The 72,089-nt window shown below is 43.1% G+C and overlaps 1 protein-coding gene across 3 annotated transcripts; it reads left to right on the top strand.

Moving 5' to 3' along the window:
* The first annotated feature begins 47,912 nt into the window (after positions 1-47,912).
* On the top strand, positions 47,913-59,221 carry MYCL (MYCL proto-oncogene, bHLH transcription factor). 3 transcript variants are annotated; one of them, XM_043999125.1, is made up of 3 exons: positions 47,913-48,039; positions 49,535-50,069; positions 55,560-59,221. In XM_043999125.1, the coding sequence occupies exons 2-3, from the start codon at positions 49,544-49,546 to the stop codon at positions 56,171-56,173; spliced, it is 1,140 nt and encodes a 379-aa protein (XP_043855060.1). In that variant the 5' UTR covers positions 47,913-48,039; positions 49,535-49,543; the 3' UTR covers positions 56,174-59,221. The 3 variants fall into 3 exon arrangements, with proteins under 3 accessions (XP_043855060.1, XP_043855059.1, XP_043855061.1); XM_043999124.1 differs by lacking the exon at positions 47,913-48,039 and adding an exon at positions 48,657-48,962 and having other exon boundaries at positions 55,560-59,220; XM_043999126.1 differs by lacking the exon at positions 47,913-48,039 and adding an exon at positions 48,696-48,795.
* The last annotated feature ends 12,868 nt before the right edge of the window (positions 59,222-72,089 follow it).

Raw genomic sequence — 72,089 nt, 5'->3', positions numbered from 1 at the left:
GTGCTTCTATGATCCTCATCTTGTAAATGGGGAAACTGAAGCACCCAGAGGTTATGTGACCTGCCCATGGGCACACAGCTACAAAGTGTCCGAGGCAAGATTTGAAGTCAGGTTTTCTTGATCCTCAATCCATACCACACAGCTATCAATGAAGAATCCTCACCTCGCTTGAAGGTGTCGTAAGAATCAGAGACCCACAGAAACCTCAAAGCTGTTGGACAGCTTGGAAGTCATCTCGTCTGATCTTCCAGCCACTTTGCCAGACACCCGCAAGGCATCCAGTGATGGGGACCTGACAAGCTACAGAGGTGGCTCCCTGCATCGTTGGAAAGCTTGAGATGCATCATTCAGTTATGCACCACAGAACTTCGGAGCTTGGAAAGATCCTATAAGGCCACCTTCGTTTTACAGAAAAGGGAAACCGCCTCAGAGAGAGGAAGAGATGAGCCCAAAGTAACTGAATCAGTGCCAAAGCGGGGCTGAGCCGCACAGCCTCCGCAGGCATCTAGCCCGACCCCTCCGTTTTACAGATGAGACAGAGGTGGAGATACTGAACCCTGACTCCAAATCCTCTTCCCTTCCCCTCCATCATGACAGAAGCCATTGCCCTTCTGACACTAGCCTGCCCTCCTTAGGCCTCTTCAGGGGCCCTCTCCAGGGTATTTGCATTTTCCCAAAGTCTTAATCCAAAGAGCTAATTTGCTAAAGATTGGTTCCTTGGTAGGTTGTTGGGAAGGCAGAGGGTCCTCTCAAGATCAATACCCGCCACATAGGTCTGACTATCTAGTCTGCTTTAAGGAGACAGCTAGGTGGCTCAGTGGATAGAACAGTGGGCCTGGAGTCAGACAGACCTGAGTTCAAATCTGGCCTCGGAGTCTCACTAGCTGTGTTACTCTGGTCGAATCACATAACCTCAATTTGCTTCAGTTTCCTCACCTGTCAAATGAGCTGGAGAAGGAAAATAGCAAACCACTCCAGTGTCTTTGCAAGAAAACCCCAAACTGGGTCACAAAAAGTCAGACATGATTGAAACTACTTGACTACAACAAGATTCCAACCAAACTGGACTTGTCCCTATTGCCCTTTTCCCACCTCTGGGCCCTCTGTGTCTAGGCTAGGCTCCCTCTTCATCCCTGCATGCTGAAAACCTTCAAGGCCCCAGTGCCATTTCCTCCATGAAGCCTTTGAGAGACCTCCTCACCTCCTTCTAGCTCCCTTACATTCTTTTTTATTTTTAATTTTTTATTATTTATTTAGGGGGGGGCAATTGGGGTTAAGTGACTTGCCCAGGGTCACACAGCTAGTACTTGCTAAGTGCCGAATTTGAACTCAGGTCCTCCTGAATCCAGGGCCGGTGCTCTATCCACTGCGCCACCTAGCTGCCCCCTCCCTTACATTCTTACCACATTTTGTATAAACCTCTTGTTGGCCTGTACCTACCTCATTCCCCTTTACTGTCCTACTGATTTGTATACTTGGAGTCTGCCCCCATTAAATAGCCAGGTTACAATTGTAACAACAATAATCGCTCACTGAGGGCAAGAACTGTGTCCTTTTCCCTCCCTGTATTCCCAGCACAGAACCCAGCATTTTATACTCAGTAGGCATTTAATCAGTTGAGTTGAATTAAATTGAAATGTTTAACTCCATTTTGCAGATGAGGATCTGAGGCACCAGAGATAAGAAGCGATTTGCCCAGGGTCACACAGCAAGGCAGTGTGTAGCAGAGCAAGGGCTCATCTGCCTTTGAGGGAACACGAGTCCCCCTCTCTGAGGCCAATGGCAGGGGACACTCCAGGGACCTCAAGTCAGAAATCTGAAAGAAGCAGCAGATCCCTTTCTCCCCAGCAGTCTCTTGTCAGCCCTCCCCACTCCAGGAATGTGTCTTGGGGTGGGAGGGTAGGGGAGTCTGGGCTTGAGGCTTTTGTAAACTGCTGGGTCTAATCTTGCCATCCCCTTCATCCCATGCAGAGCCAGAGCACCAAGCTAGCCCTCTCCCATGCTTCCTAGCTCTTAGCCAATTGTTCTCCCTAGCCTGTTTCCCCGTTCTTGGCTCTGAATTCTCTCTTCCCCACACCTTGACCCCAAAAGGAGGCAGTGTGGTCAAGTAGGAAGCGCAAGAGATTTGTGTATCAAAGGACCTCTTTGAATCCTGGCGCTGCTACTTAGGGTTTTCATGACCTTGGGCAAGTGTTTCCCCTCCCTAGATCTCAGTTTACTCATCTGAAAAGTCAGGGGATTGGATTAGATGAGCCTTCAATTCCTTCCTAATCCCAAACCCTCTGATCTCGTGAAAGGGACAGTTGACAGGTCCCACCAGCCGTCTGGGCTCCCGAGACCCTCTCAGCAGGTCCTTCGCCATCCGGGAAACCAACCCCAGGAAGCAGTGGGGTCTGTCTGACAATAGCAGGTGCCGGTGTTTGCTGTTCAAGGTTCTCCTCCCTTCCGATGCTTTGAGGCTCCCCCACAGACTATGGCCACCCCTTCCTGTGAGCATCCCTGAGACCTGAGGAATCCAGCCAGCAGCCAGCCGACCCAAATGGCCACCCATGGAATCCTGGGCCCAATAGGGAGCCTTCCAGCACTAGGTCACCCCATCTCAGAAAGGAGGCCCCACAGAGGGAGGGGGCCCTAGTCCCGCTCCAAACAGCCTCCAAACAAAGGTGCCTAAGCCGAGGGGACAGCCAGATCCTCGACTTCCTTTCTGTTCTAAGGATGCACCGATCCTCAGGGGGTGCTGTTTGTGTTGGGTAAAAGCCTGTGAACTGTGCTGGGGGACAGGATGTCAGATGTGAACACAGATGGATGCTCAGATAGGGCCTCCCACAGGGCCTCGGAGGGCAGGGAGCCCAGGCTGGGGCAGGGAAGTAGGACTCCTGGCTCCTGTTTCTGGACCCCTCCTAGATTCCTGATCTAACGGCATCTTGGCACCTCCATCCTTTTGCCTAGGAGCCTCTTGATGGGCCTTGAAAAGGTCCTGCCTGGCCTAGGAACCAGAAGGCCTGTCTAAACCCTGACCCTAACGCTTTCACTGTGCAGCCTTGGGCAAGTCAGTTTCCCTCTGTGGAGACCTCACCTTACTTTGAAATGTCTGGGCTCGACTACATATTTGCAAATTACAGAAAAACAGCTACCAGTGCTACTTAAAGGATGTTCTCCTGACAATTAGAGCTGTCCAGAAAGTGGAAGGGGCCCCCCTAGAAGTTGGTGGGAAGTCTCAAAAATCCCTCCCTCCCTGTAAATTCCCTGGCACCCTTGTCCTGGGAGTGCTGCTCATCCTTTACCTAAGCCAGGGTTACCACAGCCTCGTGGACCCTTCCTTTCCAGCCCCGCTCTGCTCCATCCTGCTGAATGGAAGTGGGGAAATTCACACAACCCTGCTGACCTGCTCACTGCGAATTTAGGTTATCTAATCTCCATTGGCCCCTCAGTACTACCCAGTAATCCTCTGATTCTACCCTAATTCACTCTCTAGCTCAGTCTCCATAGCAGCTGCTCCAAACCTTCTCTTTTCTCCTCAAGCCTCTTAGGCCAATCCCTCCCCGCCCCCCTCTCAGCCAGAGACCTCTGGCTCATCTTTTACCCAGAGGACACAATCTACCCCCTGGGTGGTCTCTCTTCCCTCCTCTTCTCTCCCTCCAATTTGTTTTTCCTTTGCTCCAGTCTCCTTGCTAAAGCCAACCCCAATTCCATCCCTTAACATCTTTTCCAATAACCAGGCCCCTCAATCCCCCCTCCCTTTCTGATCTTTAGCCCCTACAGGGGAAGCCAAGTGGAAGAATGGAAAGAGTTCTGGGCCTGGACTTAGTCCAAACCTAGCCACAGGCACTGAGTAGCTGTGTGACCTCGGGCAAGTCATTTAACCTGTTTGCCTCAGTTTCCCTAAATGTAAAATGGGAATAATAATAGAACTTACCTCCCATAGTTGTTATAAGAAGCAAATGAGTCAATAATTGTAAAGTGCTTAACACAGTGCGTGGTACATAGTAAGAACTGGATAAATATTAGTTATTATTAATAATAGCAGAGTGGTCATAAGGATCAAATTAGTTGATCTGTAAATAATTTAGAACAGTGACTGGCTCATAATAAGCGCTTAATAAATGTTGTTTTGTTTCTTCTTTCTTGTGGTTTTTCCCTTCTATTCTGATTCTTCTCTCACAACACGACTAATGTGGAAATATGTTTAACATGATTGTATTGTATAACCTATCTCACACTGCTTGTTGTCCTTGGGAAGGGGGAGGGAAGGGAGGGAGAGAGAAAAATTTCGAATTCAAAATTTTACAAAAATGAATACTTAAAACTATCTTTACATGTCATTGGAAAAAATAAAATACTATTTAAAAAAAAATTTTTTGCAGGGCAATGAGAGTTAAGTGACTTGCCCAATGTCACACAGCTAGTAAGTGCCAAGTGTCTGAAGCTGGATTTGAACTCAGGTCCTCCTGAATCCAAGGCCAATGCTTTATCCACTGCACCACCTAGCTGCCCCAAATACTATTTATAAAAATAAATGTTTGTTTCCTTCTCCCCCTGCTCCATTGACATTATCTTTTTCTACTGCTTTGCTAACCTTCTTGGGTGTCTCCTTAGCCTTAAAAAATTAAAATTTAAAAACTTCCCTTGACTTTTCCATACTTTAAACTATGGTGCTAGATGTCTCCTTTTGTTGTTGTTCAGTCATTTTAGTTGTGTCCGACTCTCTGTGACCCATTTGGGGCTTTCTTGGCAAAGACAGTGGAGTGGTTTGCCATTTCCTTCTCCAGCCCCTTTTACAGATGAGGAAACCAAGGCAAACAGGGTGAAGTGACTTGCCCAGGGTCACAAAACTAGTAAGTGTTTGAAGTATATTTGAACCTGAGTCTTCCTGACTCCAGGCCCAGCACTGGGCCACCTAGCTGCCCAGATATCTCCTTCCTTCCAACACACATTTATTAAGGGCCTACCTTATGTTAGATGTGATGTTAGTTTCTGAAGATTGAAAGATAAAAAGGAAATGATCTCTGACTTCTTGGAGTTTACACTCTATTGGAAGGACTTAAAGTATACATAGTGGGGCAGCTAGGTGGTGCAGTGGATAAAGCACCAGTCCTGAATTCAGGAGGACCTGAGTTCAAATCCAGACTCAGACACTTGATGCTTACTAGCTGTGTGACCCTGGGCGAGTCACTTAACCCCCATTGCCCCGCCCCCCCCAAAAAGGTATACATAGCTAAGGAAACCAAATACATATATGGCAAATACAAAGTCACAATTGGGATAATGTGAGCAGTGACACCTGAGGCACCTTAAAGGGAGCCAGAGATTCTTAAAGTCAGAAGTGAAGAGAGAATACATTCCAGACATGGGCAAACTACCTATGCAAAAGTAAGGAGGTAGAAGGTAGAGCCTGAGTTCAGAGAGACAGTAGAGTCATGAAGGGAAAAAATGTAAAAATCAATCTATAGGGGCAGCTAGGTGGCACAGTGGATAGAGCACCGGCCCTGGAGTCAGGAGTACCTGAGTTCAAATCTGGCCTCAGATACTTAACACTTACTAGCTGTGTGACCCTGGGCAAGTCACTTAACCCCAACTGCCTCACTAAAAAAACAAACCAACAAACAAACAACCCAATCTATAAATATTTGGTTGGAACTAGATTTTGAAGGGTTAAACATTCCAAACAGACAAAATATATTTTATCATAGAGTTAGTAGGGAGTTAATGAAGCTTCTTGAGGAGCGGCATAGTCATAGCTATGCTTTAGGAGAATTACTTTGTCAATAGTATAGAGCAAAGCTTCTTAAACTCTGAGTCTCAATCCCATATGGAGTCTCCAGGGCTTCTTTTTTTTTTTTTTTTTGGCAGGGCAGTGAGGGATAAGTGACTTGCCCAGGGTCACACAGCTAGTATCAAGTGTCTGAGGCCGGCTTTGAACTCAGGTCCTCCTGAATCCAGGGCTGGTGCTTTATCCACTGTGCCACCTAGCTGCCCCTCCAGGGCTTCTTAAACTTTTTCCACTAGTGACCCATTTTCTCCAAAGAAATTTTTATGCTACCCTGGGTATATAAGTATATAAAATAGGTATACATAACCTTTTACTGTTACCACATTTTTCATAACCCCCACATTCAGTTACATGATCCTCTATGGGGTCTGGACCCACAGTTTAATCCTCTACGATGTAGAGGATAAATCAGAAAAGAGAGGCAGGGAGACCAGTTGGGAGATTCTTGCAATAGCCTGGGAGAAAGATGATGAAGACCTGAACTCTGGTCCTTTGTGAGGGAAGAGAACAGGACACATGTGAGAATCATTGTAGAAAAGGAAATTGTGAGACTTGGCAACTGGCTGTAGGGGAATATGGTGATGAGAGTCAAGAACTGAGGTTGACTCGGAGGTAGGAAATCTGAGTGATGTGAAGGATGATTGTTCTCAGGAAAAAGGCAGGGAAGTTGGTAAGAGGGTGAGGTGTAGGGGAGGGAAATGAGTTCTGTTTTGGACAGATTAAGTTTGAGATGCCTTTCATAGCTGAATTCCTAGAAGAAGCAGCCTACACACTCTTGCCTCCATTTCCTCTTCTGTTCACTCCCAATCTGGCTTCTGACTCCACCATTCAACTACAGCTATTCTCTCCAAGGTTACCCACAATCTCTTCCTTGCCAAATCTGATGGTGTTTTTCCTCAATCCTCATACTTCCTGACTTCTCTGAAGTATGTGATTCTATTCTCTCCTTTTAAGTACTCTTTTCTCTCTGGGTTTTCAGGACCCTGGTCTCTCTTGGTTTCCCTCCTACCTCCTTCTAAGTTTTCTTTGCAGTATCATGGTCTAAGACCCAACCCCTAACTGTACCCTAAGACCCTCTTCAGGGTTCTCTTCATATTTCTTCTACACCTCCTCTCTGGATGATCATATCAATTATCATCTCTACATAGATGATTCCAGGGTCTATATACCCAGCCCAAGTTCCTCTCCTGAGCATCAGTCCCGTACCATCAGCTTATCTGCTGGATATTTCCAACTATATGTTCTCTAGATGTCTCAGACTCAACATATCCAAAATAAAATTCATTATCTTCCCTTCTCCTGCCCCTTCAGTCATCGCCCCTTCCTAAGTTCCTTATTTCTGCTGACACTATCATTCTTTCAATAAGAATGCTGTAAGAATCTCACTTTGGCCAAACGGTGGAAAGATTTCTTGGTTCGGATTCAGAGGTCCTGGGTTCCAATACCGAGTCTGTCACTTACTACCTGAGTGACCCAGAACTGGATTACCTCTAAGGTCTTTTCCAGCTTCAAATCTATGATTCTATAAATAATCCAGGGGCATGTAGGTGGTGAAGTATATAGAGTGCCTAGTGAAGACCCAAGTTCAAATTTGGCCTCAGACTTACTAAGCTGTGTGACCCTAGGGAAGTCACTTAAGTTTGCCTCAATTTCCTCATTTGTAAAATGAGCTGATGGAAATGGCAAACCATTTTGGTATCTTGGCCAAGAAAACCGTAAAATGGAGTCATGAAGAATCAGACAAGACTGAAACAACTGAACAACAAAAACAAATAAGCCTTGGGCAGCTAGATGGCACAGTGGATAGAGCACCGGCCCTGGAGTCAGGAGTACCTGAGTTCAAATCCAGCCTCAGACACTTAACACTTACTAGCTGTGTGACCCTGGGCAAGTCACTTAACCCCAATTGCCTCACTAAAAAAACAAACAAACAAACAAATAAGCCTCTTCTGAGTGTCCATAATATGGAGAAAATACTCAAAGTTGACCCAAGTAGTAAGTAATGAATCTAGAATTCCTTGGTCTTCTGTATTTGTGTGTGTGTGTGTGTGTGTGTGTGTGTGTGTGGCAATTGGGGTTAAGTGACTTGCCCAGGGTCACACAGCTAGTAAGTGTTAAGTGTCTGAGGTCAGATTTTAACTCAGGTCCTCCTGACTCCAGGGTCGGTGCTCTATCCACCGCGCCACCTAGCTGCCCCTATTCCTTGGTCTTCTGAATCCAAATGCAGTGCTCTTTCCATTTATACAGTGCTGCTTCTCCTGAGATTCCCACATTTCTCACTCCTTCAGAGTAAACAGATACCTGTAGCATAAAGTAATAGAATAATCTCTAGGCTGAGTGGGAGGATCTGGCTCTGGCTCCTGCTCCTTACTATTTGTGTAAGTTGGGCAAGTCATGGCCGCCTCTCAGTTTCCTCCTCTGAGGAATGAGAGTTTTGAACTGGATGGCTTCTGAAGTCCCTGCCAGGTTCCAAAGGTCCATACCCTTGCGTGCAAAGTTAAAGTAAGCTAGCTCCACCTGGTGGCAGCATGCCTGAACTGTGGGTTCATAATGAAATGATCAAGAGCAAAGCTTCTTAAACTGTGTGGGTCGCGACCCAATGTGGGAGTCCTGAAAAACTTGGCAACAGTAAAAAGTTACGTATATCCATTTGATATACCTATATTCCAGGGGTCGCGTAAAAATTTATCGGGCGAAAAGGGGTCACGGTGGAAAAAGTACTCTCAACACCTTTTTGCCCGAGAAATTTTTATGCGACCCCGGGTATATAGGTATATAAAATAGATATACAAATCAAACATTTACTGACAACTTTTTTGCGACCCCCACATTCAGTTATGTGACCCCACATGGGGTCGCGACCCACAGTTTAAGAAGATTCGGTCTAAGGGCAGCTAGGTGGCGCAGTGGATAGAGCACCGGCCCTGGAGTCAGGAGGACCTCAGACACTTAACACTAGCTGTGTGACCCTGGGCAGGTCACTTAACCCCAATTGCCTCACTAAAAATTTTTTTTTTTAATTTTAATTAAAAAAAAAAAGATTCGGTCTAGACTAGAGCTGTTAGTAAAACCCCTTGGAAGGTTGGTTGATTCTGTCTGCAGAACTAAAGCTATGAAACCACAAGAAATACCACAGGAATATGATTCACGAATAGGTCAAGGAAGTATAGATCTCGAACTGGAAGGAATCTTCCAGCTAATCTAATCCTCTAATTTTACACAGGAGAAAGCTGAAGCCCAGAGAAATGAAGTGATTTGCCAAAGCTTAGTGCACTGCTTTGTGCAGAATAGACAGTTTAAAGTATTATTTCCTCCAGTTACATGTAAAGATAATTTTTAACATTTTTTAAATTTTCAGTTCCAAAAATCTTTCTCTCTCTCTCTCCTCTCCCTCCCTCTCTTTCTCACTCTCTCCCCCCCATGTTAAGCAGTTTGATATAGGTTATACATATGCAATCATGCAAAACATATTTCCATATTAGTCATGTTGTGAAAGAAAACACAGACCAACCCCCTCCCCCCCACAAAACAAAACGTCAAACCATGAAAAAAATAAAATGAAAAAATCCCAAATTGTATGCTTCAATCTGCATTCAGACTCATCAGTTCTTTCTCTGAGGTGGAGAGCATTTTTCATCAAGAGTCATTTGGGGGTACAGCTAGGTGGCACAGTGGATAAAGCACCCTCCCTGGATTCAGGAGGACCTGAGTTCACATCTGGCCTCAGACACTTGACACTTACTAGCTGTATGACCCTGGGCAAGTCACTTAACCCTCATTGACCAGCAAAAAACCAAACTAAATAAATAAATAAATAAAGAGTCATTTGGGGGCACAGCTAGGTGGCGCAGTGGATAAAGCACCCTCCCTGGATTCAGGAGAACCTGAGTTCAAATGTGGCCTCAGACACTTGACACTTACAAGCTGTGTGACCCTGGGCAAGTCATTTAACCCTCATTGTTCCACAAAACAAGAAAACAAAACAAAAGGAGTCTTTTGGTATTATCTCAGATCACTGAATTGCTGAGAAGAGCTAAGTTATTCACAGCTGATCATGGCACAATGTTGCTATTAACGGTATACAATGGTCTTCAGGTTCATCTTACTTCACTTTATAACAGTTCATGTAAGTTTTTCCAGGTTTTTCTGAAATAATCCTGCTCACCATTTTTTATAGCACAATAATAATCTGCATAATCATATACAACAACTTGTTAAGCCAATCCCCAACTGATGGGCATCCCCTCCATTTCTTTTTTTTTTTTTTAAGAAAGTGCCTCATGTACCTTTATTTATTTATTTGTTTGTTTATTTATTTATTTGGGGCAATGGGTGTTAAGTGACTTGCCCAAAGTCACACAGCTAGGAAGTGTCAAGTGTCTGAGGCCGGATTTGAACTCAGGTACTCCTGAATCCAGGGCCGGTGCTTTATCCACTGTGCCACCTAGCTGCGCCCCCCCCATCCCCTCCATTTCTAATTCTTTGCTGCCACAAAAAGAGCTGCTATAAATATTTTTGCATAAATGGGTTCTTTTTCCTTCTTTGGAGCATAGTAGGCACTTAATAGATGTTTATTGATTGGCTGATTGATTGCCTAAGGTCAAATAAGAAGCAGAACTTATAAGGAGCAGAGCTTAGAATGAAACCTAAATCCTCTCACTTTCTGCCTGAAGCTCATTCTATTACTTAAATTACAAGTGAATTTCACTCAAGGTTCCAAATGATAGAATCAGTAACTTACCAAAGGCCACACAGGTCTTTAGTGACAGAGGTAGGAGTCTATGGACTCCTCTTGCTAAAAATGAAATACAAATCCCCCAACAATACATCCATACACAATTTCCAAATACAGAAATAGGATTGTTGCTTGGAGATTGATGAGTGACCTTATAAGAAATCATGTCTTGGGGCAGCTAGGTGGCGCAGTAGATAGAGCACCAGCCCTGGATTCAGGAGGACCTGAGTTCAAATCCAGCCTCAGACACTTTACACTTACTAGCTGTGTGACCCTGAGCAAGTCACTTAACCCCGATTGCCTCACAAAAAAAAAAAGAAAGAAAGAAAGAAAGAAATCATGTCTTTCTTTTTTTCAGAGGCAGAGCCAAGATGGTGGAATCAAAACCTGAGTTCTCCCAAATTTCCCTCCAAACAACTTTAAAATAATACCTCAAATAGAATTCTGGAGCAGCAGAACCAACAAAAGATTGGGGAGAAACAATTTTCCAGCCCAAGACAACTTTGGAGGTCAGCAGAGTTGTGGTCGGACCTGGAGCCCAGTGCAGACTGCATAGCACCAGGGTGCCAGCAGCAGGCCTTGGAGGTAATTCATCAGTGGCAGCGCAATTTGGAGAGCTCTCAACCCAAAGACACAACTGGTTAGAAGGTGATTATAAAGGGGGGCAGCTAGGTGGTGCAGTGGATAAAGCACCAGCCCTGGAATCAGGAGTACCTGGGTTCAAATCTGGCCTCAGACACTTAACACTTACTAGCTGTGTGACCCTGGGCAAGTCACTTAACCCCAATTGCCTCACTAAAAAAAAAAAAAAGAAGGAAAGAAGGTGATTATAAAGGAACTTTTGCTGGCACTGGGTGCGGGACCCTGTCACATTGCCCATACTGGGTTCTACGTTATAGTCATAGAACTAAGAGTAGCACTAACTCATCACATTTACAGTACAGAGGTGTAGGAGCTCTGGTCACAGCTTCCAGGGCAGAGAAGAATACTTGTGGTCACTCACAGAGCAGAACACAGGTTAGGAGAGCAGTGACTACACTTGTCCTTGGATCACATCACCTTGAAAGAACTGAAAACCTACAGACCCTAGAATTTGCTCTAAATACAGCAGCCAGAAAGGCCTGAAACTTGGGACAGTCCCCCTTGCACCCTAATTACAGAGCCCAACTTTAACATACGGTTATAAGCCAAGAAAGAGGCTAGAAAATGAGCAAACAACAACAAAAGAACCTGAATGTAGAAAGATACTATGGTGACAGGGAAGAGCAAAACACAAACTGAGAAGAAGATACTGAAGTCAGAACAACATGAAAAGCTTCAAAGAAAAATGTTCATTGGTCACAGAGCCAAAAAATAATTCCTGGAAAAGCTCAAAAAGGATTTTTAAAAATCAAATAAGGGCAGCTAGGTGGCACAGTGGATAAAGCACAGGCCCTGGATTCAGGAGTACCTGAGTTCAAATCTGGCCTCAGACACTTGACACTTAATAGCTGTGTGACCCTGGGCAAGTCACTTAACCTCCATTGCCCTGCAAAAAACAAAAACAAAACAAAAAAATCAAATAATAGAGGTAGAGGAAAAAGTGGGAAAAGAAATGAGAAAACTATGAAAAGAAAGTCAAGTTTGGTAAAAGAGCTATAAAAAATACTGAAGAAAATAATACTTTAAAAAATAGAATTGGCCAAATGGTAAAAGGAAAAAAAATAAACTGAAGAGAACTCCTTAAAAAGCAGAACTGGCCAAATGGAAAAGAGGTACAAAATCTCATTAAAGAAAATAATTCCTTAAAAATTAGAATTGGGTAAGTTAAGCTAATGACTCCATGAGACATCAAAAAATGATAAAACAAACTCAAAAGAATTTAAAAAATAGAAATATGAACTATATCATTGAAAAAAAATTTACATGGAAAATAGATTCAGGAAAGATAACTTAAAAATTGTTGGACTACCTGAAAGCCAGGGTTAAGAAGAGCTTGGGTGTTATATTTCAAGAAATTATGAAAGAAAATGCCCTGATATCCTAAAACCAGAGGGTAAAATAGAAATTAAAAGAACCCACGGATCACTTCCTAAAGAGATCCCAAAATTTAAATTCTCAGGAATATTATAGCCAAATTCCAGAACTCCCAGGTAGAGAGGGAAATATTGAAAACAGCCAAAAAGAAACAATTCCGATATCATGGACCATCATCAGGATCACACAAGTTTTAGTAGCTTTCATATTAAAGAATCAGAGGACTTGGAATGTGATATTCAGGAGAGAAAAGGACCTAGGATTACAACCAAGAACCACCTACCCAGCAAAACTTATTTCTAATCCTTTTTTGGGGGGAGGGGGGTGAGATGGATATTCAATGAAATAGAGGACTTTCAAGCATTCCTGAGGAAAAGATCAAGGTGAATAGGAAATTTGACTTTCAAATACAAACCTCAAAAGAAGCATAAAAAGATAAACATGAAAGAGAAATCATACAGGATTCAATAAGGTAAAACATTTTTACATTCCTATAAGGGAAGATGAAATTTGTAACACCAAAGAACTTTATCATTATTAGAGTATGCATAAAGGGTATGGGTGTAAGTTGACTATAATGGGATAATTTTTTAAACAAATAAAATAAGAGATAGTAAAGAGGGATGCCCTGGGAGAAGGGGGATGGGAGAGGTAGAATAGTATAAATTATCTCACATAAAAGAGGCATAAAATGAAGAACATTTGCACTGGAGTAGAAGATGGGGGGGGGTGTTGAACAACACTTGAACCTTAATCTCACTGGAATTGGCTCAAAAAGAATATACATACTGAGTTGGGTATAGAAATCTATCTTGAAGGGGATAAAAGAAGGGTGAGACTATAAAAGGCAGGGCAAATTGAGGGAGTTTATGGTCAGAAGCAAGACAGACTTTTGAGGAGGGACAAGGTAAAAGGAGAAAGAGAGAAGGATAAACAGGGGGGAAATAGCATATAAAGAAATATACAATTAGTAATCATAAATGGGAATGGGATAAATTCACCCATAAAATGGAACAATGAGTAGAGTGGATTAAAAAACAGAATCCAAAAATATGTTGTTTATAAGAAATGCCCTTGAAACAAAGAGACATACACAAAGTAAGGGTAAAAGGCTGGAGCAGAATCTATTATGCTTCCGCTGAAGTAAAAAAGCAGGGTAGTAATCATGATCTCAGACAAAGCTAAAACAAAAATAGCTCTAATGAAAAGAGATAAGGAGAGAAAATACATTTTGTTAAAAGGTACCATAGACAATGAAGTAATATCAATACAAATCATATATGCAACAAATGGTATAGCATCCAAATTCTTTTTTTATTATTTTAATTTTTTAAATGTCCATACAAATAATGCTTTGAAAGAAGTAACAGAACAAAAGGAAAAAAATCATGAAAAAAAATGAAGTGAAAATGGTGTGCTTCAATCTGCAGTCAGACTTCAACAGTTCTTTCTATGGATGTGAATAGCATTTTCTATCATGAGTCCTTTGGAACTGTCTTAGATCTAAGTCATTCATAGTTGATCATGGCACAATGCTGTTCTCTTGGTTCTTCTTGTTTCATTACAGTTTATGTAAGCCTTTCCAGGTCTTTTCTGAAATCTGCCTGCTCATTATTCTAACAGCACAATAATATTCCATTACATTCATATACAACCTGTTCAGGCAGATCCCTTTTGATGGGCATCCCCTCCATTTCCAATTTTTTGTCACCACAAAAAGTGCTTCTATAAACATTTTTGTACATGTAGGAATTTCCTCCTTATTTATGCTCTCTTTGGGATACAGACCATTACTGGACCATTACTGGATCAAAGGATATTCACAGTTTTATAGCCCTTTGGGCATAGTTCAAAATTGCTCTCCAGAATGGTTGGATCAGTTCATAACTCCATCAATAATACATTAGTGTCACATCCCTTCCAATATTTGTCATTTTCCTTTCCTGTCACATTAGCCAATGTGATAAGTGTGAGGTGATACTTCAGAGTTGTTTTAATTTGCATTTCTCTAATCCGTAGTGATTTAAAGCATCTTTTCATATAACTATAGATTGCTTTGATTTCTTTGTCTGAAAATTTCCTGTTCATATCCTTTGACCATTTATCAATTGGGCAATCATCTGAATTCTTAAAGGAAAAGTTAAATGAGTTACAGGATGAAAAAGTAAAACTATACTAGTGGGGGACCTCAACTTTTCCCTCTCAGAACTAGATAAATCTAACCAAAAAATAAACAAGAAAGAAATTAAGAAGATGAAGAGAATTTTAGAAAAATTTTATATGATAGACTTCTGGAGAAAATTGAATGAGAAGGAAAAAGAATATACCTTTTTTCTCAGTGGTACATGGCACCTACACAAAAACTGACCATTTATAAGGGCATAAAACCCTCAAAACCAACTGTAGAAAAGCAGAACAATTAAATACCTCCTTTTCAGATTGTAATGCAACAAAAATTACATTCAAGAAAAGGCCATGGAAACAGAGATTAAAAATTAATTGGAAACTAAACAATCTAATTTTAAAGAATGAGTGGGTCAAAGAACAAATCATAAGGGGAAAATCAATAATTTCATTAAAAAGAATGACAGGGGGCAGTTAGATGGTGCAGTGGATAGAGCACCGGCCCTGGAGTCAGGAGTACCTGAGTTCAAATCCGGCCTCAGACACTTAACACTTGCTAGCTGTGTGACCCTGGGCAAGTCACTTAACCCCAATTGCCTCACTAAAAAAAAAAAAAAAAAAAGGGAAAAAAAAAAAAAGAATGACAACGGGGCAGCTAGATGGCACAGTGATTAAAGCACAGACCCTGGATTCAGGAGTACCTGACTTCAAATCTGGCCTTAGACACTTGACACTTACTAGCTGTGTGACCCTGGGCAAGTTACTTAACCCTCATTGCCTGCAAAAAAACCAAAAAAACAAAAAAGAATGACAACAACGAGACCACACATCAAAATTTATGGAATGCAGCCAAAGAAATACATAGGGGAACATTTATATTTCTAAACACTTATATCATGCAACTAAAAAAAAAACCAACCAGGAAAAGAACAAATTAAAAATCCCCAATTAAACACTAAATTGTAAATTCTGAAATCAAGAAAGAGATTAATAAAACTGAAAGAAAACCATTGAACGAGTAAATAAAACTTGGAGTTGGCTTTATGGGGAAAAAAACAATAAAATTGATAAACCATTGATTAATTTGATTTTTAAAAAGAAAAAAGGAAAACTTATTTACCAGTGTCAAAAATGAAAAAGGTGAATGCACCACCACTGAAGTGGAAATCAAAGTAACTATTAGGAACTATTCTGCCCAGTTATATGCCAATAAATCTGACAATGCAAGTAAAATGGATAAATATGTACAAAAACATAAATTGCCCAGATAAACAGAAGAGGAAATAGATTAAATAACCCTATCTCAGAAAGAGATATTGAACAAGATGGATTCAAAAGCAATTCTTACCAAATGTTTAAAGAACAATTAATTCTAATGCTATATAAACTATTTAGAAAAATAAGAAAAGAAGGAGACCTACCAAATTCCTTTTACAATACAAATATGGTGCTGATACCTAAACCAGAAGGAACAAAAACAGAGAGAAAACCATGGACTAATTTCTTTAATGAATATGGATACAAAATTTTTCAATTAAATACTAGCAAGAAGATTACAGTTATATATGTATATATATCACAAGGGATTCATATCAGGAATTCGGGCTACTTCAATATTAGGAAAACCATTGGCCTAATTGACCACATCAATACAAAAACAGCAAAAATCATATGATTATCTTGATACAGAAAAGGCTTTTGACAAAATACAACACTCACTCCTATTAAAAAACACTGGAAAGCATAGAAATGAATGTAACTTTCCATAAAATGATAAGTGGTAGCTATCTAAAACCATCAGCAAGCATTATCTGTAACAGGAATTAGCTAGAAGTCTTCCCAAGAAGATCAAGGGTGAAACAAGGATGGGTATTATGCCCATTATCACCACTATTATTCAATAGTATACTAGAATTGCTAGCTATAGCAATAAGAGAAGAAAAAGACATTGAAGGAATTAGAATAGGCAATGAGGAAACAAAACTATTACTCTTTGCAGATGATATGATGGTATATATACTTAGAGAATCCTAGAGAATCAACTAAAAAACTAGTTGAAATAATTAACAACTTCAGCAAAGCTGCAGGATATAAAATAAATCCAAATAAATCATCAACATTTCTATATATTACCAACAAAGTCCAGCAGTAAGAAATAAAAGAAAAATTCTATTTAAAATAACTGTAGACAATATAAAATATGCGAGAGTCTGGTTGTCAAGACAAACCCAGAAACTATATGAACACAATTACAAAACACCTTTCACACAAATAAAGTCAGATCTAAGCAATTGGGAAAATCTTAATTGCTCATGTGTAGGCCGAGCCAATATAATGAAAATGACAATTCTACTTAAGTAAATTTGCTTACTGAGTGCTGCACATATCAAAGAATTATTTTTTAAAACTAGAAAGAAATAATAACAAAATTCATCTGGAAGAACAAAAAGTTAAGAATATCAAGTAATCTAGCAATTGTTGTTATTCAGTAGTCTTGGTCATGTTTGACTCTTTGTAACCCCTTTTGGGGCTTTTTTGGCAAAGATGATGGAGTGCTTTGCCATTTCCTTCTCCAGCTCATTTTATAGATGAGGAAACTGAGGCAAACAGATTAAGTGTCTTGCCCAGGGTCACCAGCATCTAAGGCAAGATTTGAACTCAGGAAGATGAATCTTCCTGACTCCAGACCAGCCCTCTATCTACTGCACCATCTAGCTGGCCTACCTAAAGAAGATCTCAAACTGTATTACAAAGCCAGTAATCATCATAACAATCTGGAACTACATAAGAAACAGAGTGAAGGATCAGTGGAATAGATTAGGTAAATAATAAAATAGTACTAAATGACCATAGTAGTTTTGTGTTTGGTAAAGCCAAATATCCAAATTTGAGGGACAAGAACTCAACATTTGAAAAAAATTGTTGAGAAAACTGAACAGCAATGTGGCCAAAATTGAGTATGGAACAACATCCTATACCATATGCCAAGGTGAGGTCAAAATGGGTACATGATTTAGAAATAAAAAGTAATATCATAAGAAAATCAGGGGAGCATGGAATATTTTACCTGTCAGATCTATGAATAAGGGAAGAATTTGTGACCAAACAAGAGATAGAAAGGGTGCAGGGAGTAAAATGGATGATTTTGATTACATTAAATTAAAAGGTTTTTGCACAAACAAAACCAATGCAGCCAAATTACAAGGAAAGCAGAAAACTGGGGTGGGGAAGGCCAAGTTTTTCTGATAAAGGCCTCATTTCTCAAATATATAGAGAACTGAATCAAATCTACAAGAATATGGGTCATTCTCCAATTGATAAGTGGTCAAAGGATATGAAGAGGCAGTTTTCAGACAAAGAAATCAAAGCTATCTATGGTTATATGAAAAAATGCTCTAAATCACTACTGATTAGAGAAATGCAAATTAAAACAACTCTAAAGTACCACTCCACACCTATCAGATTGCCTAATGTGACAGAAAAGGAAAATGACAAATGTTGGAGGGAATGGGACACTAATGCATTGTGTTTTGGTTTTTCTGCAGGGCAATGAGGGTTAAGTGACTTGCCCAGGGCCACACAGCTAGTTGCGTCAAGTGTCTGAGGCTGGATTTGAACTCAGGTCCTCCTGAATCCAAGGCCAGTGCTTTATCCACTGCGCCACCTAGCTGCCCCTAATGCATTGTTGGTGGAGTTGTGAACTGATCCAACTATTCTGGAGAGCAACTTTGAACTATGCCCAAAGGGCTACAAAACTGTGCATGCCCTTTGATCCAGTAATACCACTTCTAGGTTTGTATCCCAAAGATATTTTTTTTAAAAAAGAAAAGAAAAGAAATACCCATTTGTATGAAGATAGTTAAAGCTGCTCTTTTTGTGGTGACAAAAAATTGGAAATTGAGGGCATGTCTATCAATTGAGGAATGGTTGAACAAGTGGCTATATTTGAATGTGATGGAATACAATTGTGCTAGAAAAATGATGAGCTAGTGGATTTCAGGAAAACCTGGGAAGATTTACATGAACTGATACAAAGTAAAATGATGAATAGTACCAGGAGAACATTGTACATAGTAACAGTAATATTGTGTGATGGTCAAATATGAATGACTTAGCTATTTTCAGCAATACATGATCCAAGACAATTTTGAAGTACTTATGATTTTTTTAAAAATTGTATTCACCTCCAGAGAAAGAAGTGATAGGGTCTGAATGCAAATCAAAGCATACTTTAAAAAAAAAAAACTTAAAAATTTTTTTTTGTTTTTTGTCTGTGATTTCTTTCACAAAGTGGCTATATGGAAATGTGTTGGGGCAGCTAGGTGGCGAAGTGGATAGAGCACCAGCCCTGGATTCAGGAGGACCTGAGTTCAAATCCGACCTCAGACACTTAACAATTACTGGCTGTGTGACCCTGGGCAAGTCACTTAACCCCAATTGCACCATCAGAAAAAAAAAAAAAAAGAAATGTGTTTTGTGTGACTGCACATGTATAATCTATATCTAATTGCTTGCTTTCTGCAAAATTAACTGTTTGATCTGAGAAATTATAACCGGCTTTCTAATCTGTAACTTTGTCTTCCCCACTAAGCCAATCTCTGTTAAATTTTAGCTAGCTAGCTGGCTAGCTGTCTGTGGGGCTACTAAACTATTTTTTAAAATATCCCAACCGCTTCTCCCAGACTAATAAGCAAAAGTCTTTTTTCAATAACACAAAACAGGGTTTATTTATGAGAATAAACTTAGAGATAAATGTAGAAATAAGCAAGAAATATGACCTGTGAACTTGACCCCAATGGACTCACTCTCTCTTTTAACTTTCTCTCCTGCCACAGTCACAGCCACCTCCAAGACGCATCTTCTTTCTTTGGTTGTGCCCCCCCTTTCTCCATAGCATCTCCCTGCATCTCCTTTCTCAGTCCACTACCAACTCCTCTTTACTACCTCTTCTCACCCTCCCCTCCTATGTCTCCACCCCCCAGGCTATATAACCATTCTTCCTCTCAGAACGGCAGGGCTGGCCAGGCACACTAAGCTAATTCAGTTGGCGCCCCCAGGGCCAGGCCCAAGGCCAGCCGGGCACTAAGCCTTTGTGCTGAGCCTGCCAGGAGTCAGGGGCTGGGCAGAGGAAGCTGGCACGTGCCTGAGGCCCTTCATGCACCTCCCTACTGAGCAGGGGTGGGCACTCAAGGCTTACGTGCCTGGGGCGGTTTGGGGAGAGCAGTTGCGCTGGGGGAGGGGCTAATATTAGCTGCTTACACTTCTCAAGGAGAGAGGTGGGGAAGGAGGGAGAGAATTTGGAACTCAAAATTGTTTTTAAATTGTTAAAAATGGTTTTTACATATAGTTGGAAAATATATAAAAATTATATTTAAAAAAAAGAAATCACAGGGCAGCTAGGTGATGCAGTGGATAAAGCACTGGCCCTGGATTCAGGAGGACCTGAGTTCAAGTCCAACCTCAGACACTTGACACTAACTAGCTGTGTGACCCTGGGCAAGTCACTTAACCCTCATTGCCCCACCAAAAAAAAAAAAAAGAAAAAAGAAATGATGTCTTCTAACCTCACCTCATTTTATAAATGAAGGAACTGAAACCTAGAGAATTTGTGACTTGCTTGCGGTCACACAACTAATTAGTAGAAAAGCTTAGATTTTATAGCTGTGTGACTTGGGCAAGGCTTTTCTCCTCTTGTGTTTTGGTTTCCCTGTCTATAAACATGAGACTCTTTGTAGGGGAGAGGGGCTGGAAGTTCAAAGTTTTTTTAGATTCTGAGAACCATGCTTTCTTAAGTACTCTCAAGTACCAACCAGATGTGCTTAGAATCTAGTCAACTAGTAATCCAGTCAGATCAGCCAGTAATCCACTCAGGTGGGCTCCTGAGTATCTGCCAAATCTCATCCATCACATTCCATTATCTTGACAAAGCTGTTATCCAAATCCATTGGTCACTGGACTTGAAGGTGGTCTCGAGTTAAGTCCAAAGTCTAGCTTCTGAGAACAATACCTTCCAAGGGCTAGCCAGGCGCAATTACAATCCAGTTAACTTGAAGTAGGCTAATCAGCAGGCAATCACTCTCACTTAATTCAATCAGTTTAGATTAATCTCCAGGTGGGCCTTTGATCCCATTATTTTATCACAGTGACAAGCATCCAGGCTTTCCCCACCCCACCCCAAAAGGGAACTTCCTATTTTCAGGTGGACACCCCATCTATTCTCTATAAAGACTTTTGTCTTTCCTCTCTTCAAGAAGGAGGAGAATGTTTCGAAGCTCTCCTCTCCAAGGGGTGAAGTCTTTAACTTCTGTGACAATTGGAGTGATACCCCCTGCTGGAGAGATACTATAGGAAAGCTCCGCCATGAAGAGAAGGCGTCTGAGAGCAAACCATGTGGCTTGGAAGGTCAGTTCTTTGGTGTTAGGAAGTGACATTTGATGTTTCCAGTTTAGACAGGAGGCTTCTAGGAGGAAGAAGGAAGCGTTGGGTTTCTTAGAAATAGTTAGATTTTGACCTTTCTCTCTGATCATTAGATCCTACTGCTCTTTAATAAATGCTTACAAGTCTAAACCCTTGCTAAAGCTTCTAATTTATTGGTGACCACTCATTAGATTTTTAGACAGTATAGCTAGATAGCAACTTTACACTTCCCACTGGTCACTTTCTCCAGTGCTAAATAAAAAAAATAACTTAAATTCTAATTGGACTGTGTGTGAGAGTATGATTGTTTATCAAGGAATACCTAAGAATCACCACCACCACCCCCAATATGTATGAAATCCTGAATCTCTATTACATACAGTTTTTAAAAGTGGGTATTAAAGGGGCAGCTAGATGGCACAGTGGATAGAGCACTGGCCTTGGATTCAGGAGTACCTGAGTTCAAATCCGGCCTCAGACACTTAACACTTACTAGCTGTGTGACCCTGGGCAAGTCACTTAACCCCCATCGCCTTACTAAAAAAAAAAAAAAAGTGGGTATTAAATTCAAAAGTACGGTACCAATGCTACCTTTCTTGTTTGTGTCTCTTTCTGAATTTTCTTCTCTCTTCCCCATGTGTTTTTTTTTTTGTTTCATTAATATAGTTTTTCTTCCTTTGGGGGGGGGCATTAACATCACTATTCTCCCATTTCCCCTTCATGAAACTTCCCCACTCTCCAAAAAGAAAAATGAAAGCTCTTCCTTGTAACAAATGTTTGAAGTGAAGCAAAAAAGATTCACACATTGGTCATGTCTGAAAATGTATGCCTCCTGCACCTCTACCAGCCAAGTGGCCCTGCAAAAAAAGTAGAAGACATGATTACTCATTGGTCTTCTGGAGTCCTGGCTCATTACTGCATTGATCAGAGTTCTTGATTCTGCTAATTTCACTCAGCATCAATTCATGTAAGTCTTTCCAGGTTTTTCTGAGATCCATCTGCTCATCCTTTTTTCTTTTTCTTTTTTTTTTTCCCAGGGCAATGAGGGTTAAGTGACTTGCCCAGGGTCACACAGCTACTAAGTGTCAAGTGTCTGAAGTCAAATTTGAACTCAGGTCCTCCTGAATCCAAGGCCAGTGCTCTATCCACTGCGCCACCTAGCTGCCCCTTGATCAGAGTTCTTAAGTCTTTCAAAGTTGTTTGTCTTTATTGTAATCATGGTTTAAATTACTCTCCAGGTTCTGCTCACTTCACTTGGTATTAGTTCACAAAAGTCTCGCCAGTTTTCTCTGGATCTGTTCTTTTGAAGTGGAGCAGAGTTGTACAAAGTTGTCAACCTCACCCTCTCTTCCTGAGTCATCAAAGTTCAGTAGCAAGACAAAAGTCAGGATGGCTGGCCACTGCCCGGGATGCAGTGGATGACCTTGGTATCTTTGATGTTTGGCCAAACTCTAAGCTCCCATAACACCTACTTTAACTACCTTTGTGGCCATTGGAACAAAGTGTTTCATCTGCCCATTCCACCAGGGGAAGTCTTCACATGCTTAGGGTATACCCCTCCCCCAACTCAGTGACAGGCTCAAGACCTATCGGTTACCCTCAGCTTGGTTTAGCCTGTCTGCCAAGATGGCTTTACTGGGGTGTGGGTGCTGCAGATGTTACAGCTTCTTAGAGTGACAGATGGGCGTTAAGTGCCAAGTTGACACCAAAGGTGCTAGTCCTCCCTGAACAACCCATACACATAGTTGAGATACATAATTTAGAAAGGACACAGGTGGGGCAGCTAGGTGGCACAGTGGATAAAGCACCGGCCCTGGATTCAGGAGGACCTGAGTTCAAATGTGGCCTCAGACACTTGACACTTACTAGCTGCATGACCCTGGATAAGTCACTTAACCCTCACTGCCCCAGAAAAAAAAAAGAAAAAAAATAGAAAGGACACAAGTCCTACCCCCACAGTGCTCACAGTCAGTAGTTGGGGAAGACACCAATGGCAATACATAAGATAGAATAGTTTATGATCAGTGCATTCGAGAGTCACAGAGAAAGTGTTCTGTTGAGGTCCAAGGGGGAAGGCAATCATCATTGTCCATGAGTATCAAGGAAAGCTTCCTGGGAAAGGCAGGGAAAATGTCACTAGTAATCTATAATTAATTGGGAAGCTCTCTTCTAGTTCTGCTAAATGAAGAAAGACTTCTTGTTGCCTTGAGCTTGTCCCTGCTAATATTCACTCCTTAACTGGTGTTTCCCTCTAGTGGACAAAAAGGCTGCTCTGCTGAGGATTCTCTAGGCAAAAGAACCACAGAGCTTAAAGGGAATTCTTTAAAAGGGAATTCAATAAATGCCTAGCCTCTTACATCAGGGGAGTGAGGTCAAGACAAGCAATGGGTTTGTCTCTCTGACTGATTCTTTGAAAAATAAAAAATTCACAGAGTGTCAACTCTCCACCTCTCCCAAAGGTATTTTATTTCCACTGTTTTTATCAGTATCCTGTTTGAGAAAACATACAAAAGTAATAGAAGGTAGAAGAATTGCAAAAGAATTCTAGTCTTCCCAAAGGAGAAAATACAGAGAACAGAACAGTAACTACTGCCATATTGGGAGGAATCTCTTGGACTGTAGCCTGAAAAACAAAATCAAATCCACTCTTCTCCGGGAATAAAAAATGTACAAGTTGGGGCAGCTAGGTGGCACAGTGGATAAAGCAGCAGCCCTGGATTCAGGAGGACCTGAGTTCAAATGTGGCTTCAGACACTTACTAGCTGTGTGACCCTGGGCAAGTCACTTAACCCCAATTGCCCCACACACAAAAAAAATGTACAAGTGTTTAATTGAAGTAGAATCAACAGCTAAGTGGTGCTATAGATAGAACACTGGATCTGGAGTCAATTCATATCCATCCTTAGTCACTTATTAGCTCTGTGACCCTGGCCAGGTCACTTTACCTCTGTCTGCTGTGGTTTCCTCATTTGTAAAAAATGAGGATTGTGATAGTACCTACCTCCTATAATCAAATGAGATCATATTTGTAAAGGGCTTTGCAAACCTTAAAGTGTTATACAAATGTTAGCATAAGGCCAGGCTACAATGATAAAATTATATTTCCAAAATCTATTTGTACTTTTAATGCTATATCAATCAAATAACCAAGGGAATACTTTACTGAACTTGATAAAATAGTAACAAAATTTATTTGGAAAAACTAAAGCTCTAGAATATCAAGGGAAATGAAGAGAAATAAGAACATAGGGAAAATAGGACTTCCAGACCTCAGACTATATTATAAAGCAGCAGCTATCAAAACCATCTGGTATTGGTTAAGAATAGATCAGTGGAATAGACTAGACAAAGGAGATTCAGAAACTGTAGAACTCAATAACCCCAGTGTTTGATAAAGTAGAAAGCATAAATTACCCAGGGAAAAACTCCCTATTTGAAAAAAAAAATAACTACTGGGAAAACTGGAAAGCAATCTGGCAGAAGTTGGTTTGGACCAACACCTTACACAGTATTACATAATACATTCCAAATGGATGCATAATCTTAATATTAAAGATCAGACTATGTGACACAGTAGATAGAGCATCAGCCCTGGAGTCAGGAGGATTTGAGTTCAAATACAACCTCAGACACTTACTATCTGTGGGACCCTAGACAAGTCAATTCACCCTGTTTGACTCGGTTTCCTCATCCGTAAAATAAGCTGGAGAAGGAAATGTCAAACCATTCCAAGAAAAACCCCATATGGGGTCATAAAGAGTTGGACATGACTGAAATGACTGGACAAAATGAGAAATTAGAAGAGAAACAGATTATATGCTTCTCACAGTTATGGACAGGAGATTCTTAACCAAACAATAGACAGAGGTAAATACTCAAGATAAAATAGATAATTTTGATTACTTGAAACTGAAAAGCTTTTGCACAGACAATATTAATATATCTAGAATAAGAAGGAAAGTGATTAAATGGGAAAAAATCTTTATATAAAATTTCTCAGATAAGGGTTTGGTATCCAAGAAATAGAAATAATAAGCATATATAAGACTAGTAACCATTCTCCCCAATAGAGAAACAGTCAAAGGATATGAACAAACATCTCTCAAGAGAATTGCAAAGTATTCACAACTATATAAAAAATGCTCCAAATCACTCCAAATCAAATCAATCCTGAGATTTCATCTCATACCCCCAAAACTGGCAAAAAATGACAAAAAAAAAAGCAACAGTCAATGTTGGAGGGTTTGTGAAAGGATGAGCATGCTAATACATTGTTGGTGGAGCTGTGAAATGGTACAGTCATTTTGGAAAGCAATTTGGAATTATGTAAAGTAATGAAACTGTCTCTACCCTCTGAACCAGAGACTCTACTCTTTCATAGAAGTGGAATATATACATATAGGTGTTACACATTACACATATTTTTAGACTTTTTCAATGTATCAATCAGTTGGTTGACTTTTTTTCCTCTCTTAAAAATATATCTATCATATGCAATTGACTCATACATGAGTTCATAAAAAGTCAAACACTTGTTCTCTAGGTTATACCTTGCCCAGGGACCTACACAGTATACATGACTCATAGTACCAGCAAAAGGTTATATCTAATTCTCTCCTCCTTTAGGCTTCAGCTCCTTCTCTTTTGGCAGCAGTGAGTGGGATGGGAGTAATGGATGGGTAGAACTGTTCATCCATCAGAATTGTGTCTGGTACATAAGTGGTAAGGGAGATGGAAGTGGTAATAATGTCTGCTTTTCTTTCCCCCATATTTTTCTGTTGAAATTTCTAAGTCTCATTAAAAAAAAAAAAAGTTTTACATTCTGAATTATCTTCTTCCTCCTTTCCCCTTCTCTACCCATTGATAAGGCAAGAAAAACAAAAACCATTGCAAATACCTATAATCATGCAAAATAAATTCCTGTATTAGCCATGTCCAAGAACAAATAAAGAGAAAAAAATATGCTTCAATTTACACTCTGAGTCCATCAGCTCTCTATCTGGAGGTGGACATGAGCATGTTTCATAATGAGTTCTTTGGCATTGTGGTTGGTCATTGTATCAATCAGAGTTACTAAGTCTTTCCAATATTAATTATATTTATAATATTGCTGTTATTGTACAAATTGTTCTTGTTCTGCTCACTTCACTCTGTATCAGTTCATAGAAGCCTTCCCAAGTTTTTCTAAAACTATCCCTTTTATCATTTCTTATAGCACAGTAGTATTCCATCACATTCATATGCCATCATTTGTTCCTCCATTCCCCAACTGATGGGCATCCCCTTAGTTTCCATTTCTTTGCCACCACAAAAGGAGATGCTACAAATATTTTTGTACACATGGATTCTTTCTCTCTTTCTTTGATCTCTTTGGGGTATAAGCCTAGTAGCAGAATCACTAAGTCAAAGGATTTAATAGCACAATTTAATAGCTTTCTGCACATGGTTCCAAATCAATTTCCAGAATAGTTGGACTAGTTCACAATGTGATATTTAAATCTTAATTGTGGCCGCCAAAAATTAAAAGGCTTCAGTACCAATCTTTGGGCATTAAACATTTATTAAAGCATACAGATATTTACAAAGAGTTCAGAAGGTTATGAAAAAGAAGTCCTATCTAGCCTACAGTTCCAGCTTGGTTGGGTTCTTCCTTAACTCCTCCTCCACAAGCCTGTTTTAATCAGGAACTCCTTCCCAAGCTGACTGTGGAAGCTTTTTTATAGTTCTGGAACAGAGGTGGTCCTTACACACTGCTTCAAGGTGATTGGTTGGCGTCATCCAAATCCATTGGCTTTGATGTTGTTCTCAAGTTGAGTTCACATTCAAGTTTCTGAGAACAATACCTTCTTAAGGGCTAGCCAGGTGTGATTACAATCCAATTAACTTGAAGTAGGCTTAATCAGCAGTCAATAACTCTCACTTGATTCAATCAGTCTCGATTAATCTCCAGGTGGGTCTTTGAGTATCTGCTAAATCCCATTATTTCATCACAACAATAAATGCATTAGTAAGCCTATTTTCCCATAATCTCTTTTTTTCAGGCATAACCCCTGTTACAAACACATATGGTCAAATAAAACAAATTCCCCAAACTGGTCATGTCCAGTGTGCACTGAGTCCATCATATCTCTATCAGCTGGTTGATTAGCAAGTTGGTCTGGGGTCATCTATGGACCAGGGAACAGGCCAGGTGAGTGAAGAACCTGCTCCTCCTTAAATCATACCACCTGGGACCTTCTGAAGCTTGGGATAGTGAAGCCTGGAAACAGTGCCCCACTTTAAGGAGCTAAAAGTCACATAAAAGAAAAAGCAAGATGAGCAGACAGAGAAAGGTGAGGACCATAGAAAGTTTCTTTAGTGACAAGGAAAATCAAAGTGCACCCTCAGAGGAAGATGTCAGCATCAGGGCCACTATATCTAAAGCTTCCAAGAAAAATATGAATTGGTCTCAGACCATATAGGTGCTCAAAAAAGGACTTTGAAGATAAAGTTAGAGAGGTAGAGGAAAAAATGGAAAGAGAAATGAGGGTGATGCAAGAAAGACATGAGAAAAAAGTCAACAGTTTGAAAAGCCAAATTGGCCAGATGGAAAAGGAGGTACAAAAGCTCTCTGATGAAAATAATTGCCTAAGAATTAGGACTGAACAAATGGAAGCTAGTGACTTTATGAGAAACCAAAACACAATAAAGCAAATCCAAATGAATAAAAACATAGAGAGAAATGTGAAATATCTTCTTGGAAAAACTGCTGACCTGGAAAATAAGTCCAGGAGAGATAATTTGAAAATTATTGGTCTACCTGAAAACCATGATCAAGGAAAAAGCTTAGACATCATCTCCCAAGAAACTCTCAGGGAAAATTACCCTGATATTCTAGAAGCAGAAGGTAAAATAGAAATTGAAAGAATCCACCAATCACCTCCTGAAAGAGATCCCAAAAGGAAAACTCCTAGGAATATTATAGCCAAATTCCAGAGTTCTCAGGTCAAGGAGAAAATATTGCAAGCTGCCAAAAAAGAAAGAATTTAAGTACTGTGGAACCCCAGTCAGGATAGTACAAGATCTAGCAGCTTCTACATTAAAGGACCGGAGGGCATGGAATACGATATTCCAGAGGGCAAAGGAATTGGGATTACAACCAAGAATCATGTATCCAGCAAAACTGATCGTAATCTTTTAGAAGAAAAAATGGGACTTCAATGAAAAAAGAGGATTTTCAGGTATTCGTGATGAAAAGACCTGAACTGAATGGCAAATTTGACTTTCAAATACAAGACCCTAGAGAACCATAAAAAATTGGAGTTGGGGGACATACCTGGGGTCCTGCAGTGGTTGACTGTCTTGTTTCTGAGGCCAGGTTTTGGCTGGGATCCCCCAAGACCAGGGTGGATGCTTTGTCCACTGTGTCACCTAGCTGCCCCATGATGACATCTTTAGGGTTAACTTGAGGGGTGAGGGGAATGCACTGGGGGAGGGGGAAGGGCAGAGGTAGCATGGGGTGAAATCCCACATGAAACAAACAGGAAAGGGCTTATGGAGTAGGGGAAGAGATGAGGGAGGAGCAGGGCAATAAATGAATTTTACACTCATCAGAATAAGCTCAAAGACCTTAAACTCATTAGAGTTGCCTCAAGAAGGGATTAACACACATACCCAATTAGGTGGAGTAATCTATTTAATCTGGGCAGTAAATGAGCCTAACACTCATCAGAATTGGCTCAAGGAGGGAATAACATACACACTCAGTTGGGTGGAGTAATATATCTAACCCTTCAGGAAAATAGGAAGGGAATGGGATAAAGAGAGAGGGGCAAAAGAAGGGAGAGCAGATTGGGGGGGGGGAGGGAGATAGGGTGAAAGAAGATAGATAATAGAGTAAATATCATGGGGAAGGGAATAGGATGGAGGGAAACAGTTAACCATAGTAATCATGAAAAAGAGAAAAGGGAGAAAATTGTATAAAAAATATTTATAGCAACTCTTTGTGGTGGCAAAGAACTGGAAATCAAGGGAATGTCCATTAATTGAGGAATGACTGAAGAAGCTGTGGTATATGATTGGAGTGGAATGGTATTGTGCTATAGGAAATGACAAACAGGATGATCCCACAAAAACCTGGAAAGACTCATATGAACTGATGTATAGTGTAATGTTTAAAATCTAAATGTGTGGTCGCTTTAAATTAGAAGCTTTAACACCAGTCTTTGGGTATTAAGCATTTATTAAAGCATACCAGGTATTCATGTGGAGTTCAGAAAGTTGAGAAAAGGCCTATCTAGCCTAGAGTTCCAGCCTGGTCTGGTTCTTCCTCAAGTCCTATACCACAAGCCTGCTTCAACCATGAACTGTTCTCAAACTGAGTGTGGAAGCTTTTTATAGGTCTGGAGCAGAGGCGGTCCTTACACACTGCTTCAAGCTGATTGGTAGGTGTCATCCAAATCCATTGGTTCACTGGACTTGAAGGTGGTCTTGAGTTGAGTTCAAAGTCCTTAGCTTCTGAGAACAATACCTTCTTAAGGTCCAGCCAAGTGTGGTTACAATCTAATTAACTTGAAGTAGGCTAATCAGCAAAGTCAATCACTCTCACTTAATTCAATCAGTTTAGATTAATCTCCAGGTGAGCCTTTGAGTATCTACCAAATCCCATTATTTTCTCACAATAGTGAAGTGAGCAGAACTGGGAAGACATTGTGCATAGTGACAGCAGTATTGTTTGATGAGCAATTGTGAATGACTTAAGTATTCTCAGCAATACAATGATCCAAGACAATCCCAAGGGACTAATGATGAAGCCTACTATCCACTCCCATAGAAAGAACTGATAAAAAGGACACCTATGGATTGAACATACATAACCTATATCAAATTGGTTGCTGTCTTGTGGAGGGGGGAGAAAAATTTGGAATTCTAAATATTATGAAAATGAATATTGAAAACCACCCTTACATGTAACTGGAAAAAAATAAAATAAATGTTTGTTGCAAAGAAAAAAAAAAAGAATCCCTGTTCCAGTCCAACCCTCTCAGGGTTAAATGTCAATTCAGACAAACAAGGCTATACTTTGCTCTTGCTCTTGCTGAAAACACAGCCTTGGACACTCTCTGGGGGACTGACTGAATCCAAGGCTAGTGCTAGAAGAGACCATCTCATTCAACCCCCACATTGATCAAATCTAGAAATGGAAGACCTGAGGTGGGGGAGGAATTTGCCCAAGATTTTACAATGAACAAGGAGCAGAGGCAAAACTAAAAACCAGGTCATTCCAGAATCAAAGAGGTGGTGATGACCTAATTAAGGACCATCTATTCCAACCCCCTCATTTTATAAATTAAACTAATGCTCAGAGAGAGGCAGGGATCCACCTGCCCTAGGACCTACACGGAGTCAGTGGCAGAATTGGAACCAGACCCCAGGCATCCTGACTTCTTGCCTGGTGTTCTTTCCACCCATCCCAAATGCCTCCTTTGCACTCCTCCCTCCCACCCCCAGGCTTGCCTCTGCCTCCTCGGGCCCTACCCAGAAATCACTCCAGGTCGCTATGGGAGAGAAAGCCCTTCAAGTAAATGGGGGTAGAGATTGATACAGTGATTTAAAGTTTTCAAAGTGCTTTGCCAATATTATTTCATCTAATCCTAACAGCAACCCTGGGAGGTACCTGCTATTATTATCCCCATTTGGAAGATTAGGAAACTAAAACAGAAAGAAGTTAAATGACTTCCTAGAGTCACACAGCTAGTGTGTTGTTTAAAATCTAAATTATGGTTTCTAATCTGCGCCCCCACAGTCTTGCGGGGAAGCTGGCTAAAATCACTGATAAATTCAGCAAGAGTTTAGGCTTTTAAGGATTTGTTAAAGAGTAAAGACAATACATGGAATTCTGTAACACCAGAAAAGTCTCTCTACTTTCCTCTTTTTCTCTGTCTGCCTTTTCTCTGTCTCCCACCAAGCTGAAGTCCTGAACAAAAAGAGGCCCTATTTTTTTTTTTAAGTGAGGCAACTGAGGTTAAGTGACTTGCCCAGGGTCACACAGCTAGTAAGTGTTAAGTGTCTGAGGCCAGATTTGAACTCAGGTCCTCCTGACTCCAGGGCCAGTGCTCTATCCACTGCGCCACCTAGTTGCCCCGGCCTTCTCTTTTTCTCTGTCTCTGCTGCCACGCTTCAGTTCCTGAACTAAAGGAAAGGTCTTCCACCGCTTCTCCCAGAAGCTCTCTGTGAAACAGAAAGCAGGGCCATCCACACACACAGCTCCAAGCTAACTGGCTGGTAGCTTCGACTGACATGACTGCAGGCGGTTCTATAGATGTAACTTCCAGATGCCAAGTCACATGCTTTCTCCTCAGAGTGGAGCTCTGATTCTCACACTAGTAAGTGCCTTTCTAAAGCTACTTTTCAGAAAGGGTAGAAAAAACACAGAGGAAAGGGCTTTGCCAAACCAAGATAAGTGAAGTGTGGCGAGAAAGCATTAAAGTGCTTTAAATGAGTTCAGGTTTCCAGGATGCTGGGCATGGGATGCTGAGCATTCAGGTCATTAAAACAATCTATGAATGTGATTCCTGGGGGGTTGTGTGTTCTTTGGGGAATGGTGGGGAACAGAAGTGCCATAGGAATGGTGACAGGGAAATCCCTTTTTGGAAAAGAAAAGGTAGAGCTCCATCTTATCTCCATGAGAGAGACCTATTTCCAGGTTGTCATTAGCTCAAAGCCACTTAGAATAATGTATTTGGGATAGTGGGAGCTATCCCACTACAGCCAATTTAGAGGAAGGCAGGATGATCTTATGTGTTGGAAATAAGGATGTACTAACACCCACCTCTCATCTCAAACAACCAAACAACCAGTACAACCAATGGTTATGAACTCTTTGTTGAAGCCTCTAATTTCCTCCTCTGTTATTCTCAACTTCAGCCCGACCCCCACACCACTTCTCTTCATTCATCTCCTAGACTGTTTGGATACAGATACTCATTTTAGCTTCTCATCGATCCTGGCTGCTATCTCTAGTCCTTCAGGTGAGTCCTTCAACTTGGTACCTGGTACTCTGGCTTTCCATCCACTGCAGTTAATGTTTCTGGCTTCATCAGTCCCCTTTTCTATTACCAAGATGGTGTAGACACTGCCTCCCAAGATTATCTATCAGATATCTACAGAAACCTATCTTCCTTATAGGCTAGAGGAGGGTCCAAAACAGTAGCTCTCTTTATGGCGTATGAATGTGATGGAATACTATTGCACCTTAGGAAATAATGAAAGGAACAATTTCAGAGAAACCAAGGAAGATTTGCAATGAACTGATGCAGAGTGAAGTGAGGACAGTCAGGAGAATAACTAATATAATAACAGCATAAAGACAAACAACTTTGAAAATTTTACTTTTTACTAGTTGTGTTTACTTTTTACTAGCATGTGTTATTTATTTATTTATTAAATTTTTAAAAAAGAAAATTTTACTTTTAAAAAAAATTCCAATCCATATAACGACCAACTATGATTCCAAAGGACACATAATGAAACATGCTACTTGATGAAAGGCTGCTCCATGATGAAGGCTGCTCTTCAAAATGAAGGATGAAACATACTTTTTTTCAGACATAGCCAACATGGAAATTTGTTTTATTTGACTCTGTATATTTCTTACAAAGATTTCATTTTTGTTTTGTTTTTTAGTGAGATAAGGGATAAGATGGGAAGAGGAGAAAATAGATTGTTGTTTATCAAAAAAGAAAATTTTAACCTAAAAACCAAATAAATTGGCAGTTTGCTTCAATCTCTACTCTTGATCTCTCCCCTGTGAGAAAATTATTAATGATGGAGTGTTTGGGGGACTCAGACACACACACACACACACACACACACACACACACACACACATACAGGAACTCTGTCTGGTTTTGCAGGGCCAGTCCAGAGTCAGTAGAATTGCAAAGGAAATGTAGCTTGATCTTCCTGACTACCTAAAGGAAGTTAACTTCCCTAGACCACCCTCAAGTCATGCCAGTCAATAGACTTGAATGTTACTGTTCAATTAGCTTGGATCAATGTGTAGTGACCCACCTCTACCTGTGAGAGGATAGAAACCCTTGGAGAGGAAGGTCTCTCTCTCTCTCTCTCTCTCTCTCTCTCTCTCTCTCTCTCTCTCTCTCTCTCTCTCTCTCTCATGCTGCCCTCTGGCTCTCGCTCTCTATCCTAGGTATGTAGGATTTCTGAACTTTCGGAGCCATGTGCTCTCTCTCCTTATAACATTTACTATGCTTTAATAAATGCTTAATGCCCAAAACTGGTGCAATAGCCTCTAACTTCTAAGTAGCAATATATTAGAAACCCTGGATAAGTTCCCTAAAACTTGGGACAGAGATAGGCACCCCCATATAATTTCAAATGACACACCCCCATCACCCAATATAACCAATAGTTTAGAGATCTAAATGATGCCTGATGGATACTTCAAGAATCATGGAATCTAAGTGTTGGAAGGAAATCAGAAGCTATCTAATCCACCCTATATCTGAACAAGAATCATCTCTACAGGGGCAGCTAGGTGGCGCAGTGGATAGAGCACTGGCCCTGGAATCAGGAGTACCTGAGTTCAAATTCGGCCTCAGACACTTAACACTTACTAGCTGTGTGACCCTGGGCAAGTCACTTAACCCCAATTGCCTCACCAAAAAAAAAAAAAAATTGTTGAAAACTATCTTTACACGTAATTAGAAAAAATTAAATACTATTTACTAAAAGAAAAAAATATGAACAAGCTGATTTCAGAAAAACCTGGAAAGACTTATATGAACTGATGCAGACTGAAGTGAACAGAACAGAGAGAACGTTGTACACAGTAACGACAATACTGTACAATGAAGAACCATTAATGACCTAACTATTCTCAGCAATACAATAATCCAATACAATAATAAAGGACTTGTGATGAAATTCTATCCACCTCCAGAGAAAGAACTGATGGCATCTGAATACAGACTGAAACATACAGTTTTTCACTTACTTTCTTCCTTCTTTTTTTCTTCTTTTGAGTTTTCCTCCATAAAATGACTAATATGAAAATGTGTTTTACATGATTGCACTTGTATAACCTATATGAAATTGCTTACTATCTAAGGGAGGGGGAAGGGAGGGAAAGAAGGATAGAATTTGGGACTCAAAACTTTGAAATAATGTTTAAAATTGTTTTTCCATGTATTTAGGGAAAAAAGTTTGGTGTTTTTTTTTTTAATAAAAGGGAGTGATCCTTTAAGGAAGTAACAAAAATAAATTCTAAAGGCTACCCTAACAAAGAGGGATTCAACTTGTTCTTTCTGGATCTAGAGGACAGGTTTAGAAGCAGTCAGCAGAAGTTGCACAAAAGCATATTTCCAATAAATGGAAAGAGAAGCTTCCTAACAATGAGAGTTATCCAAAAGTGGAGTCACTTTTGGAATTGGTTAGTTTCCTTTCACAGGAAACCTTCAAGCAAAGCCTGGATAATGGATCATTTATTGGGCATGTTGTAAAGTATGAGTTGGCCTATATGACCTCTAAGTTCCCTTTCAATTCAAAAATTCCACACTATTTAGCTGTTCTGTGATTTTAGGTAAGTCACAACCTCTCTGAGCCTCAGTTTCCTCATATATAAAATGAAGAGAATTGACCCGATGATCATTAAAGTCCTCTCCAACTTCAAACATTTTGATCCTATTAGCAATCATGGGAATTGGGTTTGCCTCACAAATCTACTACTCTGTGATGTTGAGAAGTCACTTTCTCTTTTTTTTCCCCTATTTTTCTAGAGAAGTCACTTTTTCTCTCTGGGCCTCAGTTTCCTCCTTTCTAGGATGAAGGAGATGGAGTACATGACTGACTTCTAAATGTCTCTGAGGTCTCAAAACTATCATGAACCTATACAATTTTCTCATCTCTATCATTTTTGTTTGTTTGACTATGGTATCCTAGTAAATGCCTTTGCTAAAAGCAAATTGTATCTACCAGCTGATCACAGGCGAGAGCCCACAGCAGAGCTCTTTCAGTACAGTTGCATGGTTTGAAAGGTAATAGTCCCTTCTGGTTCAGAGCTCCAAAGCCCTTTTCCTCCTCAGGGCAAACCTCTCCCTATATTAAAAAACTGAATCATGCCAATCAAACAAGCACTACCTTTTCCCCCAGAGATGTAAGAACAGATGTTCCTCTTTCCCCCTTTCCCTGGGAGATGGCCACCTCTCCATAAATTGATTTAGGGTTCACAACCCAAACTTTTTACCCACATGTCAAAATCCAGCTCAGATTCATCCTTCATTAGGAAGGCTTCCCAGCCTCATATTTTCAAAGCCATCTTTGGTTTCTCCCTCTTCCTTATTGTCCAAATCCATTCAGTTGCTAAATCTTGCTATTTCTACTTCTAACTAACATCCAGATACTTTTCCTTAGTCTCTCATCTATTTAAAAACATTTTTTTAAAGTTTTGAGTTCCAAATTCCTCCCTATATCCTTCCCTTCCCCCCCCTTCCTGAGATGGTAAAGAATCTGATTTAGTTTATACATGTGCAATCATGTAAATTATTTCCATATTAGTCATTTTGTACAAAAAGATGAATTGAAAAAGAAAGCAAGAAAAAGAAATGAAGGAAGAAAGAAAAAGCAAGAAGGAGAGAAAGAAAGAAACAAAGGAAGGAAGGAAGAATGCTTTGGTCTGTAGTCAAACACCATCAGTTCTTTCTCTGGAGATGGAGAACATTTTTCATCATGAGTCCTTTGAGATTGTCTTGGATCATTGTATTGCTGAGAATAGCTAAGTCATTCACAGTTGTTCATCATAAATGCTGCTGGTACTATGTACACTGTTCTCCTGGTTCTGCTTACTTCACTTAGCAACAGTTCATATTAAGTCTTTGAAGGTTTTTCTGAAATCACCCTGCCTGTCATTTCTTATAGCACTATATAATATTCTATCAACTATATAATATTCTATCAAAATCACATACCACAAGGGGCAGCTAGGTGGCGCAGTGGATAGAGCGCTGGCCCTGTGGATAGAGCGCTGGCCCTGGATTCAGGAAGACCTGAGTTCAAATCCGGCCTCAGACACTTGGCACTTACTAGCTGTGTGGCCCGGGACAAGTCACTTAACCCCAAATGCCTCACCAAAAAAAAAAAATCATATACCACAACTTATTTAACCATTTCCCAGTTGGTAGGCATCCTCTTGATTTCTAATTCTTAGCCACTATAAAAAGCTGCTATAAATATTTTTGTGCAAATAGAAACTTTTTCTTTTTTTGTCTTTGGGATATAGGCCCAACAGTGGTATTGCGGGATCACAGGGTAAGCACAGTTTTATAGTCCTTTGGATAGTTCGAAATTGCTTTCCTTTTAATTTTGGTTGCATTAGCTTTGTGCAAAAACTTTAAAATTTTACATAATCAAAATTATCTATTTTACATTTTATAATGTTCTATATATTGTCTTTAATCCTAAATCTTTCCCTTATCCATAGATCTAGCAAATAAACTATTCCATGATCTTCTAATTTGCTTATGATATCACCCTTTATGTGTAACTCATATACCTTCTTTTTTTCTAATTTTTTTTGCTGAGGCAATTGGGGTTAAGTGACTTGCCCAGGGTCACACAGCTAGTAAGTGTTAAGTGTCTGAGGCTGGATTTGAACTCAGGTCCTCCTGAATCCAGGGCCGGTGCTCTACCCACTGCGCCACCTAGCTGCCCATCATATACCTATTTTGACCTTAACTTGGTATACTGTATGAGATGTTGGTCTATGCCTAGTTTCTGCCATATCATTTATGCCAGCAGTTTTTATCAAATAATGAGCATTTGTTCCAAAAGCTTGGGTCTTTGGGTTTATCATATACTAGATTACTATGGTCATTTACTATAGTATAATGTGTGCCTAATCTATTCCACTGATCCACCACTGTATTTCTTAGCCAGTACCAGACTGTTTTGATAATGACCACTATACAATACAGTTTGAGATCTGGTATGGCTAGACCACCTTCCTTCACAATCTCATCAATTTTCAAGTACTAGTATTATATATAGCTTCCTAGATATTGTCTCTGCCTCCGGTCTCTTCCTATGCAACCCAACCTTCACACCCTTGCCTTTTTTTTCTAATGCATTGCTATGATCATCTTACATAGAAACCTTCAGCAGATCCCCAGGGTTTTAATAATCCAACAGGGCTGAATCTCTGAATTCTGGTTGTTACACCCTCTGAGAGGGTGGCTACCACTCTTAAAGGCTCTAGAACAGAGGCGGGGCAGGGGGTGAGTGGGCCCACTATGGCCTCTGGGCCCAATCTTGCTGGATGGCTAGTTTTGTATGACTTGCGAGCTAAAATTGGTTTTTACATTTTTAAATGGTGTGGGGGGGAAATCCAAAGAGAAGATGTGAAAAATATATGAAATTCACATTTCAGTGTCCATAAATAAAGTTTTACTAGAACACAGCCATGTCCATTCATTTATTTCATTCATTTACTTCATCTGCTCAGTTTGTTTTGTTTATGACTGAGCTCCCTCTTCAACCACAGAAATGAGTAGTTGTGACAGAGACTTTACATGGGGGCCTCACTGCTTCTCATAGCTGCTTAGTACACTACAAAGGGCAGTAACACGGTTGTAACTTAACATCATTTTGAGTGCTACATGGTATCACCCGATCACAAAATTTTTATTTTCTTTTTTATAACCATTGCATACCTATTATATCAAAACCAGGCAGATAGGTGGCACAGTAGATAGGATACTGAGCCTGGAGTCAGAAAGACTCATCTTCCTTCCTGAGTTCAAATCTGGCCTCAGATACTTCCTAGTTGTGTGATCCTAAGCAAGTCACTTAACCCTGCTTGCCTCCGTTTCCTCAGCAGTAAAATGAGCTGGAGAAGGAAATGGCAAACCACTCTAGTATCTCTGCCAAGAAAACTTTAAAAGGGGTTACGAAGAGTCTGACACGACTGAAAAATGACTAAACAGCATGTCAAAACATAAGAAGAGGGGGGAAACGTTTATTATGCTTTTTAAAAACTCAGGGCTGAAACGAGATTTTTCTGAATTAGAAGGATCTCTTTCAACCACTATTTTTGGACACCGAATGTCTTCGGAAATAAGCTTTTGCTGCAGAATTGACAATGTTTCTTAATTAATTCAACCTAAAATGCCAAGGCGAAGCAGCACTTAAATATGAAACTCATAGTGTAGTAAGATGCATTAGACAATTAATGTTGTTGGAGACATGAGTGATGTCAAGCTGGCTTGTATACTTCCTATGCTGTCAAAAGTTAAAACAAAAGGTAAGATCTCCATTCTTTTACGAATTTGCAGAGGAAGTATCTTCCAAGCTCAGACTACAGCTTCAGCAACATTTTCCAGGCCTTGATGCAAGTGGAAAGGAAATTTCAATATTTCAAAAAATCCACTTCCACATCTTTCAATTGGAAGTGATTAATGTGCAAAAAGGCAAATATCAAAAAAAAATCTAATAGAATTCTACAAATGTCTTCTAAGTAATTAATATACTCAATTATTGATATCAGTATTTGGCAGTGCTTATCTGCATGTAGACATGTTCAAAGATGAAACATTAAATCATGTTACAGAACAGATAAATATCTGCAATCAATTTTGATGATAAGGAACACAACTTTGGATGCCAATTAAATGAAATTATATCCCTCCCAAAAAAGAATTCCATTAGTAGACTTATGTGTGTGTGTATATGTATATATGTTATTATATAATCAATTATTATTATATTTTAAATTTCATGAATTGAACATTTGTGGAAATATGTAATCTTTCTTGTTATATAAATATATGTGTATATGTGTGTGCATATCTATGTGTATACATATACACATATAGATATGCATATGAAATCTTATTATTGTTGTTCATTCATTTTAGACGTGCCTGACTCTTTGTGACCCCATTTGGGGTTTTCTTATCAAAGATACTGGAGTGGGTTTCCATTTCCTTCTCTGGTTCATTTTAGAGATGAGGAACTGAGGCAAACAGAGTTAAGTGACTTGCTCAGGATCACATAAACTGTGTCTCAGCCCAGATTTAAATTCATGAAGATGAGTCTTTCTGATTCCAAGCCCAATTCTTTATCTGTTGTGCCATCTAGCTGCCCATGTTAGATAAGCACTAACATAACATCCTTGATTTTGCCTCTTGGCCCACAAAGCGTAAAATATTTACCATGATGGGGCAGCTAGGTGGCACAGTGGATAAAGCACCAGCCCTGGAGTCAGCAGGACCTAAGTTCAAATCTAGTCTCAGACACTGGACACTTACTAGCTATGTGACCCTGGGCAAGTCACTTAACCCTCTTTGCCCTGTAAAAAAAAAAAAAAGGAAAAGAAAAGAGGAAAAAATATTTACCATGTGGTCCTTTACATAAAAACTTTTCTGACCCTCGCTCTAGAAACTAGAAGTGCCAAACACTCAGCATGTGGCTCATAACACTCCCAAGGGCAGCTAAATAAGATTAAAATATAATTGGAAAATATTTAACAAAATAAGAATACAATAAAAGATAGGTAATAGAAATATGTAGTTGTCTAAGTCAATATGTGGTCCAAAGGGATGGTGAGTGGTTATGGTTAGTGGCCCCTGTTTCTATTTGACTTTGACACTAAATCATTCTATACCTCACAAGTCTCTACCAGTATGCTTCCCCTTAACAATAACCCAATGGGCACAATCAACTCTTAGCAAGATGGAATCAAAAACAACCTTTCAGAAACCTGAGACACACTGTCCCACTTGTCTACACAGCATCTGTGGGAAAAGTAGGCAAAAACTCATTATAAGATAGTAGTAAGGCACACATGTAGGAAGCGTATGTGGCCAAAGTTAATCATTCCTCCAGGACTTCTGGATCTTTCTCAAAGTGCAGTCCTCACAAAGCTCAACTCTTGATTGCCAGGACTAGCCCTCTCTAGTCCAAAGGCAGCTCTTTCCTAAGCTGCTTTCAGCCTTGAGGAACAGCCTCTCTGTCTGCCTTGACCGTATGTATATTTCGGCTCGCTCAACTGAGCTTTTAAACCTCCTCACGGTCACTCTCCAATTTCTAAATGGGATGTCTCCCGAGCAAGGGGGGAAGAAGGAAAATCCCTCCTCCTCAGTAAGGGATGAAAAGCTGATTTCTTCCCTAACTGCTGGCTTCTTTTTTTTTTCTTTCTTTTTTTGGCGGGGCAATGAGGGTTAAGTGACTTGCCCAGGGTCACAAAGCTAGTGTCAGGTGTCCGAGGTCGCATTTGAACTCAGATCCTCCTGAATCCAGGGCCGGTGCTTTATCCACTGCACCACCTAGCTGCCCCTGCTGGCTTCTTTAAGTTAACAAGCATTTATTAAGCTCTTATCATCTGTCAGACATTATGCTAAGTGCTTGGGTTACAAACGCAAAAACAAATAAAAGATCTTCTGTTTCTCTGTCAGAGTCTTTCATGATTTGCTCTCTCACTATTTTCCATTCTTCTTATGCTTTACGCACCCCTACTTTCTCTGCGATCTAGTAACACTGACCTCTTTGCTATTTGTTGAATAAGAGACTCCATATCTTGACTCCAGATATTTTCACCGGTTCTTCCCCATGCCTAGAATTCTCTCCCTCCTCATTCACCTTCCTTCAAGTCCCATCTTCCCAATCCTTCTTAAAGCTAGTAGCTTCCCTTTACTGATTATCCCCAATTTATCCTGTCACACATCTTGCTTGTCCATAGTTGTTTTCATGTTGTCTCCTACCACCTAGCTGCCCCCAGGGATGGTGGGGGTTGTAATTAAGGAGAAAGAGCATTCCGGGCATGAGGGATAGCCAATACAAATGCAAAGCATCAGGAGGTAGAGTGTCCCATGTGAAAAACAGAAAGTAAGCCAGTATAGTTAGGTCATAGAGTGCATGGAATAGAGTGAAAACATAAGGCTAGGAAGATTGTGTAAGATTGTGAAGTGCTTTAAATGCCCAATGGAGCACTTTAGATTTGGTCCTGAAGGTAAGAGGGAGATAGGAAGTTACCGGGAGACTTACGTGGTCAGATTTGTGTTTTAGGGAAATCACTTTGGTAGTTGAATAGAGGATGGATTGGAGTGAGGAAAGGATTGAGACAAGGAGAAGAGTTAGAAGGCTTTTTTTTATATTCATGTAGGTAAGAGGTGACAAGGGCCTCTTACAAAGACTGTGTGACTGGAGGGAGGATATATTTATGAGAGATGCTGTGATGATAAAATGGAAAAGATCTAACAGCAGATTGGATATGTGAAGTGAGGAGTTGAGGATAATACTAAAGATAGAAGCTTGGGTGACTAGAAGGATGGTGCTGCCCTCAGTAGTAATAGGGAGGGGCAGCTAGGTGGCACAGTGGATAAAGCACCGACCCTGGATTCAGGAGTACCTGAGTTCAAATCCAGTCTCAGACACTTGACACTTCCTAGCTGTGTGAACCTGGGCAAGTCACTTAACCCACACTGCCCTGAAAAAAAAAATAGTAATAGGGGAATTTGGAAGAGAGGGGTTGGGGTGGACTTTTCTTTGAGGTGTATTGAGCTTGTGATGCACCCCGGATATCCAATTTGAGATTTCCAAAAAGGTACTTGATGATGTGGGACTGGAATTGAGTACAAAGATTAGAGCTGGTTTTATAGATCTGGATAAAGATGACAGTCATTTTCAGTCCTGGCCGACCCTTCATGAATTTATTTGGGGTCTTTTTGGCAAATAGAAGGCAAGCTTCTTAGCTGTGAGAGAGGGGAAAGGGGGAGCCCTGGGTGATTTGAGGAGGGATGAAAATGTTTGAAAAAAGCCATGGTGGTAAATGAGATAGTGAATCACTTAGAAAGGTGTAAAGGGGGGCAGCTAGGTGGCACAGTGGATAGAGCACCCGCCCTGGAGTCAGGAAGACCTGAGTTCAAATCCGGCCTCAGACACTTAATACTTACTAGCTGTGTGACCCTGGGCAAGTCACTTAACCCCAATTGCCTCACTAAAATAAAAAAAAGAAAAGAAAAGAAAGGTGTAAAGGATTACCTTGCTGTAGTGAGGGCCCAGTTGTGATAATATAACACAAATCTGTTATGGACTCAGCACAGTTTCATGATTTTCTCCATTTCTATTCAAACAGAACACAAGTAATAGCACAAAGGGCAATGATGTCAGTATTCAGAATTGAGATTGGTCAAGGAATGATGAATGACAACACAAAGAGAAAAGAGATTCAAATGTAGAACCAGAACTGGCAGACCTCATTCTAACTCAAGCTGAAGGGCTTGAGTTTTTATATAGTCTTATGTGGTATGGCTGATTCTCTTAAACAATGACTAGTTCAGGAATTCTTAACCTGGCATCCCATGAACTTGGTTTTTTTGTTTGTTTGGGGTCTTTTTAGGCAGGCTAGATAATGATATATATATATATTTTTTCTTTTAATAAACATTTTTATTTAAAGATTTAAGTTCCAGGGGGCAGCTAGGTGCTGTAGTGGATAAAGCACTGGCCCTGGATTCAGGAGGACCTGAGTTCAAATCCAGACAAAGACACTTGACAGTTACTAGCTGGGCAAGTCACTTAACGCTCATTGCCACCCCCCCCAAAAAAAAAACAACCAACCAAGCAGGCAAACAAAGATTTAAGTTCCAAATTCTATCCCTCCTTCCCTCCCTTCTCTTCCCCTTCTCTGAGGCAGTAAGCAATCAGATATAGGTTTTATATGCAATTATGTAGAACATTACCATATTAGTCGTTTCATATATGAAAACTTGAATAAAAGAAAGAAATAAAGTGAAAAAATAGCATGCTTCACTCTGTGTTTAATCAATATTAGTTCTTTCTTTGAAGGTGGATAGTATGCTTCATCATTAGTCCTTTGGGATTGTCTTGGATCCTTGTATTGCTAAGAATAGTTAAGTCATTCACAGTTCTTCATCAAACAATATTGCTGTCAGGGGCAGCTAGGTGGTGCAGTGGATAGAGCACCAGCCTTGGAGTCAGGAGTACCTGAGTTCAAATCCGGCCTCAGACACTTAACACTTACTAGCTATGTGACCCTGGGCAAGTCACTTAACCCCAATTGCCTCACTAAAAAAAAAAAAACAAACAAAACCCAACCAAACAAAAAAAACCAATATTGCTGTCACTGTGCACATTGTTCTCTTAGTTCTGCTCACTTCACTATAAGTCTTTCCAGGACTTTCTGAAATCATCCTGCTTGTCATTTCTCATACACAATAATATTCCATTACAATCATATAGCACAGGTTGTTTAGCCATTCCCCAATTGATGGACATTCCTTTGTATTCCCATTCTTAGCTACCACTGAAAGAACTGCTATAAATATTTTTGTACAAATAGGACTTTTCCTCTTTTTTGGAATGTCTTTGGGATATAAACCTAGCAGTGGTATTTCTGGATCAAAGGGTATGCACAGTTTTATAGCCCTTTAGGCATAGTTCCAAATTGTTCTTCAGAATGGTGGTATTCGTTCACAACTCCACCAACAGTGGATTATCATCCCAGTTTCCCTATATCCTCTCCATCCAACATTTTCCTTTTTTGTTATATTTGCCACTCTGATAGGTGTAAGATGGTACCTCAGAATTTCATGAGCTTGTTTTTTTAAAAGATTTTGTAAATTGTATTCCAATATAATTGGCTTTGTTTGTAATCACATTTTGTTTTGTTTTGTTTTTTTGTTTTTTGTTTTTGTGGGGCAATGAGGGTTAAGTGACTTGCTCAGGGTCACATAGCTAGTAAGTGTCAAGTGTCTGAGACTGGATTTGAACTCAGGTCCTCCTGAATCCAGGGCCTGTGCTTTATCCACCGCGCCACCTAGCTGCCCCCCATGTTTTATTTTTTTGTGTTTAAAAAACATTATTCTGAGAATGGGTCCAAAGGGCTTTACCAGACAGCCAGAGGGGTCAGGAGCATACCCAAAAAGTTAAGAACTCTTGGGCTAGACAAACTGTTCTCAATCCTCCCATTCCACCAGGGGAAATCTTCACATGCTTGGGGTAGATACCCCCTAACTCACCAAAGGGTTTGAGACTTCTTGATTATCCTCAACCTGGTTTAACTCATCACCAGGGTGTGGCTGCTGTGCATGCTACAGCTTCTTGGAGCCACAGGTGAGAGTTAGGTAGATCAGATGGACACTAAAGGTGGAAAGTAGCCCTGAAAAGGGCTCAGCAGCCCTAATACCAGACATACTAGTTTTGCCTGAACATACCCTGCACCCCACTCCATTATTAGCACAGTGAACAGAGTGCTGGACTCATCTTCCTGAGTTCAAATCCAACCTCAGACACTTGCTATCTGAGTGACTCTGGGCAAGCCACTTAACTCTGTTTGCCTCAGTTTCCTCATCTGTAAAATGAGCCTGAAAAGGAAATGACAAACTACTCCAGTATCTTTGCCAAGAAAAACCCAAACGGGGTCACTGAGAATCAGACACGACTGAACAACAACAATAACAAAAATACACACACAAACTATATACAAAACAAGTACAAGATAAATAAAACATAATTTGGCAGGGGAAGGCACGAGGACCTGGATGAACCAGAGAGGTTTTCACATTTTCATGTAAAATCAATTAAACATTCAATCAACAAATATTTATTGAGTATCTGCTATGATCCAGGAAATGGGATACATGGACAATGAAACAATTCTCACATGAAATGAACTTAGATTCTAGTGAGGGAGAAAATAAGTACACACACAAATAGATTTAGCATAAAGTATACCTACATGGGTGTACATACATAACACATACATTACACAATGCATTACATGCAACACATGCATTACATACCCCTATTTACGTGCATTATACATTACACAATGCATTACATGCAACACATGCATTACACACCTTTTTCACGCATTACATACATTACACAATATATTACATAAATGCACATACAACACACACATTACATGCATACATATACCCAGAGTAAATGCTTAGGGGAATCAGGAAAGACCATGCAAAAAGATAACAAGCACTTAGGGGCTAAGCACTAGTAGGTGCTTAGTAAACTTGGTTGATCGATTGAAGGTGGCGCCTGAGTCTAATCATAAAGGAAGATAACTTGCTGAGTTAAGGAGCTAAGGAGAGTATGAATTCCCAGCACCGGGGAAGGTGAAACTTGAGCATTGTCCATGATGGAAGGGCCCCTCCTCACCTTTCTGCCTCCTTTAACCTTTACCAACGTTAAAACACTATATAAATGTTAAGAGGTTTTATTTCCTATATTTCCCATCCCCCAAAAGAGTATAGAAACTTGTACAGGGAGAGTGCTTAAAGTTTGTTGCATTAGATTGAATTGAGGAAGTGATGCCTCCCTCCCATGAGCTCACATCCCCCCACTCCTTCTACCACAGCCTGCTCACTACCCACCACCTCAGCCCATACCAGAGACCAGGAACCATTTCCTTCTCATCAGGCTCCGCCCCCCCTCCCAGTTCTGGAAATGAACTATGGTTAAATCAACTCTACCATGGCTCATGGATGGAATCATTTTGTTTAAGAAAATTATATACGTATATTTAAATATTTGTATTATAAATATTTAAATAAACATTATAAATAAATAAATATATATCTATATATTTAAAATGTGCCAGAAACTTTGCTAAGTGCTAGAGATACAAATAAAGGCAAAAAAATCCCTGTCCTGAAAGAGATTACACCCTATTGGGGAAAACAAGAAGGTATGTACAAAAGCAGATCCAGAGTCCATAGAAGGACTATACAGATTCATCAATCTTCTCCCCTATGACCCCACTCACCATCTCTGGAACTCTTCAGGGGAGAGTATCTTTCTCTGGCCACTCCTCCCCAATGGACATGGTCACCCCTATCAGAATGTAGCTAGGTATAGATAGAGCATCCAAATACAAGCCAGAAAGACAGTTCCTACCCTCAAGGGACTTATATTCTAATTGGGGACACATGAAGGGGGACTGGGAGGTAAGCAGCCAATATGGTGACATGTCTAATGTCTAATTCCAGGCAAGACTGTAACAAAAGCTCACCCATCAGAGCCCAGAATCCTAGGGGATAGAACCCAGTGTTCTGGATCTTGAGGGGAATAAGGACTATGTCCCAAGTGCTAACAAGATGTAATATGAGCTCTAAAGAGAAGGGCAGGGACTGTCTTTGCTTTTGTAATTGTATCTCTGGCACTTAGCATAGAGCTTGGCATAAATTAAGAGGTGAATAAATGGTGTTTTTTTTAATTCATTCACTTATTTACTCACTCACTGATTCATCCCTAACTTTCCATTCTGATTCCACATCTCCAAAATTTAACACCCAACTGGCTGGAGGCTTTCCTCAATTTCTCCTGATCTTAGTGGAACACTTTGGCTAGCCACCTCTCCTTCCTTATTCTCATCATGTGAGAAGTGTGCCTCTCACTTGAAGAGGCCAACAAGGTGGGCCTTCTCCTTGCTAAGACAAAGACCTGTTATATTCACAAGAAAGTCCATCCTATCCCTTTTCCTCCAGCAGACTGCCCCCACTATTATCTTCAATTACTCCCTGTCTGCTGGCTGTTTCCCTGCCAAGAAACATGCCCGTGTCTCCTCCATCTTCCAAAAACCCTCACTTGTTCCATCCATCTTCACTAGCCATCCTCTTAGAGATCTCTCTGATCTCTTTTATGGTGAAACTCCTTGAGAAGGCTTTCTATAATCAATCCCTCCACTTCCTTTCCTCACTCTCTTCTTAACTCTCTAGTCTGGCTTCTGACCTCAGAAACCAACATAATTACTCTTTCCAAAGTTACCAGTGAATTCTTAGCTGCCAAATCAAATGGTCATTTCTCGACCTCATCCTTCTTGCCCTCTCTCCAGCTTTTGACACTTTTTTTGGGGGGGGGAGGCAATTGGGGTTAAGTGACTTGCCTAGGGTCACACAGCTAGTGTTAAGTGTCTGAAGCCGGATTTGAACTCAGGACCTCCTGACTCCAGGGCCGGTGCTCTATCCACTGAGCCATCTAGTTGCCCCGATGCTTTTGACACTTTTGATTACCCTCTTCTTGATAATCTCTTCTCTCTAGGTTTTCAGGAAACTGATCTCCCTTGGTTCTCCCCTCTGCTCCTTCTCAGTTTCCTTTCCCACATCTGCATCCAAGTCAAGCCACCTAACTTCCAGCGTCTCTCTTCCCCACCCCTGGGTTTGTCCTGGGCTCTCTTCTCTTCTCCCTCTGTAGATTTCACTTGGAGATCTCATCAGCTCCCAAGATTCAATGTCTATGCTGATGATTCTCAAACCTACTTATCTACCCTAATCTCTTTGCTGACTTCCAGTTCCACAGCTCTGCATGTGCCTACAGGACATCTCGAATTTGAGTGTCGCGTAAGATATCTTAAACTCAACAGTCTAAAAACTGAACTCCTTATCTTTTCGCCCAAACCTTTCCCTCTATCTGTGCCAGGCTTTGGGAGAAAGAAATCCATCTTGTTTGTGATGCCGAGTAAACACCACCTACAGGCCAACTGTGGGGTGTAATGGAGAGAGCCTGGATCTGCATCCAGAAGACCTCAGTTCGAATCCCAACGCCTCTCTACCAGGGTTGCCTGGTACAAGTCCATGGGTCTCAGATTCCTCTTTTGTCAAATTAAAGGGTTGGTTTAGAGATGACTTCTAAATTACCTTGCAGGTTGTTTTGTTTTGGGGTCTTCCCCATCCTCACGTACCCTAGTAGTCAGGGCAAGCCATGGCCACAAGGTGGCACTAGACTGCGGTCAAAGACTGGCTCCAGCGAGGCAGTCAATACTGGGGGAATTGGCGGGGGGGGGGGGGGGGAGGAGAGACCATTCCTGGGTGTCTGGGGAGGGGGCAGCGGATGGGCTGCCTGTCCCTGTCCTCGGGGGCGGCCCTGGGAAAAGGGGTTCGGAAGGATCTGAGCCCTAGTCTCCCAGGACACTCATCATCAGCCAGCCAAGGGCTGCTCCAGGCCTAGAGCAGTGCGTGCATTGGGGTGCTGGGGGCCCCCGGAGGAGAGGGAGTTTCCCGGGGTGGAAGGGCCCCCCCCAGGGAGTAGAACGGGGCGGGGGGCGGAAGGAGCTCCCGCCGAGCTACCGCTGGGCAGGGGGCGTGCCTCGGGGAGCTGGGGGCTCGAGTTGGGAGTGGGGGAGACCGGAGTGGTGGGCAGGGAGGGGATCTGGGTCTCTTCTTGCAGGGTCTGCAACAAGGTTGCGTCACCTCTGCCACTGCGGCGCCAGGTTGTCCCAGCGCGCGGCCCGCGCTGCGGGATCCCCGCCCCCGCCCCCGCTCCAGCTCCCGCTCTGGCCCCCGGAGCTGCGGGGCTTCCCCGGCGGCGGGTCGGGGCGGGGGCGCCAGGCCCCAAAGCTCGCCAAACCTGTCCCATGCCCTTCCGGGAGGCGGGAGCCGCCGCCGCCCAGGTCGGCCCTTCGTTGCGGGGCCGCCGCAGGGAAGGGGAGATGAGGGGAGGGGGGCGGGGGGGGGAACCGCAGCCCATTCGCCAGAGGCAGGCGGGGGGAAGCCGCGCAAAGGGGAGGGGCTCCCGGCGCACAGACCGGGGCGGGGAGCCGGAGGGGGGGAGGGGGAGGGGGCTCGGCCCCCGCCCACTATGCAAATCGGCGCCTCCTGGTTGGGGTGGCTGGGGCCGCGCAGGGCTGGATATAAGGCGGCTTGGGAACAATACGTCCGGCTCCCGGCTCCCGGCTTTGATCCCCGGAGCTCCGTTGGTGTGGGAGTGAGTGAGTGAGTGTGTGTTTGTGTGTGTCCGCGCGTGCACGCCAGTGAGTGAGTGTGTGCATGTGTGTGTGTGTGCATGTGTGTGTGCGCGCGGGGGGTGCATGTGTGCAGGCGGCCCGGAGCACGCGGGGGAGCCGGCTCCCTCCAGGTGTGGGGCCGTCGGAGCCAGGTGAGACATTGGGCTGGTGGACCCTGGAAGGCGGGGGGAATTGGGGGCACTCCTGGGACCAAGGCATCGACCTCTCCCCAGCACCTCCTCGCCCCAAAGTAGCTCGACTTTGGCCGAGCCTGGGAAAGTTTGCTTTTAACTCTCCCTTCCTCATTTCCACCCGCCTGCTCCCCTCGGCCCTTTGCTCGGGCTGCGGGCTCGGCGAGGGGGGAGTGGCCCCAGCGCCCTGCCCTGCCATGCCTCGGGACTCTGCTGCCCGAGGGAGGAATGGGGTCAGCTCTCCGGGGAAGGCGCAGGGGCCCGTTGGGGGTGGGGGCTCTGTTCGGCCGCTCCGAGGGGGGGCGTGGATCCCAAGGGGGAGGCGCTTGGGTTATCTGTTTGGGGCTGGGGTATTCACTCTCGGCGCCTAGGGGAGGGAGGCAGGCAGCAGAGAGGGAAGGAAGGAAGGGGGGAGGGAGGCAGACAGGCAGGCAGGCCGGCGGAGAGAGGAGTGGGAGGGAGGGGCGACTGGTCTTCTTCCTGGAGCCACGGCCCCCCAGCCCACCGGTGCCCCCATCCCCCCCTTCCTGCAGGGAGCGGAGATGGACTTCGACTCGTACCAACATTATTTCTACGACTGTGACTACGAGGAAGATTTCTACCGCTCCACGGCGCCCAGCGAGGACATCTGGAAGAAATTCGAGCTGGTTCCGTCGCCCCCCATGTCGCCCCCGTGGGGTTCGGGCTCTAGCCCGGGTGCCTGTTGCTCGTCGGCCGCGAATGGGCCGCCCGAACCGTGGCCTGGGGGCTGCGGGGTGGACGAGGCTGAGGGCCGGGGCTACTCCAAGGCGCTGGCCAGGAACTACGCCTCCATCATCCGCAGTGACTGCATGTGGAGCGGCTTCTCCGCCCGGGAGCGGCTGGAGAAAGTGATGAACGACAAACTCTCGGCGGCCGCCGTGGTAGCCGCAACACCCAAGGGGAATCCGGCCAAGCCAACGGCCTCGGCAGACCCGGGCTGCGGCCACCCGGGGCCCGAGGGCGTGGATCCCACGGCCGTGTTCCCCTGCGCCCCGGGCGAGCCCAAGCCTCAAGCTTTCTCGGGCTCGGAGAGCCAAAGCGATTCCGGTAAGGACTCAGGCTGCCCGGGACCCTTGGGGATGGGGGGAGGGGATAGAACAGACCTCAGGGTGGCTGCCTGGGCCCGGGGCCGCCAGACAGCTAGGGAGACCTCGGGTCACTTCCCCCTGCCCCTCCCAGACAGGTGTTAGTGCTGTCTGGAGCCAAGAGCTTGGACCAGCTGGCTTTTCCAGGATGCATCCAGGCTAAAACCTGAAGGCTGCCCTCTCCACCTTGCCTCTTGGGGCACAGAGCCCCCTAGCCGCTTCTCTCTCACACACGTGGGTGTGTTGGTAAATAGACCGAAGCCCCAAAGGAACAAAAGGGGGTGGGAGTTAAATGCTTCTTCCTGGGAGTTGGGGGGAGGGTGTGACCCCACAGAGTCTAAGGGGAGGTGTCTTTAGAGGTTTCCAATTGCAGGATTTCTGTTGTCTTGTCTCATAGCAGCCTAGGATTTCGGAGGTCATTTATTCTACCCCCCAACTTTTTAGAAGGAGAGGGCCCTGTGCAAAGTCCCACAGCTGGCTAAGTGATAGAGCTTCACACCCAAGGGCCCCTGACTCCCCAATTTTTCTACTGGGATATGTCAGTGGGATGCAGTAAAGGAATCCTTGGGACCAACATTGAGCCCTTGCTTCTTGGAAGCCCCTCCAATTCACCAGGTGTTGAATTCAATAAACATTTAATTGCTTATTCTGAAAAACACTAAGCTAGCTCCTGGGGGGTGAGAGCCTATGACCCATCCTGTATTCTGCCAGCAGTGAATGTATCTGTTCAACTTGTTCTTCATAGGATGATAACTTGCGGGAGGAACAAAAAGATGAAACCTCAGAAAGCACATATTCCCCCTTCCCCTTCCCCCCACTCGTCCCCCCCAAAACAAAACAAAACATACACATATTTTTATCCGAGGAAGGAACTCAGACCCAGAGAGGTTCAGTGTTACTTGCCAATTCTGGCTCTTGCCTCCCAAATCAGCACTAATCTTAATTATCTTGCTGCATGGAGATGGCGGAATAGCCTTTGTCCCAGTTTTGTCTTTTCTTACCTTGGGGACTTTGGGGAACTGATCTGAGAAAGCCAGGTTAGCTTCTGTTAAAGTGGATCCTACTACTGCCTCTGGCATCTCAGGCTTGTTTAGCTTTTGCCCATCTCATCTTTTCCAAGTTAGGAGAGTGACAGATCTTTGGTAGGGACCAGACCAACAGAGCTCAGTTTAACTTGCAAATGAATGGAGAACCATCACCCCTGCCCCGCCCCCCCCCACCCCCCCCAGCCTCAGGGATCCTGGTTGACGCAGTGAGGGGTCCTAGGAATGGGAGGGCAAACAAGGGGAATCTTCTCCAAAGGGTAGACAGAGGCATGCCAGACAACTTAGAACCCATTTTTCCTATACAATGTGGGGTTCAGAGGGGAGATTATGCTGGGGTGGTTGGCATATTGCCTTCTATCTACAGTAACCCAGGTTGCAAGAGTTGAAAGGGACCTTAAAGCATAGAATGTCAACGGGAAGGGTCTGACTCCCTTATTTTAATAGTGGGTGACCTGGTACTGAGCCCCAAGGCCACCTCAGTCTATGGCAGAGCCTGAATTCCAACTCCTGGGTCTATTAACTCTTTGATCCAGGGATCCTGCCACTACCCTATCCTCTGAAGCTTGTGTTTACTGGTTTGAGCAGTCTGCCGTGGTGGTGGTGGTGGTGGTTGGAAGGGAAGGAGCTGGCTTTCTCTCCCGAAGCCCTGCTTTTGGAATGCCTTGGGGAGGCAGATCTCCGGTGCTGCTCTAAGCCTGGGCCATTAACAATGAAAAGAATCACTTTTCTCTCAGGTTGCTCCTCATAGAATCTTTTCTGAAGCTGGCGGCTTGACACCCCGAGGGTTGCAAATCAAGCAAATCAGCCTTCCTTTGTGGGTGTGTTCTGTGACTTTTTTTTTTTATCTTTTTTTTTTCCCTCCAAGCTTTACTTACTGACCTGGCCTTTCACCTGAACCTGTTTCCAGGGCCTCTGGCTCTGGGACTGGCCACATGGCCTGGGAACAAAAAGCAACAGATTGCAAACAATGAGGGGGGTGGGAACAGTGACTGACATCGAAGATCAGCCAATGAGGGGCCAAGGACTGGCTGAAGCAGCATTCCAAACAGCAGCAAGCTAGCCAATCCGGAGCCTAGGCCAAGAAGAGCTGAATGGGCCAGTTTTATTAATGGGGAAATAATGCAATTGTTCCCACAATGCAAGTTTGAGTCACAAAGGGGCTTAAGCATCTTGATATGCAAAGAGCCTAGGAAATGAGTTCAAAGACCCTAGTCTGGTACAGTTAGAAATGTGTGTAGGAGAACGAGGCTAAACCAGCCAGAATTCCCTGTTCCCCACTCTACCTCTTGGAGCCTTCTTCTGGCTTCAGAAGAATTTGGGGGAGTGACCTTCCCAGGAATCGAGTGAGTCAGGTACCACTCCTAGGAGCCTTGCCTTACTTAGCCCAGTGATTTACACAACACTAACATTAGCTCCCAAAAGGTTGCAAAGTGCCTATAGATAAGCAAGGTGGTCTAAGTGCTAGAGATCTAGATTTTCGGATCAGAGGACCTGGCTTCTAAGAGTGGCTCTGCCTGCTTTCTACCTCAAGAAAGCAGAAAGACAGGCTTGGCCCCGATAGTCTCCCAGGCCCCAAGAACTCTTCTGGTTATAGAAAGGGGTCACAGATGGCCAATTTGAAACACACTGTGGTTAAGTGATTAGCATAGCCAGTATAGGGGCAGGATTTGACCAGCGGACTCTTAACTAGTGCTTTCTCTTGCTTCTCAACCCGTGAGCCCCTTCCAGTAGGGCAGATCCTTACAAGTCGCTTAGGATGTTGCTAGTGGTCCATCTGTCTAGTACCGGGGGAGCCTGCCCCTTTCTTTTCCAAACCTGTAGTTTTCCAAAACCTAGAAAACCTTTTTTTTTTTTTGGCCGTATTTGGAAGCCTAGGGGGAGGGACCACCTGTGGGTGATGAATGTTCCCGAAGCCCATTGAGCCCAAGGGTGAAACGTTCTTAAAGACAGCCCCTTCCCTCCCCCAAGGGGGGGATCTGGGGCACATTGCAGCCCCTCTGTCTGTCTCTGAAAGTCTTCCGCTGAATGGGACGCCCGAATGGCGAGGTGGGGGGATAATAGGATTTATAACTTGTGAAAAGTAACAATGGCCCGAGTGCGGGCTGTGCTTGGCAGGAACAAAGGGCCCTGCTCGGCCCCTAGACCCCTCATTTACAATTCTGATTGCGCATGAAAGAGTCCGACCAGGGGAAGATCTTTATAGCTCAACTTTGTCCCAGGCTAGTGGGGTGCCCTCTCCTCTTCCCTTCCCTTCCATGGGGGAGGGGAGAGCCTGGGTAGGCTGGGGGACTCTTTTGTTCTTATCTAAACCTTGCTGTGCAAAAGGAAATTGGAGAATATTTTCCTTCTTCCACCACTTTGTGGGGAGCAAATCAGCTGGCTTTCACATCCTTGGTCGGTTGGGAGCTATTAATGCCTAGGTGGGGAAATGGCATCTGCCTCTTAGCTCTCAGCCCACAGCAAAATACCAAAGCAGGAGGTTCTGGGGTAGTCACATGCCAAGATTGTTGAAATGCCCACATTCAGTGCCCAGCTATATAGCCAGCTTCTTCTCTGGTCACTTGCACCTATAAGTGACTCGTAGACCCACAGAATATTAGAACAGAAAGAGATCTTTAAGGTCTCTATTTGCAGGTGAGGCAACCAAGGCCATTTTACCAATGGGGAAACTGAGGCTCATGGTCTCTAGGTTATATAGCTACACAGGGATTTGAACCTAGATTCCTTTCTACAGCACTATGGTGCTATTGATGATTCCTACCTTTAATAAAAGCAATTTCTACGGCACTTTATAAAACACTTCCTTCCCAAAGCCCTGAAAAATGTATAATGAGCATTAGTGTTAATACTCCACTTTTTGGATGAAGAAACTGACAGCTGAGAAAGTGATTTGCCCAAGTTCTTGAGGGTTAAGGGAGCTGGAGTTCAAGTCCTGCCTCGATGGCTACTATCTGTGTGATTTGGGGCAAGTTATCTTACCTCTGTGGGCCTTGGTTCCTCCTCTAAAAAGGGGGGGCAGGATTGGACTAGGTGACCCTTAAGGCTCCTTCTAGTCCTTGATCTAGGGTTCTCCCTCTTTTTACAGAAAATGTGAACATCATGACAATAGTTTTCTTTTGGTCTTCATAACCCCAGTGCCTGACACATAGTAGACACTTAATGATTGCTGGTTGCTTTTGCCTAAGGTCACACAAGAATATTAAGTGCCATGAATGAACCTGGGTCTAGATCTAGGATTGCTTCAACTAGGCCACACTACCTTATAGCTGTTGTTGTTAAGTCAATTAGTCTTGTGTGCTTCTCCTTTGAGGTTTTCTTGGCAAAGATACTGAAGTACTTTGCCATTTTCTTCTCCAGTTCATTTTACAGATGAGGAAACTGAGGCAGACAGGGTTAAGTAATTTGTCCGGGATCACACAGCTAGTGTCTGAGGCAGGATTGGAACTCAGATACTCTTGACTCTAGGCCTGGTAGTTTATCCACTGTGACACCTCGCTGTCCATCTCCTAGGTGGTAGGTGCTAGAGCCAGGATTTGTAACTGGGTTATATATCCAATCTGGTTATCATTCTGTTCTGCCTCACTGACTGGATCTTTCTGGGACTTTATTGTTTGAAACTTTGAGGCTCTCGGTTTGAATTCTCATTCTAATAATAATGATGACATTTACATAGCACTGAAGGCTTGTGAAGCAGCTTGCAGATATTACCATTTGGATCTTGGGCAGGGACCTTGGCCTCCATCGAAGGTCTGGAGTCAGAGGACCTGTGCTTGCCTCTTGGCCCAGCCTACTTAGGATCACAGGACTGGAGTTGGATGGGGACCTCAGCAACCACCTAGTCCAGCCATTCATTTGACAGATGGGAACCTCAGGCCTGGGCCAGGTTAAGTCATGCACAATAGACTAATCAACAATAGGGGTAGGATTTGAACCCCAGGCTCTGACTCCCAATGCATTCATTCCACCATCCCCTGTGGCACTTTAGCCCATTTTACTTCTCTGAACCTCATTTTCCTGATTTATTGAATGAGGTGACTTAAGGGGCCTTTTGAGCTCCCCAGGTGTGGCCCTGTATACCTAAACACATTCTAACTAGTTTGGTTACACACGGCAGCCTTTGTGAACTCCCAGAGACTGGATTTTTGGTCTTTATCCAGCCTGGCACCTAGGAGGCATTTTTTTGTTTGTTTGTTTGGTTTGGGTTTTTTGGGGTTTTTTTGCGGGGCAATGGGGGTTAAGTGACTTGCCCAGGGTCACACAGCTAGTGTGTGTCAAGTGTCCGAGGCCCGATTTGAACTCAGGTACTCCTGAATCCAGGGCCAGTGCTTTATCCACTGCGCCACCTAGCCGCCCCCCAACCTAGGAGGCATTTTAATCACTTTCTTTATTTCTTTCTCCTTGAACAGAGGGTGAAGAGATTGATGTGGTGACGGTGGAGAGGAGGCAATCCCTCAGTGTCCGGAAGCCAGTCACCATCACAGTTCGAGCTGACCCCCTGGACCCCTGCATGAAACATTTCCACATCTCAATCCACCAACAGCAGCACAACTATGCTGCCCGATTCCCCCCAGACAGCTGTCCTCAGGAGGGGACTCCAGAGAAAGAGGCCAAAGAGGAGGAGGGGGAGGAAGAAGAAGAAGAGGAGGAGGAGGAAGAACAAGAAGAAGTAGAGGAGCTCGTGGGTCCCCCAGGGCCTACCAGCCCCCCATCCTCAGAAATGGGGCCCAGCCAGGCCAGACCAGCCTCTTCTGACACCGAGGACGTGACCAAGAGGAAAAACCACAACTTCTTGGAACGGAAGAGGCGGAATGACCTCCGCTCTCGTTTCCTGGCACTACGGGACCAGGTGCCTGCACTGGGCAGCTGCACCAAGACTCCTAAGGTGGTCATCCTCAGCAAGGCCCTGGAGTATCTGCAGACATTGGTGAGTGCTGAGAAGACTATGGCCTTGGAGAAGAGGCACCTCAGGGCACGGCAGCAGCAGCTACAGAAGAGACTTGCTCAGCTCACGGGCCACTAACCTACCAAAAAGACAGAGATGGGGCTCTCATTGTGGAAAACAGACTTCTACTTTTCCCCCCTTTCCCCTTGGTAATTTGCACATTTTGGGTCCCATGGGACTAACTGGACTATCGATCCCAGAATGCACTGCGGCCAAATGCACGCACTCACGCTCACACAGACACACACACACACATATGAATGGCTTGCATTCTTGGAACCTGCAAAAGACTGTCTTGGCATGTTGCATCCCCCCATTGTTTCCCAGCTCCTCTGCCTCATTTAGGGGGACAGTCTCTGTGTCCAGCAAAGCAGCTGCCTGAGGGAGGGGCTTTGGGGTGCAGCTCTGGGAGAAAGGCAAGGCACGACAGATGCTGAGCGACAGGTGGTGTCCTCCAGTGGTATTGCCCTCCCTAAAATCACACACTCCCGGAGCTCCGGGGTTGGTCATGCTGAGGGATGCTCCTGCTGCGCCTGTCCCTGTGGGGTTAGCTGAGGACAGCTGGGCCTTGAGGCTGCGACTCAAGATACTTTTTCCAGTGGATACATGAGCTGTTTTCACTGGAGAGGAACCTGGAGACTTACTCACTACGGAGACCCTTACCTCTCTGCTAAACACTTTACAGTAGCAGAAGGGTTGGCAACCTTTTGTTGATGCAACAAACTTGCAAACAGAGTCAGTATATCGGAACTGGAGGCCGGCCTGCTGCAGAAAGAGACGGGGTTAACTTAGCCACCAGAACTATGCCTCTTGTTTTCTTTTACCAGAGGCTTCTGGTGGGTGGGTTTGAGATCCGAGGTGGGATCCTCTTGATAGCCTAGTGACCAAGGCCCTTTTCAAATCCCATTTAAGTTGGTCTTAGCAGCAGTGGTTTGAGTAGGACCTAGTTCCAGGAATAGGGCACCCTACCCCCAACCATTGGCATTTATGGCCTGAGTAGAAGCAGGGGATGAGGAGTTGGGGTCTGGTACCTGGGGGTGGGGAAAGTTGGAGTTAGAAAATTATTCTGCCTTCTTTCTTCCTTCTATTGAAGCCCTAGAGTAGGGGTAAGTTCTGAAGAGCTTTCCCAGTCTTGCATGCCTCTTTCCCACAGCATCAATGGCTCCTATAGTTGCCCTTTTTCTTCTGCCTGGCATGACTCAAACCCTCCCTTAGAGTCTCCTTTGAGAACTCAGGGGCTCAGCTGGTTGGCCAGGAATCTGGCTCTCATTCCAGAGTGGACCTGCTGAAATAACCCAGAGCCCTAGATGTGGAAGATGAGGCCAGTGGCAGGTCCCCAGGGTACAATCCCAGACCAAGACAAAATGCTGGTGGTTTATGGCATGAGGTCATGCCCTGTCTGGGTAGACTCCATCCAATTCTGGTACAACACTAATCCTTGGGATTCGTTTGAATTTAAACTCATGTCAGGCTATGATGTTATAGGATTCTAGAGCTGGAAGGGTCCTTTAGTACAATCTTTTCATTTTACAGGTGAGGAAAGTGAGGCCCGGGGAGGCTGTGACTTGATGAAAGTCAAAGAGAGCATAAGAGACAAAACCAGGAAATCAGACCCAGGACCTCTGATTCCCCAGTCCCATGCACGACCGACTGTCCTGTGCTGGTGACTACCTATTGAGGATGTCATAGAAAGCATCCATCTGTTGGGCAGAGGGTTGAACTAGGTGACCTCTAAGGGCCCTCCCAACTCAAAGATCCTATGATTCCAACTTCAGGATCCCACCTGACTGGGTAGTGGGAGGGATAAATATATCAGCCTCCTATAGCCCCTTGACACTCCCAGTGCCTTTATTAGGCCATAGGTTTTAGATTGCCCCCTACCCTCACCCCAAGAACACACACAGTGTGGTTCTGACTGGCACCTGACTCTGGGTGTGAGGAGAGACGGGAAGCTTTGATAGCTGCTTCCAAAGTCCTTTCAAGCAGATGGTGACCCTGGACCCCAGAGACCACCAGGGCTAAAGGGTTGAAGCCCTTCTGATATCCAGTGGGCGTATCCTAAGAATGAGAGGCCCATCCTGATTGACATGACTTCCATGGGTCAGTGTGTGGCCTGTGGAACCAAGGTTGCTGACTTCTTTGTTGTCTGTGGGAAGGTTTAGGATGGGTCAGGATTGGTTGGGTTGCTCGGGTTTGGGTTTATACCAGAAGCTGCTCTTGGGTGTTGGGTTGGGGAGACTGGTTTCTATACTGTATTTTTGTATGACTTTTGCAAAGTATTGTTAATTGTTTTTGTACGAGAAAGACTTCCCAGCTCATGTCCCTGTTACAAGGGTTTGATTTATTTCCAAAGGCAAATACGCCTGAATTTTTGTATTGCGATTCCTTAGTTGTGATTAACTTCCCAATTAAGAACTGTTCCCTTATACATCCTAACCCTGAACCATCATCAACATTTAATAAAAGATTTCTCAAAGTAGTTGGCAATGCATGCTCTCTCCAAGACCCCAATGCAAGGGGGAGAGCCAGGCAGATGAGAAAATGCATTGAAGGCTGACCTATGCTATGCCTCAGGTCCAACAGCATTAGGTTACAAAGTTCCAGTTGAGACAGGTAAAAGTTATCACACAGCTTCTTAATGGGAAGGTAGCAAAGGAGGAGAGCAGGACCTCTGTGATACAGATGAAAGGATGTAGGGGCATGGATTTTGGTACTTCTGAGACCATCTGATCTAATCCCCTCATTTTACAGATGGGGAAACTGAGGCCCAAAGAGGGAAAGGTCACAAAGGGAATACTAGTCATAGTACTTGTTACCCGGGTAATTTGGGGCAAATCCTTTCCACTCTGGGCCTCAGTTTCCCTATCTGTAAAGAGGTTATACTAGATAAACCTCTAATGTTCCTTCTAACTCTAGATCCATGTTACTGGGTTGCTTTTTTTTTTCTTCTTTTAAGCCCCTGAAAATGTGTGTGTGAAGTCATTTCTCAGGAGAGCAAGAGTAGTTGCATAGCATTAACGAGGAGTAACAGATGGGCAGCCTTAGTCCTACATTGGTGTCCATGAAATATTTATTAAGACTAGAGGAGGGCCTTCCAGCATGTTGGTAGATCTTCTTTGGAGGCCTTATGGAAAAGCCGCCACAACAATTGGAGGGGCTGTGCCGGCTGGGCTGGCGAAGAGCGCGTGCCCATACTGAAAGGGATTTGGTATTCTTTCTGGAACATAAGTGGTTTCCCCTTCTTGTTTCAGGAAAGGAGATGGCCATTTTGCCTCTATCCTCTGCGCAGCTGTCAGGCAATAGAAAAATCTAAACTGAACAGCTCCTTCCCCCAGCCTTGGTGGCAGAGGTGTGATGTATTTGAGGCTTCAGATGAATGGTAGGGGCTTTAGATATTTTTTTTTTCAGGCAATAAATTTTGTGAACTTGTTTTTATTAGTAGTACTTGGATAGTCGCATTTCAGTATCTTTGATTTCTTTTGTAATCCTATGAATTTTTTTGCATTTTAAAACATGGTTCAAAGAAGGGGTCTATAGGTGGACCCAGGTTGTTCAAGGGATCTATATGACTCCAAAAGAGAGTAAAGGGAAGTTTAAAGGTCATTTAGCTCAATTCACAAACCTCTCATCTTAACAGATCCAGAGAAGGGGCATGCTTTTGCCATAAGTCACACAGTAGTAGGGGGTTGGGCATGCTGGGGGGGAGCGGACAGGAACCCAGGCTCTCCCTAGCTAGCACACCCAGCTCACTGGCCCTTCCTCCATGGAAGGTCGCTCAGCCTGTTGCATCCTGGGAGGAAGTGCAGCAACTGTTCCCAGAGCTGCCTTCCCCCAGTCAGCCTAGCGCATTTGTTCAGCTGGACAAGATTGGCTTGCCCCGAACTGGCCCCTTCCAAGCCGGCAGACAACTCAACAGAGGCAGTTCTGGCTGAGAAAGGCCTGAAGTGAAGCTCTGTGCTAGAAACCTGATTCTCCCGGCCTTCTCTTCCCACCCTGCAGCCATTGATAGGAATCTCCCTGTTGCCATGGCTAAGCCTCTACCCTGAGCAGGGTGCAGGGACCCGAGGGGGTGGGGGGAGAAAACCCGAGCCAAGGCTGCTGCTGCCACTTGATCCAGGTGCTGCTTTATCAAGACAGCCCTTCGTGAAATAGGGCTGGGATTGTTGGGGGCTTTCCCCTTATCGCTTCCCTCTCTGGAGTCACGGCTCCCAGCGGGGCTCTTCCAGCTCACAGTTCTTTGCAGTTTTCTAGGCCCCATAGTGGACAGTCCAACTTCTCTTAGGGCTTTGCCAAGTTCATGTGAGGGGAGAGAGTTGAGAACACAGGCTTTGCCTGGTACCCAAGATTGGGAGAGAGCTGATCTCCCAAGGGAATGGAGGTGTTTGGGGAACGGGAGGGTTTTGGTTTTTTTTAAGCCCTAAGCAGCTCCATGAGTAGTGAGGGCCTGTGTGTGGTACAAGAGGAAGAATGCTGAGCTGTAGTGGATTGTGTCTTCAGAGACCTGGCCCCTACCACCTGTGTGGCCATGGTCAATTCAGTTCAACAAACCTTAAGCCCTTTCCCCTTCTGAGAGCAAAGCGTTTAACTCCTCCTGGCCTGTTTTCCCATCTGGAAAATGGGTGTGAAAGGCAACTTGACCGTGGTGGCTAGAGGACCAGCATCTACTATGTAAGCATTTACTATGTGCCAGGCCACGTGCTGAGGGTGGAGAGGTGTGGGGAAGGTAACAAAGACAAGCAAAGCAGTACCTATTCTCAAGAAATTTAGATAGGTGTAAATAAATTTAGTCAAAGCAGACAAATGAGGGGAAAATCTTCCACTGAAGGTGGTGCTTGAGCTGAATCACAAAGGAAACTAGGGATTCCTAGAGCCAGGTGAGGCATCAGAGCCAGTGTGGAAGCACCCGGGCTGGAGGGAGTAGCAAGCAAGGAGCTCAGAGAGGAAGAGGTACTGTGTGTAATGAGTCTGCAGAGGGAGGACAGAGCCAGATGGTTCAGGGCTTTAAACACCAAACAGAGTTGTTTATATTTGATGCTAGAGGTGATAGGGAGCCACAGGAGTTTATTGTTTGGGGAGAGAAGGGGGAGGTGGAGGGGAATGAGACTGGACCTGTGCTTTAGGACTAGGTGGAAAGATTGAAGTGGGGAGAGGTTTGAGACTGGGAGACCAAGCAGGAGGCTGTTAACATTAGTCCGGGGACTAGGCCAGCAGAGGTGATGAGGGTGTGACCTAGGGTGATGACTTTGTGATTGAGAGAAGGAGACAGCTAGAGATAAGAGGTGTGGGAGGCAGAAACGATAGGGTTTGGCTACTGATTTGAAAGGTGGGGTGAATGAATGGAAGTGTCAAGGATGCCATGAAGGTTCGAACCTGAGTGATTGATTGCAAGAAGGGGCAGGTTTAAGGGTCACATCATGAGTTCTGTTTGGGGCATGCTGAGTTGGAGGGACATCTATTTGTGATCAATCCCTGTCCCTGATATGAAGCAGCTATATGGCCCTGGGCAGGTCCCTTGAACTCTCCCGGCTACAGGCAACTCTTAAGACTAGAAATAAGATTAGAATTGCAATTGGGTTGCCCCATTGTGCTTGTGAATGGAATTTCTACACCGTTGAAATCACAAGTTCAGACCAAAACAAAAGCAAATGCTGAGGATAATTCTATCCAGTATTCACCTTCCTGAATTGTGAGAAGCAAATGAGGTCAGCTAAGGTAAAGGTAAGGCAGGATTTCTCACCCTTGAAGGGGTACATTCATGTCAGGTGTTGTTATCCGTGAACTGGTTTCTGCAAATTCCTCTCTACCTTTGTCTGAAAAGAGCCAGGCAGCTCTTCTGGATCTTGTGTCTGATTTCTAAACGTGGGTCCCTCACTGGCATAGCCACTGTGAGTGATTCAACTCTGCGGCCATTAAGCACCTACTTGGGCTTTGAGAAACAAGTCACTTCATTCCTCTAGAGCTGATTCCTCTTCTGTAAAATGGAGATGCTAATGCCTATAAGGGAGGCACTCGCTTCACTGGATTGCTGTGAGAAACCAGTGAGGTCCCATGCGAAGAAGGCGTTGTCATAAGTGGCCAATGTCATTATTGTCCTATGAACTCATTTCTGCAGATTCCTCCCTCCACTTTTGTCTGAAAAGAGCTAGGTAAGCCCTTCTGTACTCCGGGGACCTTTGTGGAGTCACTAAAAATAAACTCTGTGTCTGATGTATAGAAGTGGCTGCAGACCCAGTTTTGCCTGGAGCAGTAGGATTACTAGAAGAACATTTTAAGAAACTGCAGTCAAAGGAAGAAGAAACTCTTTATGGAGAAAAGGACTTGGGTTATGCTTTGGGGGGCGGGGTTGCTTTGCAGTTATTCTTTGGAAAGGGAATACATTTCACCTACATCAGGCACATCCCTCCGAGGTCAAAAAACTAAAAATGGCCCCTAGAAGATTGGGCTAATTGATGCCAGACCTTGTGTCCAAAAGGTAGGAGGAGGGAGGGGGAAGGACATTCCTGTCTCCCACGATAAGAGTTGGGGTTTAAAGGTCCCTTCTGAACAGCCTGGAAAGTGTTATCAATGTCAAGACAAAAGTCCATTGACAATTAGAAAATTAGTTACTTTGGCCCCCGAGTAGTGTTCTAGGCACAGGGTGCCTTTTTATCTCAGTATTCACTTTGTTTGAGAGAGTCCAGGAAAAGGGATCAATTGTATTTCTGGCTACAAGTGAATTTTTGTTCTTCTAACAGTTCTTTGAGGTAAATAAACTACTAGGTTCAGAACAGTAAACACTGGCATAAAATCCTGGCAAAAACCAGATGAAATGTAATCCATGTGGACCCAAGGCACCTCACTCCCTAATCAAAAACCATACTCAGTGTCTTCCCTTCCTTTCACCAAGGCAGATGAGGACGGAACACAGAGCTTTGAGTCATGGGATATCACATTTCCTAACCTAAGAATTAATAATAGCTCACCTTTGTAGAGTACTTTACATACATTTATCTCAATTGATTCTCACAACAGCCCTAATATTACATGTGTTATTATTATTATTATTATTATCTCCACTTTACAGGGAAGGGAACATTCTCAGAGACATTAAGGGATTTGCCTAGAGCCACATTGCTGATTACATGCTTATCCTTTGTATGATTGTTGTTATTCGGTCTGTCCAACTCTTTGAGACCCCTTGATTTTGTCCATGTCTTTTCTTTCTTTCTTTTTTGGTGAGGCAGTTGGGGTTAAGTGACTTGCCCAGGGTCACACAGCTAGTAAGTGTTAAGTGTCTGAGGCCAGCTTTGAACTCAAGTCCTCCTGACTCCAGGACCGGTGCTCTATCTACTGCGCCACCTAGTTGCCCCCCATGAGGTTTTCTTGGTGAAGATACTGGAGTGGTTAGTCGTTTCCTTCTCCAGTGTGTCCCTATTTTACAGATGAAGAACTGTGACAAATAGGGATTAAGTGACTCACCCAGGGTCATAGCTTGTAGGTGTCCGAGGCTGGATTTGAACTCAGATCTGGTATAATTAGGTCTTCGTATAAGATATCAACAAACCACATGACTGGAAAAGGAGGCATGGTGGTTATATACTGAGATAAACGTCCCTGGGTACATTGGTACTTATAAAATGTCCAGGGACCTAGAGGAGGCTCCTTCAGCCCAATGGACCCCCCATAGGGAATCAATGGAGACGTGAACAAGATCCACACAGGAGAAGTGAGCTGCCTTTCTGAAATGACCATATATATATCCTAACCAGATCTCGGATCCCTGAGGGGAGAATGGGACATTCAGGTGGCAGTGCCAAGCAGGGAGATGGAGATGGGAGCAAAAAGACATTCTCCACTCATCAGCCTAATGGTGAGAGCAAAAAACATGAAATGTACTAAAAACCCAGAGGAATGGGGACTGTGTAGAGCAGAGCTTCATAGAAATTGCCCTGTGGAGAAGGGTTATCCCTTTTCTATGTCATGGGGACCTTGGGCTATATGGTGAGGCCCATAGACCCTTTCTCAGAATAATGTATTTAAAGGAACAAAATAAAACACAAAGCATCATAAAGAAAATAAATTCCATCAAAATCCACTTATCAAGGGGGCAGCTAGGTGTTGCAGTGGATAAAGCACCAGCCCTGGATTCAGGAGGACCTGAGTTCAAATCTGGCCTCAGACACTTGACACTTACTAGCTGTGTGACCCTAATTAAATCACTTAATCCCCATTGCCCTACCCCCCCAAAATGCGGTTATCAAAAATGTTTTTTTTTTAAGTAAATTTCACAGACGCCAGATTAAGGAACCCAAGACAAGGAGGAGAGTTGGGGCCTCCTCAAGTCCTGTAGTGTGGAAAGAGTGCTAGGTTTGGAATCATGGCAGACTGGGATTCAGAATCCCCACCCCACTTTTCATTCCCACTTTATGGGACTCAGTTTTCTCATGTGTAAAATTAGGGGGTTGGGATAATAATATCAATCGCTCACTTTTTCTTGAGGGTATACTAAGCACATTGATCATCATGACTGGGAAGTGTCAGCTTTATCCCCAATTAACAAGCGAAGGAAGGGGGCAGCTAGGTGGCACAGTGGATAAAGTACTGGCCCTGGATTCAGGAGGACCTGAGTTCAAATTTGACCTCAGACACTTGACACTTACTAGTTGTGTGACCCTGGGCAAGTCACTTAACCCCCATTGCCCCACAAAAATAACAACAAAAAAAAACCCAAACAAGTGAAGGAATGGGACGATCTCTTCAGTCTCTTTCTGGCACTAAATCCTATGATGCCTCATTGAGGAGGGAAGAGGAGAAGGATAATGTAGGAAGCCAAATATTGGCTACATTGACTATTGTACAGTCTAACATTCAATAAAACTATTAGGATAAAATGCCTGATAACTGTGCTAAGTAGATACTCCATATTCTTCCTCTCTCCCCCTATTAATCTAAGCTCCTCTAGCAAGGACTGAGTCTCACAGAAACTTTTTCCCTCCTCTCTACCTGCTGCCTAGCACAGGGATCTGCTTAATTCTAAACTGATTTCTAGTGAGTGGCCAAATGAACTTATATAGTTCATCATGCTGGAAAAAAAGATGGGCCCAGGGAAGGGAGGGAGTACAATCTCCCCAGTCAGCTACACAGGTTAAAGTTTCACTGATTCAAGTACATTAGAGTGTGTCTCAATCACAAGTTAAAGGCAGCAGCAGATTTGGGGTGGGGGCAGAGATGTGGGAAGTTGTGAAATAGACAAAATATACCTTCAATTCCATTCAAGCCTCTCAGCCTCTCTCTTGTCTCCTGTTCCCCTCCTCCTGACTGTCTTTGTGTGTGTGTGTGTGTGTGTGTGTGTGTGTGTGTGTGTGGCAATTGGGGTTAAGTGACTTGCCCAGGGTCACATAGCTAGTAAGTGTTAAGTGTCTGAGGCCGGATTTGAACTCAGGTCCTCCCAACTCCAGGGCCTGTGTTCTATCCACTGTGCCACCTAGCTGCCCCTGACTGGCTGTCTTGAAGTTCTCAAGGGGGTACTCCATCAGACTTTCCCTTCTCAGTGCTCTCAATTTCCAAATTATCCTTCTAGCTCCTTACTAAGAAAAATACAAATTGGAGATGACTCAAAGGGCAAAGGAAATGATCCCATAAGAACAGTGTCAGGAAGGCTCTGACACTAAGCTTAGGCGGTGGGGGTTGGGGGTGGGGGAAGCTAAGGACATCAATGAGAGGTACTTGGTTTTGTTGTTGTCATTGTTGTTTTAAGATATATCAGAGAAAAAAGACCTGAAGGAGGGATGGGACCTGACCTCAGCTTGGGTGGATGACAGAGAAGGTAGAATCAATTAACTCATACTTTGCTTCTGTTTTCCAATGAAAATGATCTTTGGCCTGGAAAGGACAGTATAAAAATGGTTAATAGGAGGTTGAAATTCAAGTTAAGGGGGCAGCTAGGTGGTGCAGTGGATAGAGCACCGGCCCTGGAGTCAGAAGGACCTGAGTTCAAATCCAGTCTCAGACACTTAACACTTACTAGCTGTGTGACCCTGGGCAAGTCACTTAACCCCAATTGCTTCACCAAAAAAAAAAAAAAAGAAAGAAAAAAAGAAAGAAATTCAAGTTAAGTAGGGAGACAGTAAGAGAACACCTAGCTTCCCATGATAGATTCAAGTCACCAGCCCCAGATGAACTATATGTCAGGTGCTGAAAGAGTTGGAGGATGTGATTACTGAGCCATCCTTAGGAATCATGGCAAGATCTTAGAGAATGGGAGGTATCATAGGCCTGGTTTTCAAAAAAAGGGAAGAAAGTACAATCTGAAAACCGTAGGCCAATAACCTTCGCTTCAATTCCTGGCCCTGGCAAAATTCTGGAATGTCTTATGAAAGGACTGGTTAGTGAACATGTAGGAAAGGAAGAAGTAGGTAGGTGCTCACAAAAGGCCACCTGCTTTCATCAAAAATAGGTCATGCAGGGGCAGCTAGGTGGCCACTAGCCCTGGATTAGGGAAGATCTGAATTCAAATCTGGCCTCAGACACTTAACACTTACTAGCTGTGTGATGCTGGGCAAGTCACTTAACCCTCGTTGCCCCATCCAAAAAAAAAAAGAATAGGTCATGCCAGTCTATCCTCGTTTCATTTTTCTGAATACTGGGGGCTAGGCTGATGCAGCCAGGAACATGCTGTAGATAATAGTTTTCATGAATGAATGAATGAAAAAACATTCATTAAGCATCTACTGTGTGGCAAGAACTGCTCATTGCTACAAATACAAAACCCCTGAGGGGTTTACATTCTATAGGAAGAAAACATATATAGGGAACTAGTTTTGGAAGGCAGGCCAGTGGAGGCTGCATGGTTTGGAGATATCTGGGAATTGGCATGGTGGCCTAATTCCAGATAAGGTAATGGAAAGTTCTTCTATCAGAGTCTGGAGTCCCAGGAGGGAAAGTCGGAGTTCTAGTGGGAGAAGGAAGAGTGCCAAAATATAGATTTTGGTGAATCAGCTGACAAAAGCTTTCCTATGCTGTTCTTGTAGATAAGACAGAAGGATGTGAGGAAGACAGCAATATACTTAAGTAGATTCACAATTGGTTGACAAAGATTAAAAGAGAAAAGGCATTACATAAAACCAACCAACCCATCAGTTGTTTTTGGATGTAAATGCAATATTCTTTACCCATAGTCCCCAACCTCTGCAAGGGAAAGTGCATTTTTAAAAATGTATTGATATATTAACACACTCTTCCCAAGAAACACATTGAAAACAAAGAACATTACCCTAGAACTGTTAAGTAAAATTGCCTAATAGAGTGATTTTGGTGATAATTCATTATACTTTCCAGATGTAGAATACTACAGTTTTAGACTAATATAGATTAATATATTATTATATGAGAGATGTCTCCCTGGCACCCAAATCTCACCTGTGGCTCCAAGAAGCTGTAGCATGTGCAGCAGCCAAACCCCAATAAACTGTTGGCAGATGGGCTAAACCAGGTTGAGGGTGACCAACATGCCTCCAACCCATAGGTGAGTGAGGGAGGTGTCTACCTCAAGTGTGTGAATGGGCGGATGAGAACAAGTTGTTCGAATAGCTCAGAAGGCAGCTGAAGTAGGCGCTGTGCCACTGTGCTGCGCATTGAGCTTGGTCAGACATAGAAGAAGCCAAAGTCATCTATTGCATCCTGGGCCATAGCCGGTCATCTTGACTTTTGTCCTGCCACTGGATTTTAATGACTGTGGAATAGAGGGTGAGGCTGATGACTCTGTACAGTTCTGCCTCACTTAAATCCACTTCACGAACAAGTCAAGATGTCATTGGTCCTCTCCAAAAAATGAAGGACAAACGACAACTATTTGAAAAAGGAAAGGAAAGCTAGGTGCTTTATAATTTAGTACAAACATAGTTCATTGTATTTGACCTGAATTTTGTTCACTCTAATCCAATTTGCAGATGACCCCAAACTGGGATGAGCAACACAATGGATGACAGAATTCAAAAAGATCTTGGCAGTCTAGATCCCTGGGTCAAATCTAGTAAAATGAGTTAACTGGACTACGGGTCAAGTCTTGTTTTTTTGTTTTTTTGTTTTTGTGGGGCAGTGGGGGTTAAGTGACTTGCCCAGGGTCACACAGCTAGTAAGTGTCAAATGTCTAAGGCCGGATTTGAACTCAGATCCTCCTGAATCCAGGGCTGGTGCTTTATCCACTGCACCACCTAGCTGCCCCTAAGGGTCAAGTCTTAAGGGCAAGAGTGCCCTAGTGAATGTTTAACAACTGGCTTTTAAGTCTAGACAATCAACAAAATTAATCATTGTGCTTTTCCTGGGATTATAGAAGTAATAGCCCTTGCTGTATCCTGCCCAGGATTAGTGAGGTGACAAGCCTTATACTGTCCTCTGCCCAGAACTAGGGAGGTGCTAGTCCTACTGTATTAGCACCACATCTCAAGTGCTATACTCAGTTCTTCCCATATTGGTTTTGTCATTGTCGTTGTTTGTTTGTTTGTTTAGGAAGGACATTAATGAACTGGAGAGAATCCAGAGAAAGGTAAGAAGGATGCTGAGACAGGAGAGGATTGATTGAAGGGATTGGGAATGTTTATCCTCATGAAGAGAAAATGTAGGGAAAATATGGTAGCTGTCATTAAGGTGTTTTAAGAGCTGCCCTGTGGAAGAGGCAGTGGTTATTAACCAGGGATCTGTGAACTTTAAAAAAAATTGATACCTATTTCTATATAACTGATTTCCTTTGTAATCCTATGTTTTTTATTTTAGGCACTAAAAATTTTGTTCTAAAAGGGGTCTCTAGGCTTCACCAGACTGCCAGAGAAGTCCAGGACACACACACAAAAAGGTTAAAACCCCTAAATTAGACAGACTTATTCTGTTCAAACCCTGAAGTCAGGATGAGGAGTAATGGGTAGAATTTGTAATGGAACAGATTTAGGCTGACAATAAGAGCAGGTCCTAGAAAGGGGTGGTTTGTGGATGTTGTATAGGGGTCTCCTATTCAGAGAGATGCAGAACTGGCTGCTCTCCAAGGTCCCTCCTAGCTCTGAGATTCTGTTATTTGACACAGGGTGGCATAAAAGACATCTTCAAAGCACAGGTATGTTTCAAAAAGGGGATGATGGGATGCTCCTATTGGAAGAGAAAGGGAACAGAAGCCTGGCCAGATTGCTACACTGGTTTCCATGCAATAGTCAACAAGCCAGGGGGATACAACAGCTGGCTGGGTGGGTCTTCCATGGAGGCTCAATAGAAAGCAAGGATAAGGATCATATAAATGAGTTAGGATTTTTTACTCGTGGAGAAAGGACTCTTAAGCTCCAAAGTATCCCTGCCTCACCCCCAAACACCCCTTCCATTCTCTTAGCTTTGTGAGTCCTTAGACCCAAATAATATTGTTCTCTGTTTACAGTAAATGTAAAATGACTGACACCCAAAGAGGATATTGACCCCAATCTACTTCCTATTTATAGAATGTATATAGGAGAGATACCAGGACCTCAGCAACTGGTCTAATAAGAAGTAGAATGCTGAACTTGGAATCAGGAAGACTTAGACTCAAATCCTGTCTCAGTCACTTATTTTTTTTTTTATTTTTTTTGCAGGGCAATGGGGCTTAAGTGACTTGCCCAAAGTCACACAGCTAGTAAGTGTCAAGTGTCTGAGGCCGGATTTGAACTCAGGAACTCCTGAATCCAGGGCCCGTGCTTTATCCACTGCACCACCTAGCTGCCCCTCAGTCACTTATTAGCGTGTGATCCAGGTCACTTGGCCCCTCAAAGCCTCAGTTTCTTCATCTACAGAATAGAAATGCAGTTATCCCTTCCACATCATGACTCTCCCCATCTCAGTTTTGATATATCACAGGTCAGCATAAGAAATTAAATGGGATTTCTTTGGGGGGGAGTTTTGCTGAAGCCACAGGCAGATGATGATGGGAAGGCCAATGAATGACACAGAGCCCACGACCAAATACTTAACCCAAATTTTACAACCTACTGTAAACACTCCATAAAAAGAAAAAGGACAATAATTCAGATTTCTCTGGTATGAAGGGAGGGCCAAAAAGATTCACAAGATATTCTAGATCATGGGGTGCCATACCCCTAATCCCCGTGGAAGAGATAACTGTGAGGATCAAATGAGAGAACATTTGTAAAGTGCTTTGCCAACCTTAATGTGCTATGTAACTGCAAGTTATTATTCCTATTAATCTCTCTACCAACATCTCCCTCTCTTTCTGATATCTCTTCACTCTACCTTAGGGACATAGGATTTATTTCTGGAATGGACCTTAGAAATTATCTAACTCCCTCATTTTATAGCTGTGGAAACTGACATGTCCAGGTCCACATGGTGTTAGAAATGGGAAAATCTAGGGGTCAAACCCAGGCCTTCTGATTCCTATGTAACTTTTCATCTCTCTTGATCTTTATTTTCCTAAAGAGAGAAGTATAGATCCAGAGGACTGGAGCTAGAATGGAGTCTTCCCACCTGATTCACTCTTACAGGAAGAGATAAAGACAGAGTGGCCTTCAAGCAAAATAGCAAAGCTGACTTTCCCTTCTCTTTCTTCCACCCCATCCCCATCTCCTGTAGATCCCTTAGAAAACAAAGGATCAAGGCTTACTTTCTAGGATTTTATGTTTAAATATCTTTTATTACTTTTTTTTTTTTGCGGGGCAATGGGGGTTAAGTGACTTGCCCAGGGTCACACAGCTAGTTAGTACGAGTCAAGTGTCTGAGGCTGGATTTGAACTCAGGTCCTCCTGAATCCAGGGCCAGTGCTTTATCCACTGCACCACCTAGCTGCCCCTAAATATCTTTTTAATAAAAAAAAAGTTACTAAAGATGGATGAGATGTTCCTATCCCCCATTTTTCCATAAACAATGCCTCCAGTCACACTATTTCAAGGTATTAGTATTTACAAATTTATCTTCTATGTAACTCAGAATTAGACTGTATAATTCCCAGAAGGCCACTTAAGGGAAATGTGTAAAACTGAGGATACAGGTTGAACTGCTCCAAGTGATTTTTCTCAGAACATCTTGTTCCTTTTCACAGAATGTCAGAGCTGTAAGGGAAATCAGAATAAACAATGTCAGAGCAGAGAAGGACATCTGAATATAGACTGGCAGGGCTGAAAGGACCTTAGAACACAGAACAGGGAAGGGCCTTAGAACATAGAATGTCAGAGCTGGGAAAGGCCTTTAGAACACAGAATATTAGAGCAGAGAAGGACTTAGAATATAGAATGTCAGAGCAGGAAGGGGCCTTAGAACAGAATATTAGAGCTGGGAGGGACCTTAGAACATAGAGTGTTAGAGCTAAGAGGCTCTAACCTTAGGATACAGAATGTCAGCTGGGAAAGACCTTGGAATACAGAATGTCAGAGGTGGGAGGATGAGGAAACTGAGTTCCATAAAGTGGGAAGGAAATGTGGGATGGGGATTCTGAGTATAGAATGTCAAAACAGGGAAGGGCCTTAGAACACAGAATATCAGAACGAGGAGGAACTTTAAAACACAGAATGTCAGTGATGAGAGGAACCTTAAGAAACTGGCTGTCAGAACTAGAAGAGGTCTTATTGACCATCAAAATCAACCCCTTCATTTTACAGATGAAGAAACTGAAGCCCAGAGAGAGGAAGATGAACAGCTAATTAGTAGCAGACAGCTCCAGAATTTGAACCCGGGTCTTCTGATCCTGACCATAGCTCCCTGTTACACTACATTTTGGAAGGACCAGTAAAAAAAAACCACAAAACAAAACAAAACAAAACAAAACAAAACAAAACCAATTCTCCTGGTTCATGTACAACATCCCTTGAACCACATGCTCTGAGCTGATTGCAGAGTCTCACTGCTAAGCGGTCAGTGATAAATTCTCCCCATGGTCTCTAGGATCTGAGCTCTCTCTGTTGCTATAGCAACAGTCTTGTGTTGCCTGGGTAAAAGCAATTTCTGTTTCTGTTGCTGTGGTAGGAGTCCCCCTTTTGCATTCCTCCCT

This window comes from Dromiciops gliroides, chromosome 3, assembly GCF_019393635.1.
Source record: "Dromiciops gliroides isolate mDroGli1 chromosome 3, mDroGli1.pri, whole genome shotgun sequence".
Classification (NCBI taxonomy): domain Eukaryota; kingdom Metazoa; phylum Chordata; class Mammalia; order Microbiotheria; family Microbiotheriidae; genus Dromiciops; species Dromiciops gliroides.
Note: the sequence above shows the minus strand (reverse complement) of the source record. Positions and strands in the feature narration are given on the sequence as shown.

Coding starts and splice junctions, on each gene's coding strand:
- MYCL (XM_043999124.1), top strand. CDS start 48,870: ATGTGTGTGTGCGCGCGGGGGGTGCATGTGTGCAGGCGGCCCGGAGCA. Junction 48,963..49,534: donor TGTGGGGCCGTCGGAGCCAG/GTGAGACATTGG, acceptor CCCTTCCTGCAG/GGAGCGGAGATGGACTTCGA. Junction 50,070..55,559: donor GGAGAGCCAAAGCGATTCCG/GTAAGGACTCAG, acceptor CTCCTTGAACAG/AGGGTGAAGAGATTGATGTG.